This window comes from Zea mays, chromosome 7 (genome assembly GCF_902167145.1).
Source record: "Zea mays cultivar B73 chromosome 7, Zm-B73-REFERENCE-NAM-5.0, whole genome shotgun sequence".
Classification (NCBI taxonomy): domain Eukaryota; kingdom Viridiplantae; phylum Streptophyta; class Magnoliopsida; order Poales; family Poaceae; genus Zea; species Zea mays.
Window position 1 is genome coordinate 136,686,098 of NC_050102.1, and position 70,724 is coordinate 136,756,821.

The 70,724-nt window shown below is 48.8% G+C and overlaps 3 protein-coding genes and 1 long non-coding RNA gene across 5 annotated transcripts; 2 read left to right on the forward strand and 2 right to left on the reverse strand.

The window, feature by feature from the left end:
- Positions 1-22,618: 22,618 nt before the first annotated feature.
- LOC100216653 (uncharacterized) lies at positions 22,619-24,484 on the reverse strand. Its single transcript, NM_001143064.2, has 4 exons — positions 23,735-24,484; positions 23,391-23,594; positions 23,107-23,298; positions 22,619-22,982 (listed from the first exon to the last, which is right to left on the reverse strand). Exons 1-4 carry the CDS (start codon positions 24,296-24,298, stop codon positions 22,752-22,754), a joined length of 1,191 nt encoding a protein of 396 aa, NP_001136536.2. The 5' UTR covers positions 24,299-24,484; the 3' UTR covers positions 22,619-22,751.
- A 610-nt stretch (positions 24,485-25,094) lies between these two features.
- LOC103634197 (uncharacterized) lies at positions 25,095-31,775 on the forward strand. Of its 2 annotated transcripts, none has more exons than XR_002263522.2 (11): positions 25,095-25,557; positions 29,138-29,312; positions 29,388-29,668; positions 29,758-29,959; positions 30,043-30,255; positions 30,341-30,508; positions 30,598-30,707; positions 30,787-30,896; positions 30,984-31,227; positions 31,307-31,409; positions 31,476-31,775. It is a non-coding gene; the product is annotated as an uncharacterized lncRNA (long non-coding RNA). The 2 variants fall into 2 exon arrangements; XR_002263521.2 differs by having other exon boundaries at positions 25,096-25,557; positions 30,595-30,707.
- Positions 31,776-33,237: 1,462 nt separating this feature from the next.
- Positions 33,238-38,355, reverse strand: LOC103632921 (uncharacterized). The gene is made up of 2 exons (XM_008654633.3): positions 37,393-38,355; positions 33,238-33,485 (listed from the first exon to the last, which is right to left on the reverse strand). Exon 1 carries the CDS (start codon positions 38,135-38,137, stop codon positions 37,481-37,483), a length of 657 nt encoding a protein of 218 aa, XP_008652855.2. The 5' UTR covers positions 38,138-38,355; the 3' UTR covers positions 33,238-33,485; positions 37,393-37,480.
- A 624-nt stretch (positions 38,356-38,979) lies between these two features.
- Positions 38,980-40,465, forward strand: LOC103634196 (protein ALP1-like). Its single transcript, XM_020541182.2, has 2 exons — positions 38,980-39,239; positions 39,314-40,465. Exons 1-2 carry the CDS (start codon positions 39,001-39,003, stop codon positions 40,344-40,346), a joined length of 1,272 nt encoding a protein of 423 aa, XP_020396771.1. The 5' UTR covers positions 38,980-39,000; the 3' UTR covers positions 40,347-40,465.
- Positions 40,466-70,724: the final 30,259 nt, after the last annotated feature.

Here is a 70,724-nt window from a genome sequence, read left to right on the forward strand (position 1 = left end):
GTAGACTGGCCTCTGAACGGACAATGCATGCCCTTCTTCTTGCCTCTCGACTACAATCGCGGCGCTAACCACCTGAGTGGTAGCGGCGACGTAGACCAAGAGGGCTTCTCCATCAGCTGGGGGCACCAAGACAGGCGCCTTTGTAAGGAGCGCTTTCAGGTTCCCGAGGGCTTCCTCGGCCTCAGGGGTCCAAGCGAAACACTCGGCCTTCCTTAAGAGGCGGTACAGAGGCAGACCTCTTTCGCCGAGGCGTGAGATGAAGCGGCTCAGGGCCGCAAGACATCCCATGACCCTCTGTACGCCTTTTAAGTCCTTGATGGGTCCCATGCCGGTGATGGCTGCGATCTTCTCCGGGTTGGCTTTGATGCCTCGCTCGGAGACGATGAACCCCAGGAGCATGCCTCGGGGCACCCCGAAGACACACTTCTCAGGATTGAGCTTGACTCCTTTCGCCTTGAGACATCGGAATGTCACTTCAAGGTCGGAGAGGAGGTCGGAAGCCTTCCTTGTCTTGACTACGATGTCATCGACGTAGGCCTCGACTGTGCGACCGATGTGTTCGCCGAACACATGGTTCATGCACCGCTGGTACGTCGCGCCCGCATTCCTCAAACCGAACGGCATGGTGACATAGCAGTACATGCCGAACGGCGTGATGAAAGAAGTCGCGAGCTGGTCGGACTCTTTCATCCGGATTTGGTGATACCCTGAGTAGGCATCGAGGAAGGACAGGGTTTCGCACCCAGCAGTGGAATCCATGATTTGATCGATGCGAGGCAGAGGGTAGGGAACCTTCGGACATGCTTTGTTGAGACCAGTGTAGTCTACGCACATCCGCCATTTCCCCCCTTTCTTCCTCACAAGCACAGGGTTGGCAAGCCATTCGGGATGGAATACCTCTTTGATGAACCCTGCTGCCATTAGCTTGTGGATCTCCTCGCCTATCGCTCTGCGCTTCTCCTCGTCGAATCGGCGCAGAGGCTGTCTGACGGGTCGGGCTCCGGCCCGAATATCCAGCGAGTGCTCGGCGACATCCCTCGGTATGCCGGGCATGTATGAGGGACTCCACGCAAAGACGTCGGCGTTTGCGCGGAGAAAGTCGACGAGCACTGCTTCCTATTTGGGGTCGAGCCCGGAACCGATCCGGATCTGCTTGGAGGTGTCGCCACGGGGGTCGAGAGGGACGGCCTTAACCGTCTCCGCTAGCTCGAAGTTGCCGGCATGACGCTTCACATCTGGCACCTCTTTGGAGAGGTTCTCCAGGTCGGCGATGAGGGCCTCGGACTCGGCGAGGGCCTCGGCGTACTCCACGCACTCCACGTCGCATTCGAATGCGTGTTTGTACGTGGGACCGACGGTGATGACCCCGTTGGGGCCCGACATCTTGAGCTTCAGGTAGGTGTAGTTGGGGACGACCATGAACTTCGCGTAGCATGGCCTTCCCAGTACCGCGTGGTAGGTTCCTTGGAACCCGACCACCTCGAACGTCAAGGTCTCCCTTCGGAAGTTGGAGGGCGTTCCGAAGCAGACGGGGAGGTCGAGTCGTCCGAGGGGCTGGACGCGCTTCCCAGGGATGATCCCGTGGAAGGGCGCAGCACCTGCTCGGATGGAGGACAGATCGACGCGCAGGAGCTTGAGGGTCTCGGCGTAGATGATGTTGAGGCAGCTGCCCCCATCCATCAGGACCTTGGTGAGCCTGACGTTGCCGATGACGGGGTCGACGACGAGCGGGTATTTCCCCGGGCTCGGCACGTGGTCGGGGTGGTCAGCCTGGTCGAAGGTGATGGGCTTGTCGGACCAGTCTAGGTAGACTGGCGCCGCCACCTTCACCGAGCAGACCTCCCGGCGCTCTTGCTTGCGATGCCGAGCCGAGGCATTCGCCGCATGCCCACCGTAGATCATGAAGCAGTCGCGGACCTCGGGGTATTCTCCTGCTTGGTGATCTTCTTTCTGGTCGTCGTCGTGGGCCCTGCCACCCTCCGCGGGTGGCCCGGCCCTGTGGAAGTGGCGCCGAAGCATGGCGCACTCCTCGAGAGTGTGCTTGACGGGCCCCTGATGATAGGGGCACGGCTCCTTGAGCATCTTGTCGAAGAGGTTTGCACCTCCGGGGGGCTTCCGAGGTTTCTTGTACTCGGCGGCGGCGACAAGGTCCGCGTCGGCGGCATCGCGTTTCGATTGCGACTTCTTCTTGCCCTTCTTCTTGGCGCCGCGCGGAGTAGACGCCTCGGGAGCCTCTTCCGATGGGTGGCCCTGGGGCTGCTTGTCCTTTCGGAAGATAGCCTCGACCGCCTCCTGACCAGAGGCGAACTTGGTAGCGATGTCCATCAGCTCGCTCGCCCTGGTGGGGGTTTTGCGACCCAACTTGCTCACCAGGTCACGACAAGTAGTGCCGGCAAGGAACGCGCCGATGACATCCGAGTCGGTGATGTTGGGCAGCTCGGTGCGCTGCTTCGAGAATCGCCGGATGTAGTCCCAGAGCGACTCTCCCGGCTATTGCCGGCAGCTTCGAAGGTCCCAGGAATTCTCGGGGCGCACGTATGTGCCCTGGAAATTGCCGGCGAAGGCTTGGACCAAGTCGTCCCAGCTGGAGATCTGCCCCGGAGGCAGGTGCTCCAACCAGGCACGAGCAGTGTCGGAGAGGAACAGGGGGAGGTTTCGGATGATGAGGTTGTCGTCGTCCGTTCTACCCAGTTGGCAGGCCAGGCGGTAGTCCGCGAGCCACAGTTCCGGTCTCGTTTCCCCCGAGTACTTTGTGATGGTAGTCGGGGGTCGGAACCGGGTCGGGAACGGCGCCCGTCGGATGGCCCGACTGAAGGCCTGCAGACCGGGTGGTTCGAGCGAGGGACTCCGATCCTCCCCGCTGTCGTAGCGCCCCCCACGCCTGGGGTGGTAGCCTCGGGGCCGACGGTCACGTCGATGGTGCTCGTTGCCGAGGTGGCCCGGGGCCGCAGGCGCGGTGTTGCGCGTGCGTCCGGTGTAGACCGAGGCTTCCCGCATGAATCGGGAAGTCGCGACATGAGGTTCCGAGGGGTATCCCTGCCTTCGGGAGGCAGTGCTCTCGGCCCGTCGGGCCGCAGCACCTTCCAGGAGATTCTTGAGCTCTCCCTGGATCCGCCGACCCTCGGTAGTTGATGGCTCCGGCATCGCGCGGAGGAGCATCGCTGCGGCTGCCAGGTTCTGACCAACCCCGCTGGATGCGGGCGGCGGCCTGACCCTGACATCGTTGGCGACGCAGTGCTGGAGACCTTGGGGCAGGTGACGTATTTCTCCGGCCGGGGGTTGGCCCGCCCATACCTGTCCGACGTCCCGACGGATCGGCTCAAGCGCTCCTGTTCCCTCGTTGAGCCTGGCCTGCGCCCCGCGGACTTGCTCGAGTTGTGGGTCGTGACCCCCCGCCGGAACGGGGACCACAGCTAGCTCCCGCGGGATGTCGGCGCGAGGCACCGGCCTAGGAAGATCACCGTCCTCCGGCATGCCGAGATGGTTGCCTTCGGAGGGATCCCCTAGCTCGATGTGGAAACATTCGCGGCTTGGGCCACAACCCTCGTCGTTAAGGCTGCGGCTTCCGTCGGAACAGTCGGAGAGGCAGTAGTTACATGCGGTCATGAAGTCCCGCATGGCACTGGGGTTGCCAAGTCCAGAGAAATCCCAACAGATGCTGGGATCGTCATCTTCCTCGGACCCAAAGGGCCCGTAGGTTGAGACGTCCGTCAACCGGTCCCAAGGCGACCGCATACGAAACCCCAGTGGGGTTGCACTCGCCTCAATGAGAGCGCCCGCCAAAGCAAGGTTGCTAGGCGGGTTGAGGCCGAGTCGAAATGACGTAAGATGGGGATTAGTCAGTACCTTTTGGTCGACGCGGAGCGACGTAGTCACATCGGGGACTGGTTGCGCCGTCATCTCAGGTACAAGGGCGACGTCCCGCAAGCTTTCCGCGAGCGCGCTGGCGTCGTCTTCTTGCTCGGGATCAGCGTGTCGCGGGGGGACGGCGCTTGCCTTCGTCTCGAACGCGAGGTCGACGCCCGGCGTGCCTTCCGTCTGGGCGTCGGGGGCGTCGATTCGCTCGACGGCCGACGAAGCGCGGCCTCCCGCTTGGCCTTGGTTGCCCCGCCTCCTCCTCCGTTGGCGGGGGGAGAGGACAGAGCGAGCTCGAATGTTGTTCTTCCACCACGCGGGGAAGATGTCGTCGATTCCGCCGCCGGCGGGCGGGCTGTCGGCCGCCATTGTCGTTGTCGCACGGCGGTGGAAGGAGTATCATGTCGTAGCTGCCGTCGAAGGACATGAACTCAAGACCCCCGAAACGGAGCACCGTCCCGGGCCGGAGAGGTTGCTGAAGACTGCCCATCTGGAGCTTGACGGGAAGCTGTTCGTCAACACGCAGCAGGCCCCTATCTGGCGCGCCAACTGTCGGCGTTTCGAGACCGGGAGGGTCCCTAAGCCGACGAGTGAGTGTGCTGCGTGCCCCAGCCCAGATGGGTCGAGCGCGTGGGCGAGCGCGAAGGGGGGAGAGGCGAGGTGGCCGGAGACGGGCGTGAGAGAGGTGGAAGTCCCGTGGCCTTCGTGTTCGTCCCGCGCCCAGGTCGGGTGCGCTTGCAGTAGGGGGGTTACAAGCGTCCACGCGGGTGAGGGAAGCGAGCGGCCCCAAGAGAGCGCCTGTCCCATCCTCGGTCCCGCGCGGCCAACCTTCTCTAAGAAGGCCCTGGTCCTTCCTTTTATAGTCGTAAGGAGAGGATCCAGGTGTACAATGGGGGTGTAGTAGAGTGCTACGTGTCTAGCGGAGGGAGAGCTAGCGCCCTAAGTACATGCCAATGTGGCAGCCGGAGAGATCTTGGCACCCTGCTGGTGTGATGTCGTGGCTGTCGGAGGAGCAACGGAGCTTGGCGGAAGGACAGCTGTCGGAGCGGTCGAGTCCTTGCTGACGTCCACCTGCTTCCGTAAGAGAGCTGAGAGCCGCCTCCGTCATAGAGCTTGGGAGGCGCCATTATTGTCTATCTGGCGGAGCTGGCCAGATGGGACACCGGTCTTGTTCTCTGCAGCCCGAGTCGGCTCGGGGTAGAGTGGTGATGGCGCTCCCTGTCGACGTGGCGGGCCCGCGCCCGAGGCCGGGCGACGTGGGGGCTCCTCCGAAGCTGGGGTCGAATCTGTCTTCCGTTGCCGAGGCCGAGTCCGAGCCCCTGGGTCGGGCGAGGCAGAAGTCGTTCGGCAGAGGCCAGGGCGGAGTCCGAGCCCTGGGATCGGGCGAGGCGGAGTTCGTCGTCTTCCGGGGCCGAGCCCGAGTCCGAGCCCTGGGGTCGGGCGGAGCGGAGTTCGCCGTCTTCCGGGTCTTAGCCCGAGTCCGAGCCCTGGGGTCGGGCGGAGCGGAGTTCGCCGTCTTCCGGGTCTTAGCCCGAGTCCGAGCCCTGGGGTCGGGCGGAGCGGAGTTCGCCGTCTTCCGGGTCTTAGCCCGAGTCCGAGCCCTGGGGTCGGGCGGAGCGGAGTTCGCTATGGCGCCCCTGGCGAGGCCTGACTGCCTGTCAGACTCACTCTGTCGAGTGGCACCGCAGTCGGAGTGGCGCAGGCGGCGCTGTCCTTCTGTCAGACCGGTCAGTGGAGCAGCGGAGTGACGGCGGTCACTTCGGCTCTGCCGGGGGGCGTGCGTCAGGATAGAGGTGTCAGGCCACCTTTGCGTTAAATGCCCCTGCAACTCGGTCAGTCGGTGCGGCGATTTAGTCAGGGTTGCTTCTTAGCGAAGCCAAGGCCTCGGGCGAGCCGGAGATGTGTCCGCCGTTAAAAGGGGGGCCTCGGGCGAGACGGAAGTCCCTCGAGGTCGGCTGCCCGAGTCCGAGGCTAGGCTCGGGTGAAGCGTGATCGAGTCACTCGTATGGACTGACCCCTGACTTAATCGCACCCATCAGGCCTCTGCAGCTTTATGCTGATGGGGGTTACCAGCTGAGAATTAGGCGTCTTGAGGGTACCCCTAATTATGGTACCCGACAGGCCCCGACCCACCCTCTGATTTTCATCTGCTACAGTATATAGATGGTTCTGATATATTTTTCCTATTGATTCTCATATGTTGTATGATTTAAAATGCAAACTCATTTATTTATTTTGATTTTTATAAGATTAGATCACCCTAACTTTAAATCCTTGATTCGTCACTAGAAGGAATAAGACATCTCTCTTAGGTTAAGCCGTTTGCAAAGAGACCTACCAAAAAAAGGACCACGTAGCACACCAAACTTGATAAAGAAAAAAAAAAGAAAAAAAAAGCTAGCTAGGAATGGTTTCTGGGAACTTGGGACGTGGACTATATATATGATGCATTATGCATGCAGTATTTTGGCGCCAGCCATGCTATGGAGGGGCCTGCTCAGGGGGCATTCGAGGACAGATGGAGTCAGATAGACCTGTCCTTCAGCAATGCGGGGCGTTAAAACATCTCGGCACAAGGCAACAAGGATTTGCCCGAATCGCGTCCCGGAATCCAGGCGCACGAGCGGCGGAACTAAACTAGCATTCGGCCTTGTAATCCACGCCTAATCTTCCATGGAGGCGCTAATTTGATGGATCCTAGGAAGGGCCAGAACACGCCGTATGACTGACGACGGCTGGTATGTGCTAGTAAACTACTAGCACTCTGGTATCTGAATTGTGAAGAAACTTCCTGTCCTCTGGACCTGGAGAGATAGTTTAATGCGGCGTTGGTAGTCCACGCATGACCTATAATTGCGTTCGTTTTACTCTCAATCCACGTGAGATTGAGTAGATTTAAATCTCAGATAAATCAAAATCTTTTATATTTTTTATAATCCAATCAAATCCAATCTATATATGATAGAAATAACCGAACAAGACCTCAACGTTAACGATTTATTCGGCAATTCTTCTTCCATGTGAAAAAAAACATTAGCAAGTTCTTATTTGATTTCCATCCATGTGGATTAAGTGAGATTAAGCGAGTTTAAATTTCAAACAAGTCAAATTTTTTTATTTTTTTCTGATCTCATTCAATTCATATGTATTGGGAATAACTGAACAAAGCATGCATTGGGGCATTGGGCAACGCGCAATCAACGCACAAGAGGGTAGCTAGACCACGCACGTATGGAGCAGCGACAGAAAATTAACAATTAATCCTTGGCTGACCCAAAGATGGCTATCCCGCGTTTCTTTCTCCCTAATAAGCGATAGCCGAAGACGACGCGCTTAGCAACGCCGTAAAACGAGGAGATACACTGAAGCAAACCCGGCCCAGTTGCGCCAAGCTTATTTTGGTCAAAGGAAGGAAGATTGTTATTCTATTCTTATCTTAGCTAGGATGGTAAGCAAGAACTGATCACTACGGGGGGTCGACATGACGACTTTACAATCGTTTAGTAACATGCATGGACTCCTGGCGGCTCGCACGCACGCAGCTAGCTCCTGCCTCCTGACGAACCACTGGTCTTTATCAGAAGCATCGCAAGCACGAACGCACGATCACCCGCAAATAAAATAAAAATTGCAAGCGCTCTTACAGTGATCCCTATCGCGACGCGACGCTGGCTTCTCCGTCAATCCAATGCAGATGCAGTCCAGCAAACGACGAAAGGCGCGTCTCTCGTGGCGTGGCGGAGGCGCCTTTTGCTCCCCAGCTGCTTGTTCCCGCGGCTTTTGCTTGGCCGGACATGGGGGCGGAACCGGATCCTCGCTAATCTGGCCGACAAGCCGAGCCTAGGGCCGAGTAAACAACTGCTGCTGATATCATCATTACCATAAATATACTATGTGGAGATTATATTATATATTTGTGGCCTCCACTGAATTATTCAGAAGAAGCAACCTGACGACAGGGAGAGCCCAACCATAACCACAGCAATGATCCTCCCCCGTGCAAAGAATTCTGCTCAACGAGGGCATATACAACCCGGACGCAATTAACTGAAGATTCCTTCTCTTAACGCACCACTAACCAAATGATTAGCCAAGATCCCGAGGCGCCATCGAGCTCTGAAACTGGTTGAATGAGGGAGAGGACCACCACAAAAGCGACGGGCTGCTGCTGAGTGTTGACAGGACGGGTCCGGTCACCAGTTGGCAGCGTGCACAGTGCGGTTTATCATTCATCCCCGAGAGCGATCATGGCGGTTTGGACTTTTGCAGGCCGAATTTGCATGGCCCAGAGATGCCCACTTGTTCAGTATCCGTCTGTCAGAGTTCAGAGTTGCAGGATGGTTCTGCAGAGCCGAATCATGCATATCCACCCGCTCCTGGTCTGCTGCATGCATGCTTTGCCCCTGACAGACAACAAAGTACCCAACCCAGCAGACACAGACGGAGGCGCAGAGCAGCAGCAGCCGAGTTCCGCGTTTCAGATCACTGTGTACAGGTGGTGAGGTGGACTCGTGTTTATGCTGACCGTACTCATACAACTTTAAATTTGTACCCTAAAAAATATTTTATTGTGGTCAGCCAAAATCTCAAAATCTTCTACAATCATATATTCACTCTAAATCTCTATCTTATACTAACTACCACGTATTTTAAGATTTATTTTACCTCTTCCCTATCCATATCCAACTGTCTCCCGTGGTCCCACCTCGGTTGGGATGCTACGGATGCACGCAAAGAAGAGGATGTCTTTAGAGTTTTTCCACAAGTATCCATACAAATAAATCTCAAATTTGTTTTATATCTTTATAAGTAATTGATATAAAAGTTCGGATACAGATACTATTCGGATTCGGATGTTTTTTCAACTTTTCCGTTGTAGGGAGACAATAGTGCAAGAAATATACAAAAAATAATATTATCTTCAATAATATACTTAACAACTTGACTAAAGATTAACACCAAATTATATATACATCTATATTAAAATATTAGATTTGTCATAAAATTTGGATGTTTTAGAAACACCCCTATTATTGGGGAAGATGCTTTTCCGGTCAGCATCTAATCCTTAGCATGTGGCCCGTGTTGTAGATTCGCCCTGCCTTGTCCCATGTTACACATCTGGCTTGTTTCATCCTTAGATAAACTCTACCCTACCCTTTAAACCGCTAGATCGAAATGCACGATTGAGATGGCCTTCTACGGTGAGAGTGAAATTGTTTGGAAACCATCTGTTTGACAATTGAAGCAGAAAACGCGACAGTGAACAAGTAGAAGCTTCTCAAACTATTTGGAAACCATATGTTTGGTATTTCAGGAAACCATAACCCACAACCCACAACCCACAACCCAATCGGACATAGGCATTGTGAAATAATCTACAACCTAACCTTGACCCGACCCGATATTTAAGCAGGTTTAAATGCATTTTGTTAAGTGCATCTCCACTAGTGCACAAAAATTCTTTAAAATTAATTTATGGTGATGGTAACAAAAAATCATGTTCACACTCTCAATAGCCTATTTCGCTCATTAATCATACCGAGAAATCACTTGCCTGCCATTGAATTCTCACATGTGTACAAGTGATGCACTTTAAATGATTTAAGCTACGAAAAAGATGAATTTACCATCGAGTTAGCATAATTTAAAAATATTTAACAACCTAAAAATTAGAAAACTGTGGAGGCTAAAGTTATTTTTGTTTTCCCAATATTTATTTACCAACTTACTAAATCCGAGTTTAGGGATCTTTTTAGGGAACTAATGTAGATTCTTTAACTAATCAACACCCTACAAAAGCTTGCCTTGCCTTGCTTTTATTTAGGATCTGTGTTGGCTCTGCCTTGCCAAAAAAATAGTTCTAACTCTGGTTTTCCTGAAAAGCAGTTTTTTTTGGTAGAGATGAAGCCATTTTGTAAATCATTCGGTAGAAATGACTTATCCTAGTTTTTAAAACACCCTCTAAGTTAAAGTGTTACTGTGTCAGAGCCAAAACTAGAGCATGTGAAACTACTATTTGTAACTTCTTCTCCATGGTACAAAAACGGTTTGCCTTTTAGGTGCTTTGTGCAGAAAGGCGTTTAAAAAGAAAGTGTTTGGCAAGACTAGCTTTTTTACGGAGAAAAGCCAGAGTTGAAGCTATGCTAAACGGGCTCTTAATCTCTCCTCTCCTGTAGGTTGCTTGCTTTGCTTGGCGACTTGCTTTACTTTGTGTCCCTTGTCTGCTTGCCTAGCTTGGCTGCACCAATTTCTCCCTGCCTATTACTAGAATCGTGGAGGGAGGTCCAGTCTGGTGTATCATGTGAATGAACAAGCACAACTGACTCTAGCCCGGCCGTGATCTTATTTGAACCAAAAAGATATATAAATTTGATTTAGTTTCTAAATATAAGAATCTGTTGGAGACTAATCTTTTTCTCACTTCCAAAACATGTTGTTTAGCAACTCCCCAAATACAAATTTAGAGTCACTTTTTTTACAGGATGCTCTAACATCCACGATTCGAGCTGGCCCATGTTGGTTGTCAACCGGTTACTAGTGGGCCATATTCGTACATGTTCCGGCTTGTATTGGCCCAACTAAGTTAGAAACATGCAAATTAATTTATTCGTGCAAACCTTGCAAATAAAACAAAATAATAAAAATATAAAAACTTTTTAAAAATATTTAGGAATCATGAGAGAACTATTTTAAAAAATAATTTTAATAAGTTCTTCCACTTCTATGATGTATCTTGTTTGCACGGTTTATATAGATTGGTCTGCAGCTGAAATAGTGATATGTTATCAACAAGTTATTTCCTATATTACAAAGCCGGTTCGAAACGGCGTCTATTATGCTGTCCATGTCAGCCAACAAATTTTCAGCCATCCGATATTTGATCAATGGTCACAACAACGTCTGAGCTCTTCTGGTTTCCTTTCCATATAGGACTCTCGAACCTTCATTCCCATCTATTGTCTCTCTCGCCCACCACGCTCCACCCCGCGTTGTACGACATGGACATCGCCGCCCACTCCACTGCCTGTTCATCCTAGCGTCATGCTCCGCCGTGCCCTACAGGTCCTTCTCGTCCACGCTCCTCCTTTGTTGTGCACTGCTCGTAGCTGCTGATCCGGTTTGTTGCCATTGATTGGTCGCCTCCTTTGTTTTAGGGTTCCTGTTCTTCGACCTAACGTGCTTCAAATCAAGGTTTCTTCGCTATCTCCAGTTTTGGGTTTGAATTTGCCTCAAGTAATCAATGACTTTCATCACAAATCGTTTCAAGATTTGCGTTTTTCTGTCATTAATCAGTGAAATCGCATGTACGGTTCGAATGGTTACTGTATATTCAAATGTGGTAGACATTGTCTTCTCAGATTTTTTTCCCTATATGTACAAATGGCCTTGTCCGTCTTTTGGGTTTCATCATTCCAGAAATCTCTTTCTTAGGGTTTAAGTTCTTCCTCCGTCACATCCATCGGCCAAAAAAAGGATTTTTTTCTTTTTGGTCGGTCATTTAGTATTGAAGGGGATTCACATTTGGACATTGGGGTTGTATTGTCACTACTTTGTACCAGAAAACTTATTTTTTTGTGTGGGGGTTTAGATTCTGTTGGAGACTTGTTCTCAAACGCTATGAGTTAAGAACAAGGCAACACAAAATATTAAATGTTAATGTCCTTCGTCATTCGAAGCATTATTTCCCTTAGGATATAATGATCTTCAGACGAAGGTTATGAAGGACATACCTTCATCAATGTGATATATGTAATATAAGTAGAAGTGTATGAAATATAAGAGGCAACATAAACAATCATATAACATTATTAATTCATTCTCATTATATTATTATAGAAATACAGAAACAATATTGAATTACAAAAGGTACCTTTGGCTTGATGGAAGGTAAAATACAAGCGTGACACAAGAGCGAATACAAGTCAGCGTGAACAGTACGGGGGTACTGTTCATCTATTTATAGGCACGTGACACAGCCTGTGAGAAATTACATTCATGCCCTTTATATTTACTATTGACTTATAGACAAATCTATGAGGACTAGATAGCCTTTTCCCCTTTAAGTCGGTTCCTTTTTCCGCCATTGAGCCGAAGCTCCCTTGCGCGTAGCATCAGAGCAACAACAACCTTCGTCACGATAATGCTTTTCTCATCGTGTATGCTTTTAACCTGAGTCTGAAGGTACCTGTCCATATGCCATACTTGGAAGACATTGTTAAATTACGTTTTTGAGGACCTTCGGAGGACGAAGGCCCCCAACAGTAGCCCCTCGCAGTATTAATTTGTTTAAGATAATGAATTTAGACTGCGACATGGATGAAGGCCTTAAGCCGAAGGTCCGAAAAACACCTTCCCTTTGCTAGAATAGCAACAGTCAATGACGGACGGGGCCCCTCCATTTTGGAGCGTGCTGGGCGTATAAATCAGGACTCACACCAACCACATTTGATACGCTGCTTGTGCCATTTGCTTTATTTTCTCAATTTCATAGCTCTTGCTCACTAACGCTTGCTAGTTTTTTAAGCTTTCTGAGCTTCGGTTAAAAAGACGCATTTTTGTCATTTCTGAAGGAGAAATGTCTCAAGAGAAGAAGGGTGCTGCTGAGACAAAGCTGACTGAAGAGGAGAAGCTTTTTGAGAATAAGAAGGCTGTGAATCCCTATATTGCTGGATTTATCGAGTCAATGGCAAAATCAAATACAGAGAAGATTACTAAGGAGATACTGGAGGGCCTGTCTGAAGACACTGGTGACAGTGACAGTTATGATGCGGAAAGTGGGGGGCGAAGATTCTGAGGATCGACCCTGGAGACCAAGTCATGCAATTTTCGGAAAATCGACCATCAAGCAAAGTCACCTCAAAAACATGAAGGGAAGGTACTTTCGGGATATATCTATTGTGAGGGCTGGCGGAGACAACAACGTTCCTACGCGTGAGGAGAACGAAGTTGTGGTTTTCCGAAGCTTCTTCAAAGCTGGGCTTCGGTTCCCGCTGAGCAGGTTTGTAGTTGAAGTGCTGAAAACCTACCAAATCTTCCTTCATCAGTTGACCTCCGAAGCCATAATGAGAATGGGAGTCTTCGTCTGGTCAGTAAGAAGCCAAGGGATAGAGCTAAGCGCGAAGTGCTTCTGCAGCATGCACGAACTTCTGTATGAGACAAAGGCCATGGGTATAGAGCAGTATCACAACAACTTCGGTTGTTACTGATTTATCGCCCGCCCCAACGCAAGCCACCCAGTGCCAACATTTCGGAAGAGATGGCCCGTAAATTGGATGGAAGAATGGTTTTATGTGAAGAACGACTTGACAACGAGGGAGGACATCAAGGAGGTTACCATGCGCCCCATATGGTCCCGCTTCGGTCTCCGAAAGCCGAAGGTTGAAATTGATGACACCGCCGAAGCGTGTTAGAAGGCGTTCGGTACTGTCTGCTTTTTCATTGGTACAAGAGATTTAATTCAGGAGCATATAGCATTCAGAGTATGGCTGCTTGTAGAGAGCTGGGAAATGCCGAAGGAGACCATCACCAAGTCTAGCGAAGGTGAACTGGTCCGGCTGAAGTATACATTCAGGTATGGGGATAAGTTCGATGAGCCAAACGATGACTGGCTAAAATGCATCGAAGTTACAAGTGATGAGCTGCTTGGACCTTATTCCAAGGCAGAAGATAATGCACTATCTGCAGCCTTCGGAGGTCGGAGAAAAAAGAGAATAAACAGAGTTTTCGACGCTATCGGCTTTGTATACCCTGACTACCGCTACCCGCTGTGGGGACAAGGGAAAAAGAGGACAACCTCTGCTTCGGACAACCCAGATAGGCCCGTGCCGAAGGGCAAAAAATTGAAGGTTCTTACCCACCGGCCACATTACATTGAACCGACCGTGGTTCCTGAGTTTGGTGCAGGGACATCTTCTGCTGTCGAAAGAAAAGAAAATGTTCCTCCCATGCAGAGGACTGAAGAGCCAGCTATAATGCCGAAGGAACCTTCGGTTGAGTTAGTTGGAACGAAGGTTGACAAAGACAAGGCTGAAAGGTCAAAAACTGAAGGAGTAATAAAGATGCCAGGGATTTTAAGTCCTTCATCAGAAGCAACAGTGCTGAAGGCACAAAAGAGTTCTGCCACGACTCCTAAGAGAAGGATGATGGTAAATGTATTAGATGTACTGGAAACAACCGACTCCATAAGTCCCGCTCCCACGAGGAAGGTTGCCGAAGCTGACAAAACACAACCCAAAGCTGATTCTAAGCAAGTAGAAATTGAAGCTATAATAACCTAGGTTGACACCGAGGCAGGGCCCACAGTGCCTGCTGAGACGAAGCTTGCCACAACCGAGCGAGGGGGGGGGCGAAGGAATAACTCCAGATACTAATATAGCTTTTGAGAAAAGTGTGGCCAAAGAAGCCGAATCCCTTACTCCCGAAGCACCCTCCGAAGATTTTGATTATATCATTCGACATGCTGCGGGAAAAAGATTATCCGAAGAAGAAATTTTTGAAGCCAAACATTGTGCCCACGAACTGAAGTATCCAAAGGGGGCCTTAGTGTTTAATGGTACGAATGAAGATGATTTTTTGTACTGTCTCCCGGACAATAAAGAATTATCTGTCTGCCGGGAGATGGCTAGAAGTATGGGTTTTCCAAAGCTCGAAGCTGGCCTTTGCGCCATGACGAAGGCCGACCTCGCAGTTAGCCTTGCATACAACAGTTTGAAGGTACAAAAATTGTGAATTTTGAAGCTTATAAACTCTAGAATGAAGTCTTTTATTCTCATGTTAATCCTTTTATTCTTTCTTGCAGGGCTTAATACTTAGCAACGCCCTAAGGGCGCAAAAGAATGCTGAAGACAAGAGCTACACTATAGCTCTCAACAACCTTCGAACAGAGGTTATCAGGCTGAGAAACGAAGCCACAGAAAAAGACAAAATTCTACTTTCATTGGTGGACAAAGTAAAAGAAGATGAAGCTAGTTTCAAAGCTCAAGCTGAAATTTAAAAGAATGAGATCGAAGACCTTCGGAAACAGCTGGCCAAAGCCAAAGAAAAATGTGGTCTCGCAGAGGCCAACCGAGATATTAGTGAATACTGGAAAAATTATTTAGAAAAAACAGTTGAAGAACTTCGCGCATCCAAAGAAAGATGCTTCGAAAAATCCCTGGGCTGCGTGGAGAAGATAAAGGCTAGCTTCGCCAATGTGGGCGCCTATTCCAACGAAGATAACTTTATACGAGGTGACCCTGAAGGTGTTATCAAATGGATAAGCGGAGAGGTCGAAGCTTTTGAAGAAATTTTAAGCGATCACGGGGATGTCTGCGCGTTCTCTGGTGCAAGAGAAATTTCAGCCATCCTGGAGAAGGCAGGTTGCGATCATATCAAAACTCTGGCCCAGGCCGGAGCTGCCTTCTCCGTGGATGACACAAAGGATCCCTCAGTCGAAGCAAGTTTAATGGGCGGAAAATTTTATACTGACATCTGAGAAAATGGTGGCTGAGAAATGGCTCACGAAATAATGAAGAAAAGTAAAAAAGTTATTCATGACGCTCGAGAAGCAGCGAAAAAAGCTGAGGAAGCTGCAGAACGCGAGAGACGGATAGGTATTGTTTTGCGGCTTTTAGCTTCGACGTTTGTTTTCGTGACTTCAAACTGATTAATTTTTTCTACTGCAGCTGAGCTACCTCCTCCACCGGAACCATTCGACCCGCTGGCCGACCCAGAAACGAAGAAAGCAATAGAGATCATCAATATGGCCGAATTTATTGTTGACGAAGTTGTTAACAAGTTGTTAAATGAAGTTGCGGAGAAGGTCCTGAAAGAGGACTAGTACTCATTGTAAAAACATTTCTAGATGATCAATGTAACTTTTGCTGTAACAATACTGTAATATTCGATGTGCATATTTTTGAATCTAATATGTAAATTATTTGTAATTCAGCTCTTTGCGATGCATGAAACTTTATATACGTACCGTACCGTTTTTGAGCCTCCGGCGAAAAAACAACTTCCCTTCTTTTCATGCTTCGTAAAGAAAAAGATCCGTGCTTCGTGGAAATATCCATGTTTCGTAAAAACAACCATGCTTCGTAGAAATTTCCAACCTTCGTACAAACATCCATGCTTCATAAACAAGGAATCCCTTCTCTTGCAATAGAGCTAATGAAGTTGTATTTCTCATCTTACTTTGTGCCTTGGCACATTTTCATTTTTTATAAAGCAATCTCCGAAGGTCGACTTCGTATTTGGTTCGTGTCATCGGTGCGATATGATGTATGATGTGATGCTATGCGGGATGATATGATGATATGATGCAAAATATGATGCTTATGCCGAAAACACACACCCACACGCCCACATTGAAACACACAATCTCTGCATTCCCTTAGGAATAACCGAAGTCTTCTTTGTCGTTTATTTTTTGGCTTCACCGCTTATTTTTCGGTGTAAGTTCTGCATCCCCTTAGGAACGTCTTTTGAACTTCTTCGCCTTCTATTTCGGCAGTATCACCGTTGACTTTTCGGTGTAAGTTCTGCATTCCCTTAGGAACGTCTTTTGAACTTCTTCGCCTTATATTTTGGTGGTATTTGGCTCTGCATTCCCTTAGGAACGACTTTTGAGTAGAAAACTTACACTGCGCTCTCTTAGGAACGACTTTTTGTAGCTTCCGCAAAACTTACGCTGTGCTCCTTTAGGAGCGGCTTTTTGTAGCTTCGGCGAAACTTTGGCTGCGATTTTTAGCTCTACATTCCCTTAGGAACGACTTTTGAGCTTTAGCAATTTTTGAGCTTCGTAATTATTTGAAGACATATTTCATTCTGATAAAAGTGAAACTATTACATGAAATTAAAACTAGTTTTGCACTGTTTGTTCCTTATTGAAAAACAAAATGACATAGAACATAAAAGTACTTCAGGGGTAGGATATCGCTCAATAAATGTGCTTTTGATTCTGGCACAATACTATTGACTGTGCGAGCTTCAGATTCCTCCATGACTTCACGTTGCTACTGAGAGTACTGGCGCCCTTCTGGCTGGCTTCGAGAATAGGTCGGCTGTAGTGGTGGTGGGGGTGGGAGTTGTGGCTAGGAAGCCTGTGAGTGGCTAGCCGAAGCAGCAGAAGCTATGGGATGATTGCCCACATACTCTGGTATGTAGGGAGAGTGGCACGAAGCAGTGTGCAAGACCTGCTACAGCTGATTCTGCCTAGCTTCGGCTTCGTCGATCTCCTTCTGCTTCTGAATGGTGATTCGACACATTCTTGTAGTGTGGCCCTTGTCTTCACCACAGAATAAGCAATAAATCTTCCTGGGTTGATCCCCAAATCTTCCTCCAAAGCCCATGGCACCTCTGCCCCTTGGAGCTGGCAGCCTGAAGGAGCTGTGTTGTTGCCCTGAAGATTGTGAGGTGTACTATGACCTCTGGGGCTGGCTTCCCTTGTCATCGCTCTGGCTGGAGCTGTGGATCGACCTTACATGCCTCAGATGAATTCGTCCTCCAAAGCCCCTGGTCATCTCAGAGAATCTGTAAGCTTCCTCCCTTCTTTGGCGGAAGTCATTGTCAGCCCGGATGTACTCATCCATCTTTTGAAGCAACTTCTCCAGAGTCTGTGGGGGTTTTCTGGCGAAATATTGAGCAGTAGGTCCTGGCCGAAGACCCTTGATCATGGCCTCAATGACAATCTCATTGGGCACTGTGGGCGCTTGTGCCCTCAGTCACAAGAACCTGCGGACATATGCCTGAAGGTATTCTTCGTGGTCTTGCGTGCATTGGAACAGGGCCTGAGCTGTGACTGGCTTCGTCTGAAAGCCTTGGAAACTAGTCACCAGCATGTCCTTAAGCTTCTGCCACGACGTGATGGTCCCTGGACGAAGAGAAGAATACCATGTTTGGGCTACATTCCGGACTACCATGACGAAGAACTTCGCCATGACTGCGGTGTTGCCCCCATACGAAGATATAGTTGCTTCGTAGCTCATCAGAAACTGCTTTGGATCTGAGTGCCCATCATACATGGGAAGTTGAGGTGGCTTGTATGATGGGGGCCATGGGGTAGCCTGCAGTTCTGCTGCCAAGGGAGAAGCATCATCAAAAGTAAAGGTATCATGGTTAAAATCATCATACCATCCATCTTCGTTGAACAAGCCTTCTTGACAAAGCTCCCTGTGTTGGGGCCTTCGATCTTGTTCATCTTGAGCAAGATGGCACACTTCTTTAGTAGCTTCATCGATCTTCCTTTGAAGATCAGCCAATCGTGCCATCTTCTCCTTCTTCCTTTGTACTTGCTGACGAATGATTTCCATGTCCCTGATCTCTTGGTCCAACTCCTCCTCCTGGAGTGTTGGACTGGTGGCCTTCCTCTTCTGGCTTCGAGCTTCTCGGAGAGAAAGAGTTTCCTGGTTTGGGTCCAGTGGCTGCAGTGCAGTAGCCCCTGTCGCTGAAGCTTTCTTCGGCGGCATGACGAAGGTCAGTGCTTGCCGAAGGTGGTCGAAAAGAGTTCACCGGAGGTGAGCGCCAATGTTGGAGACTTGTTCTCAAACGCTATGAGTTAAGAACAAAACAACACAAAATATTAAATGTTAATGTCCTTCGTCCTTCGAAGCATTATTTCCCTTAGGACATAATGATCTTCAGACGAAGGTTATGAAGGACATACCTTCATCAATGTGATATATGTTAATATAAGTAGAAGTGTATGAAATATAAGAGGCAACATAAACAATCATATAACATTATTAATTCATTCTCATTATATTATTCTAGAAAGACATAAACAATATTGAATTACAAAAGGTACCTTCGGCTTGATGGAAGGTAAAAATACAAGCGTGACGCAAGAGCGAATACAAGTCAGCGTGAACAGTACGGGGGTACTGTTCATCTATTTATAGGCACAGGACACAGCCAGTGAGAAATTACATTCATGTCCTTTATATTTACTATTGACTTATAGACAAATCTATGAGGACTAGATAGTCTTTTCCCCTTTAAGTCGGTTCCTTTTTCCGCCATTGAGCCGAAGCTCCCTTGTGCGTAGCTTTGGAGCAACAACAACCTTCGTCACGATCATGCTTTTCTCATCGTGTATGCTTTTAACCTGAGTCCGAAGGTACCTATCCATATGCCATACTTGGAATACATTGTTAAATTACGTTTTTGAGGACCTTCGGAGGACGAAGGCCCCCAACAGATTCTAATCCCCTTCTTATGCAGTGCAACTCCGTGGACATGCAACAAGCAATCAACGTTTTCAGATGCGTAAGCAGGCCTTTCTACGACTCCTGCTTCAAAATAGCTTGCTTTATATTCTGTAGATTGCATCAAAATAATAGGAGTATTAGCATTATGTTTTCCAAACGGGATTGACATTGTACTTGCCAATTGTTTGTATCAGCAATCTTGTCCCTTTTTGGTGGTACCGGTACGTGCAAGAATTATCATCTATCCACCATCTATCTAAGGAGGTAATTGCCTTTTGCCTTCCCTATTAATTCAATTGCCTACAAATTTGCATAGAAATCAATTTGTTCCATATGCGAATGATGGTCCTTCTGCAATGTTCTATATGCCTTCCCTACTAATTCAATTGCCTACAATCTTGCAAATGGATCTTCTTCCATGTTTTATATGTCTTCCCTACTAATTCAATTGCCTACAAACTATGGCTTGGCTCACAGAGACCATCTGCCATGTGTTTATTGAACCTTCTACTTGCTCCCTTGACCTCTTTTTGTCATACTGGTTCATCATGGCTTCTCTGTATGTTATTTGCCTTCCCTGCTAATTCAATTGCCTATAAATTTGCATAGAAATTAATTTGTTTAATATGCAAATAGTTCTTGCAATGACCAACACTACTCTTACTAACTTATTATGTTCTCGAGAACACCAAACCACATAAGCTAAGGCTTAGCTCACACGGATCTTCAGCCATGTGTTTATTGAATCTTCTACTTACTCACTTGACTTCTCTTTGCCATACTGACCCATCGTGTCTTGTACGAGATAAGTTTACAGCCTAGCAAAAAATATGTTCATATCTTATAGATGCATATTGCAGTATTTTTATCTGTGAATTTGAGGACACAATTGATAAGTAATTTAGTGTTTACCATTTATATATCCTAGAATAGAGTGGTTTATGCAACCATCCTAATCATGAAGTCGTATTCTTTTCTTTCATTTCCCTAAATAGTGTCATTAATTCCTAGAGACTATTTCTTTAAAAAGTAATAATCAAACAATTCTAGATGGTTTGAGAGGGACTGTATCAGTTCTCTTCTTTTTTTTCTCCTTTCTATTTCCCATATCATTTTAATGCTTGATTGTTATAGATGTACCCGGTTCTTTAAATTAAAGGAATTTTGGTTCAAAGAACATTCGTTAAACAGTGGCCATATTAGTTATGCATTGAGGTTCTTTGTTCAATAAACTACATAATACACCACCTGTAAAGTACATAGCTAAATTAGGCAACCATGGATGTACATACATAGAAGCATAAACATACAATTACATGTACACACATACAAAGTTTATGTCTCGGATTTTTTCCTAGGGATAACATAAGAGATTAGTGCCACTATATTTCCTATATACAAACATACCTGGATATATACACACATATATATTGTCTGTATCGAGCCTCTAGTATGAATAACATACAAGGTTAATGCCCCTCCATTTTTTATTTCCCCCTATTGTCATGGAAATCTGTGTATATAATTATCTATTTATATATGCAGTATATAACTGATCTATGTAAGCATGTATATACATATATAGTGTACATGGAAAAGTGTATATATATACCTATATGTATATTATATACATTGAGGTTTTCCTTCGTGCAATTTAGAAGATCTATAGAAAAGTATCCTATGCTTTCTCTGCTAGGTTCAGTGATACTACTTTGCATTAAGACGAAATGAAGAAAATTTATGAGAGCACATTGGAAATGAACAATGGTAGTATTTCAGACAGCCACAAAAAGCGAAGTAAGCATCTTCGTACAATCATAAATAAACACCGCTTTGTTTCAATTCATTTCAATTCCACATGTTCCCATATTTACATAGCTATGTACTATTCTTTTAGGAAAAAAGAAAAAGAAAAGAAAAACGTAAAGTGCAGTACATAGTCCATTGAAACATGTTTCAACAATTAATAAACTACATATATGAAAGTAACAAAAAAATTAACTCACTGTCTTCTACCCATTCATGTTTTTTACCTATCTTTGTTTTAGAATCATCACTATTTCACATATTCTAAAACACATGAAATTTTGTTAGACACATTGTTCCACAGTTCTTATACATTTACTTTAACAGAACATAACTTTCCAATATTTACTTTCCAATGGCTAAAATTTCATTTTAGATGCGAATGGAGAAATGAAATTCCTACAAACTGTTGTTATTCCGCATCTCTGATGTTTTTAGCTTCCACTCTTTTTTTCATGAATCGTTTACTCCCTCCTACAGTTTAATTATCATCAAAGTATTTCTCGGTACTTTCCATTACTTCCTCCTATAACTTCATCATGTTACACAATTTTGACATCCAAAAAATTATACACCTAAATCATCTGAATTCAAGTTCTTATGAAAGCACACCTTGGTTTCTTTTCTTTATACAAAGCTATCCGGTATATCTTACATCAATCTATTTTTTCCCTACTAATTTCAAGACCGGCCTACAAACCTCTCCTGCCTCACTCTTCTTTAAGAACAATATTTTCACATACTTGAAACCAAATATGAAATTCTGTTATACATTAGAGACAATATCTAACAGTTCTTATGCACTGACTTACAGGATAATAACCATGTTTTAGATCACCCTAACCCAAAAGATCTACCATCCCCACAAAAAAAATAATGTTTCAAACATGCTTATTCTCTTTCAACAATATGTATCATAGTCCTTTCTAACATTGCAGACCATATACACGATGAAAAGTAGCCAGCTTCAGATACAACGATCAGGTTTAACGGAGCCCGAAAGCGACGACGGGTAAATCAACGTCATTTTCATGAAGGTGAGACATTATGTACAAATCTTCTTTCTACACAGCTTCTAATCAATAGAAATTGCACATTATTCTTCACTATCATTTATAACCTTTGCGCAACAATAGAATACCTCACAAACTCTTTAACAACAACTAATCTTTCCTTCTTTTTCCTGTACAGAAAACTGCCTTGCGTATTTGCCACGAACATTGTCACTTTTGAAGCGTGGATGCTTTTATGTACATAACCAGGCTGATGAAACTACTTTAGCTTAGTATCTGTTTATGTCATACTCATCTCTGCTTTACTACCTATGACGACCATGTCACTTTTGGAGCGCAAATGCTTTTGTGCGCATAAAACAAAGTTGATGAAACCTTGCCAGTTTAACCTATGCTCTATGTAATCTGTAGCTCTTGCAACAACGCATTGGTGAAACACAATGTAGACTGAGTAGAACTTATGTAATCACTGCTACCGATTCAATATATTGCCTTACTGAAACTAACTATAAAAAAATAATTGACATAGCTGTTTGGTACGCGCGCATGGGCACGCCTGATGCACTAGTAGTAAGTTATCTCCATTTGACTGTACGAGTTGCTCAAGTCTTTAGCAATTTGGAGAACTTAGTATAGTTTCAAATAAAAAGAAAAAAAGAAAAGAAAAGTGGAGTCTAGTATAAAATATGTACTAGTACTAGGTCCTCAGTTAAGTGAAATATGTGGATTACCAGTAGTACAAGGTTCTCAGCTAAGTGAAATATGTGGATTTTTATAACTGATTATAAGGCACATAATATATACAGACATTTGTCTTGTTTTTTCTTCCACACATCTCCAGAGATATATATATCAATTGCATCATTTGATTGAAGTTTATGTATAATCACTGAAGCTGCTCGATGTACAATGTCACGGTCGGGTAGAAACCTGCATCTCTGAGTGTCATCCCCAGCTGCTGCTGACCGTACGTCTTCCTTGGGTAGCTTCGTACGAACTGATAGCTTCCAATGCCTGCTATGCTCAAGGAGTCCACGTACCTGTAGACCTCTCTGATGGTGTCCGTGTGATGGAAGCTCTGCTGCCTTCTCTCACCGTTGGGAAATCTTATCAGGATCTGCAAAAGCATGCACAGTTCATATAATAACTGATATATATAGCTTAGACCAGAGAATCGGTAGTATGCATGCATAATCTACCAGAGTACGACACGTGCGGTTAAGGTGCCCGCGTTACCCTACCTTGGTATTTGGTTCAGTTCTGTGCGAAGGTGCAGTTTCCTTGTGAGGGGATGCTCTGATCTGAGTCGTCGTCTTGATAGGTTCTCTTGATGCCTGGCCTGCACGTCTTGGGCGAAGCTCGTTACCTGCTCTCGGCTTGGCAATGGCAATGGCAGCTCCCTGTTGATGGCTCTTTCTGGATCTTTCTTTTTCCTGCAGCCAAAAGAGTTGAGTAAGGTTCGTCAGAGCAGGGGATTCAATTCAAGAGGGACTAGACATGTGCTGCCATGACAAGAAAAGACTACCTGGTCCTTCCGGAGGGACTCCATGTAAGCAGCGTCCTGTTCTTGTCGTAGCCGCTGCGCCGATCTCCTCCTCTCTTCTTCCTCTGCCGATCTGGCAGCTGCAGGTTGGTCGACAGGGCCGGAGGGCCCGAAAGTCGCGCGCTGCTCGTCAATGGTGCGCTGCAAGATCTCCACCAGCTCGGACGGTGAGACTGGCCCCTCTATCTGCAGTCACGGACGGAGACCATTACCACTTGGCACAAACACCGAACGGGCTCAAAAACACAGTTGTTGGCTTGTTGCAGGCAGAACATGCATTGCAGACCCTGCCGATGGTTCAAGAGTCAAGACGACGAGGTCCCTACCTGTTGCAGGACTGCTATGCTTTCATCGGAGACGGGAGCGACGATGGCGCAGAACGGGAAGCTGCCGGGCTGCAGCGAGGCTACCATGCCAGGGCCCTCTCCGCTGCCGCTGACAGCGCCCCAGGACACGAAGTTGGCGTCGAGGAACTCCACCACCACGTCGGAGCAGAGCGTCCTCCGGCAGAAGGGCTCGGTGTAGGGGTGGCCCGGGTCGTGGAGGTACACGAAAACGAGCTTGCCCTCCCTCCGCGCGGCCCGCAGGGCGTCGGCGAAGCGGCACCCGTAGAAGAAGGGGTGGTGGCCGCCGTACTGCTGCTCGAAGACGCTGAAGAAGAAGAGCTCGTCGGGGACGAGCTGAGGCGGCGGCGGCGGCAGGAGATGGTGGGGAACCGAGGGGTGACTCCTCCTCGGGGCGCGGCGGGGGATGGACCTCGACAGCCCCTCCATGATGCTGGCCGGCAGCCGAGACAGGGTCCGGGCGAAGTCGTTGCACGAGTTCCGGAGGCTCTCGCCCGCGCTAGCGCTGCTCCCCCTCGCTGGACCTGACGACGACGACGACGACATGGCTGGGTTCTTCAGCAACGCCCGCCGGCCTCTGCGATGGGTCAGCTGGTCAGGTGGGTGGTGAGCATCTGTATCGTTCGCATTTGTTCTTGCAACTAGTTTGAAGGGACTGAATGGGCGGCGGCCACGGCAGTCGGTACTGGGCTAAGGAATGGATTATGCTTTGCTCTTTTTGTTAAAGTTTCAGGGGAATTAAAGAGGAGGGAATTGGGATGCTTTGGGAGCTTTATGTCTTGGCCTCTGATCTGATGCAAAGAACATCGGGTTCTTGCCAGACGTGGTGCTGCTGTTGCTTTTCAACACAGCACTAGTGAGGAACTGTATGTGCCACAAGCTAGCTGGGCTACTCGGTAAGCTGGAGCTGTCTTTTAACTTGGTTATTAAGGGGTGTTTGTTTGAAATTATAATCTGTCTAGATTATATAATCTAACAAATTGTGAACTAACACTAACACTTAGTTCATAATTTGTTGGATTATATAATCTAGACAGATTATAATCCCAAACAAACACCTCCTAAGAGGGTCTCCAACGGCAACATATACCGGGCACATGAACATTTGTATACACTTGGTAAAAATAAACTAACAAAGTTTATAATTTTTTTTTAAAAAAAAACCATTCATACTCTTTTCACCATACTCTAAATATATACAAAATTTTAAATTCAAATTCGTTGTACTTTAGCTATAATAAAAAAGAGAAAAATTTATACGATTTTCTAATCCAAACATGTCAGAAATTTTGTCTTTTCATTACTCTTTATGTATTTCGAATTTTAACTTGAAATTTTGTATATAATTGGAGTAGGGTGGAAAGAATATGTATGATTTTTTTCAAAAATTTTCGCAAACTTTGTTAGTTCACATGCACCACATGTGCACACATGTTCATGAGCACAATATATGTTCTCGATCGTCTCCAACAATACCCTGTAAAGGGTTCTGTCCGCTAAATTTATCGGATGCTCATCCCCTATACGCATCCAGCAATGGATGCTAAAAGGTCTACTAAGTTACAACGTATCGTCGCCATCCGCCAAATCTGGCGGAGGAGCATCCGCTCGCTATCCGCCCCTCGCTCCCGCGCCCGCTCAGAGAGTTCCGCCTCACGGTAGTTTCCTCCTAGTCGCCACCGCGCCAGTCGCCGTCCTAGCAGGATGGCAGTGGCGTTGCTCCGACGGGGAAAGCTGTGTCCTCTCGCCGTGGCCCTGGCAAGAAGAAGGGGAAAGGAGCCTCCTTTCGATCCGTCACTCCCAAGGTTAGCGAGTCTCTCTGCTCTCCTCGTGCCTCCCCATAAGTAAACGTTCAATAGAAAATGGTAATTCAGTCACAGAAATTACTAAGAAAATGCAAATGATTATTTTGCTTTTGGTATGTGTTGCGTTTGTCTGCTATTTTTATGGTCATGGGTGTAACTAGGTAATGACTTGTTTTCATGGTGCACAACAGCTTATTATCTTGCATATTTGATTGAATTCGTGATATAAAACACGACTAAGGGTAAAAATGAGGACACCAGCAAAACTGAGGGCAACAGCTTAAAAACCCATAAAACTACACTTTGTCTCAGTACTCAATAATCCCTCTATTTTTTGAAGGCTCTACAAACAATAGATTTACAACAACACTACTAGATGCATAGTACTAGTTGTCTCAACTTAAAATACAATGTTGTAAACTTCTCTAATTGTTAATCGAGTTAGTACAAAAAATACACCAATATTTACAACATCAAACTAGCCTAGTAAACAAGCATCCGACCTTCAATTTTGCTAATTTTATGTTCCAACATCATAATAGAACTCTTGATGTTTTATTGAGGATCTGTTTTTTTCTTGCTAAATTTTTAAGCACACAAGATTGAACTAGAGGACACATACAACCTTGGATCACTGCCAACCATTTCTAAAAAAAAGTTTGTGAAGGGAGTCAACGAAAGATGCAGTTATTATTTGTATGATGCGTTGTAAATTCTTTGCAAATGAAAGTTTTTGCTTTGTTGATTTGGATGTTTGGTGACTTATACGAAAAACACAAGCAGTTGTGTCCATAGGGTAATGTTTCAAGATTTTGTACTTACCATTTTTAGTAGATGACACTGATATGCTTGTGGAGAATTTGTAGATGGTCTCCCCTAATTGTTTTGTTCACCTATAAGTAACACATAATACATTGATATGTCATCGTCCTTGCCTTGTGCTAATATAACAGAGGCTCTGTCACGAACCTGAAATCTGGTGAATCATTCTGCTATTGTCATGGCCAAGTTTTTGTGTGTTGCTGATTTCATCTACCTCAGTCGTAGGGTGTAGTTAAAGGTCCACTAGATAACCATGATGTGTCTCTAGTAGAATAAGAGCATTTGCTCCATGTTTTGTACTCCTTGACAAGTACTTGAACATGCTGCATTTTTAAGGCTCCCATTACATCTTATCTTCATGTAAATTGGTACCATGACCATTTAAACGAGATAGTGGTGCATGCTAGTTTATTGCAAGTAATTTTATTTCCACAAAGTCATTAAAGTGGTCTCATACATCTAAAATTTAGTCTACCTATACATAACAAGAACTTTTCATTCAGAGCTACAAACTTCATTACAAGAAGAGAACAAACATTAGTTCAGTACACCTACAATATACTCATCAACAGAACCCATTCAGATTATATGGTAGCTAAACTTGAATAACCAAAACAAATCAATTAAGCAAGATTAGATGAACTTCAGAGCTGGTACTTAGAGCAAGAGTGTTAAAGTGTCACTCATATTGGTAGCATAAAGATAACATAGGAAACAAACATTAATGAACTAAAACACTACACCAAAACTTTGAATTTCCTACGGCTTCATAACTTCCTACGGTTTCTATCGAGAACCGAAGGAAGTTAATAACTTCCTAGAGGCACTAGTTGCCTCTCGGAAGTAACTAAACTTCCGACGGTGTTAACTGTAGCCTCTCGGAAGTTTAGTAAACTTTCGACGGGCTCTCGGAAGTTAATAAACTTCCGACGGGCTGAACTTGGCGCTCTTGGAAGTTAGGCGTAGGGTTTCTTACGGCTGCGGACTGGGCCCCGCCCTGTTAACTTCCGACGGGGATAACTGGCGGCTCTCGGAAGTTACATTTTTAAAGTAACGACGTCGTCTCTTTCTTGCCCAACCCGACGCTCCTCGCCTACTACCCGAACCCGACGCTGCTCCTCGCCGGCCGAACCCGACGCTGCTCCTCGCCGGCCGCTCCCCGCCACGCCCTTCCCCGGCGGCCGCCCCACGCTGCCCGCCGCTCCTCGCCCCGCCCTTCCCCGACGGCCGCCCCACGCTGCCCGCCGCTCCCAGCCCCGCCCTGCCCCGTCGGCCGCTCCCCCGCCGTGCCGGGCGCTGCCCGCCGTGTCGGCCGCTCCCCGCCAGCCCTGCCCCGCCGTGTCGGCCGCTCGCACCGTCCCGCCGAACACCACAGCAACACCGCCCTGCGCGGGGCTCGCTGCTCCCTGCGCCGGCCGCTACCCGCCCCGTGTGGCTCATCGCTCCCTGCGCCGAGCGCCGCCTCCCCTCCACGCAGCACCATCCTCGGCCATCGAGCTCCGCATCGCTACAGATAACTTTCGAGTGTTTGTATTGTATATTTTTATATTAAATATACTAACTTCCAAGAGTTAACTGTTTTTAAACCGTAGAAAGTTATGTTAATAGGGTTAATTAACTTAATAAGCTAGGTGGTGCATATAATTTAATTATGTTAGTCTCTTGTTTGTTGCATGTTAGTAATATTTTTGTAAAATTGTCGTAGTGTTGTGAAACCTATATGTCGCCCATTCCGGATCGACACGAGTCACATGATACACATATGACTCGTATCGGTCCGGAATTGTCCCTTTTTTGGACAGCCTGTTAGTGGATGATAGAGCTATGGATTTATGACGATGACGGGTCCGAACGAGATTTCGGTGACATAACCCTGTTGTTCTCTATTGCACCATTTATGGGCATGCAAATGGAGAACAACAGGGTTATGTTGCTGAAATTTCGTTCGGACTCGTTGCTCATCATAAATCGTTGCTCTATCGGTCACTCATGGGTGGGTTTAGGAACTATCTTTTCCTATAGATGTAGTGACACGATCGATATGCGTTTAGTACCGGAAAAAATTTATGAATCATGTGTTCTACTATTTTAGCATCAAATATGGTGGGTGAGGACCGTCGATGGATGTATGAAGGTTGGCGTATGAATGATCCCTCGGTGGATTGGATAAGAAAGACAGAGGATTTTGTTGATCGTGCTTTTGCTATATCAAGAACCGGCACGGATGTGCGTTGTCCATGTAGTATGTGTCGGATTTGTAGATGTCAAGACAAGAGAACTCTGTAGGGGCACCTTTGCAAATATGGCTACATGCCTGACTATGAAGTCTGGGTGTATCGGGGCACCCTGACTATGAAGTCTGGGTGTACTACATACCATATCCATCTAGAAAGCTGGAAGCCACATGGGTAGTGTACAAAGTTAATCCTCGTGAACAGTTACACAACAAGGGTGAATGGTTCGAGGCGGAAGTTGAAGAAATTTACCAAGAAGATGAACTTCCGGCCAATTTTAATATAAATACTGAGGTTTTGCCAGAATCATTAGTGGGAGATCCTGAAGATGTAGTAAGTCCCAAAAAATGGAAACGAAAGTCAAAGAAGATAACATCTAATCGAAGAAAACAATTTGACCCTGATTTTGAATAGGACTAAAAAGTAATTATTTATTTATTGTTCATTTCAATACATTATGCTCATTTACTTTATGTTCATTTACATTATGCTCATTTACTAATTTGATTTTGTTTTAATAACAGGATGTCTAAAAAGGTCAAGCAGCTCGCTAAGGGACTAGCGAGGAGAGCCTCCATTTTTGGGAGAAAGGAGGACTTAGTGTTCCAGGGCACTAGTTCAAGCTCGAGCAGGCGTAGAGCTTTGTTGGAGCATGTTCCAGAGTTGCAGGGCCAGGCAGTCGGCGTACTAAGGAATGAGGTAACCAATATATTTGTTTTGTAATATAATATTTGTATGATTTCGAATAACTAAATTATTAATTTTGTTCTGTAGGATGAGTCTGAAGATGAGGTAGAGACAGAGGAGGGGATACAAGTGGAAGATGTTGAGGATGTCCAGGGTAGGGAGGCGGAGAGAGAGTGGGATGAATGGCCCAAGGATGCAAGTGGGTGGCCAGGAGATGGAGGGTCGGGAGTTGGGGGAGCTAGTGGAGGAGGTTCTGGAAGCGGGGGAGTTGGAGTGTCTTCACGGGTCCGGAAGCCACGAAAGACTAGTTGGGTCCCCCCTCCTAAAGAACCAGTTAACAAGGTTGAGATAATACCGTCTGGAGATGGGTAAGAGCATCTTTGCTTTGTTCTTATGTCTTACACATTGAGGATAAACGATTATTTTTTGAATTTGACAATTGTGCTTGTGTTGTTAGGGCTTGGGTGGATAGTAGTTTCACCGGCAAAGATCGTGTAAGGCAAGTAAATAAAGTGTTGGGCAATATCTGTCGTATGAGATGGCCTGGATTGGTGATTGAGAATGGTATTGAGGTCCCTGTCACAAGATGGGATCAATACGGCCTTACTGTTAACGCGTAATATGGGAATGCGCAAGGTGCAGTTTGGCACGACTTCTGGGTATGTTTATCTATCTTCTTGCCAAGTTATCAACTCAATGATTGATTCATATTATGGATTCTTGACTATGTTTCTTTTTTCAGAAACATTATAAGTTGCCTGACGGAGATACTCATACCGAGCATGCACAGTCCGTGTTCCATAGGAACGCGGCAGATGTTGTTGCGGATATGATGTACTATGTTCGAATCCAGGTGATTAATCAAGCTATGTTGAGTAGTGAAGGACGACGTGCAACCACTAAGAGCGAGGCGTCACAGTATGGACTTTCTATGACTGAGCAAGATTTTCTTCAGGTAATTGATGTTTTTGCTTGTGTTAGAAAAATTTTCGTTGCTTGTATATGATACAATTACTTGTAAATGAATTGTGTTTCCGTAGCATTCGATTTCATGGATAGCCGCCAATGATGCTGCTTGGCGTGCCTTATGCCGTTATTGGGCTTCGGATGATTTCAAGGCAAAGTCTATGCGACAAAGTTCCAATCGTGGAACCGAGTCGTATCACAAGTATGGAGGTGATGATCACTTTCGTTTGCCAAAACAAATGGTAAGTGCAATTTATTTCATTTTTTGTTGATTGTAGTTGACTTGCTGTAATTTCTGATTATAATGTTTGTCAAATGTACATACAAGAAGCTAGCAGTGGTGTAGTGCCCAGTGATGTTCAAGTATACCTGAGGGGGCACAGAGGACCAGATCCTGTAAACCCAGATGTGTTGTGTAGCCAAAAGGCAACAGATCGTCTGGTGAGTGTTTTGAAATGCTTGGTAGATTTTGTTCATATGAAATTTTGTATGTAAGATGGCATTGTTCTTTTGTATGCAGGCTGCATATGGTGAGGCGATGTCTAGTCAGCATGGATCGGACTATGACTGGAGGACTGCATCTATTGATCCTTAGGCTGTGTATGCAAGTAGTGGAAAACCCCATGGAAGGTATGGACTCTACATACCTTATCTTGTTTCATCGGTTTAAGTACAATACATTTATTTTGAATCTGTTGTGATGTTACTTGTTTGAAGGTACTCGATGTTCGATAACGTCATCGACTCGAGCCAGGTGACGGTTCAGAGGGGAGGTTTGTCGAGGTCTGCTGCTCGTAGCTCCCGTCGCTCTACTCAGGATACTACAGAAGTTGAGCAACTACGAGAAGAGCTTAGGCAACATCAGGAGCGGCAAAGGGTTCAGGAGGAATACTTGAGGCAACATGCTGCGCAACAAGAATACTATGCTACTCAGTTTCAACAACAGCAAGCACTGATACAAGTAAGTTCAAAAAGACCTTTCATTTTAAGTTATGTATTGATTTAAAACACTAACATTAATGTGTTCGGCAATTTGGTAGCAACTAGCACAAGCCCAAGGGATACAGGTTCCGATGCCCCCCACCTCCACCTCCCATACATTTTCCTTGGCCTTCACCTCCACCTCCACCTACCGAACATTGGGTATGCAATTTTTTCATCATTTACTTGTTATATTATGGTGTAACTCCATGAATGTCATTTGTACAGGTATATGAGACCCCTCTAGCTACCTTGCTGGTGCAGCAACAAGATGATGGCTTAGACTTTGTCAATGCGTTGTTCGCCAGTGGAGGTAGCGAGCATCACTCTTCGCTGATTCCTGATGTTGATCGACAGTAGTGGACTTCCATTCTATGTGTTTTGTGAGACTTGAAACTTGTGTCTTGTGAGACTATTATGAATTGTTATATCGAGGCAGATGTAACTTGTGAGACTTTTTTGTGGATTGTTCTGGCCAGACTTTTGTGACTTTATATGTGACATGTGATATATTGTGGTTGTTAAATATATTGTGGTATATTATGGCTGTTAATGTGGTATATTGTGGGTGTTAATGTCGTATATTGTGGCTGTCATTTTTGTATATTGTGATATATGTGGCTGTTAATGTGGTGAATAATGAAAAATAAATTACATTTTTTGTGCTGGTCATTTTAACTTCCGAGAGGACTATTAAAACGGTCGGAAGTTAGCCTTCACACGGCGTCAGCGCAGAACGGACGGCGTCAAACATTAACTTCCGAGAGGACTGCTCGGCTCTAGGAAGTTATCCGTTAACTTTCGAGAGGGAACTTTAGCTCTAGGAAGGCTCTCAGAAGTTAGCGTAACTTCCGACTAAAATGTTACGAGAGGATAACTTCCGACGGAATTAGCTATCTTCCGACGGTTTCTATAACTTCCGAGAGTTTAGCTCTAACTTCCTACGGTTTAGGCACTAGGAAGTTAAGCATTTTGGTGTAGTGAAAGCCATGTGTAATATATAAACCATGAACAAAGGATAACTCGCACAATAACAAGAATAATTGCCATTTTTGTTGTATAAACAATTACAACAAACTATACCTCATAAATTTTGAAACTTGAACAAACTATACACACAAACAACACTAGGAGGAAATGCCACTACTCTAGTAGAAATGTGCATAGACAACTCAATTAATATAACCATAAGATGCATACAAAATTTTTTAATTAAAAAGGCATTTTATTTTAAGTCACGAAAAAATAATGTGTACTGTGTTTTAATACTGAGACATACGAACTACCTTTTTCCTATGCGTTCGATACAAAAAAATGTAGAATACGAGTCTGGTAACACTGTTCATACAGAGGATGTAATTTAGAGGATGCTGATGGAAGAGAAGATATAGAGTACAAAATCTCTTTAGAATATGCTGTAAAGGACACGGAATATCCATTTAGGGGATGAAATTTAGGAGACGTTGCTAGAAACAGCCTAAGAAAAAATGTCCCTCTTTGCACGTTCCTGACTAAAGTGTTAGAGCAACTCTAGAAGTTATGTAAATTTTAGTTCTCTAAATCACAGATTTAAAAAGGTTCTAAATAATTTTGGAAGTTAAAATTTGTGAGTTTTTCAAGAGCTCTATAAATATAGATTGTAGTTTGGTTTTAAACGTCAAAAAATAAGTGGATATATTCCCTATTTATTTTGATTGGATCTATGACAAAACATTCGGTTTATTGGAGTTCCTTTGTACCAGCGGCACGACAGAAGACCTGTCCTACGAATCTCGCTGCATCTATGCACGTGAGACAATCGATTTGCTCCTCAAGATAAATCACGTGGATATATATCATTTGTTTATATTTTATCCAATGCCTAGCGTGATCGTGCTGAACATAATCACGCAGCCGAAGCTGATTTCTTTATCGTTTATTCAATATGGTAGGCGCCTAGACCATCCACACACACAGACACACTTTGCAACTACCACGAAGTAACACAACATAAAAAGAATATGGCACATGGTAAATATCTGGAAAATGAATAATTTTAGTAACATTTCATTCACTCAAGAAAAATAAAAGGATGAACACTTAGGATTACATTACATTTTGTAGAAGTGCATAATGAATATCTTGGATATTGCTTCTGATTACACCAACTGAAGGTCCACGTACTTTGGACCTTGAGAACACTGCATTGGATGGTCAATAGCGGTACCAACAAGCAAATCAATGAACTGGGGCCAAAACCTGTGAGCCATGTAACGGACAATTCGACAGAATCATGTGCAAGTACCAAGCAAACGACGCATAATGAATAGGTATATGAACACCAAAAAATATCAGCACGAATAAGAAATAGTTATATGAAGTATGAACTCCCATTTCGTACCGCAATCCATCTAATCCTAATTCTATTGAGTTGGTTCCATAAAACCATATTGTTCTTCGAAACCCACCACTATATGCTACTAAAAACAATAAGAAAATTCTAGTAACACATGCATCATATATTTTATATATTCACATGTATAAACTAACAGGCAATATACGGTTCACATGTGGTTTTGTGGCTATTGTCCAAAAAACAAGCTTTTAATGCGTCCTGACTTAGCAGAGAGATTGAGGATGGAAGTTGCTTGATGTGTGCTGAGAAACAGACAATGTACAAGGGTGGACACACTTTGTTCGTTATTTCAGCTTGCAATAACTTTTAAGTCAGAAACATATATAATATGCTAAACGTCCATTATACTAATTCGGAAGTACATTCAGGCACTTTCACAACTATCTATGACTCGTAGTACACTTGTAATTGTGTAAGCGAAAACACTCTATTGTTCAGACTGTTTTAGACCTCGTTTGGTTTGAGGGACTAAAGATTAGTCCCTCTATTTTAGTCCTCATTTAGTCCCTAAATTGCCAAAGTGTGGGACTAAAACTGGGACTAAACTGTTTTAGTCTCTAGTCCCTCAAGGGGTGACTAAAAGAGACTAAACCATATAAATTCCACTTTTGCCCCTCCTTTATTTCAGCTGCACTTATGGTGGGAGAATGCTAAGGGGTATTTTAATCCCCTTATAATTCATTTAATGTGTTTTGAATAGTTTTAGTCCCTAGAACCAAACATGATAGGACTAAACTTTAGTCTCCTAACTAAACTTTAGTCCCTAGACTAAAGGAACCAAACGGGACCTTAGAGTACAGTGATGACTCTGGATGTAACAATTCGATAAAAAGAGTGATAAAAACGATCACACAAATTACAGCCCTTACCTCGGCATTCTTTTATCACTCCACCTCTGAAGGGCACGTGCAGTGGCTTTCAACTTAAGAGTCAGGAAGGGGCAGGAGCTACCACCACCCGATGCCCACGCTTCCTAGACTACTTCCTGGAATCCCTCCAATTTTGGCCAAAAAGACTAAAAATGAAACCTTTTTTACCATAGCAGTTGCTTTTGGAAGAATGGAATCTTGTCATCAATGTCCCGAAGCCCATAGACACCGGATAACCACTAAGGTTGGCCATTTGACTGCTGGAATTGGACAGAATAAGAGCCCACTCTGTTATGCCCTGTTGCTTGCACATGCCTTTTCCAGGCTAAAAGAATACCACCGCTAGCCCCAAAGGAAGGTAAAAAGAGGAATTCTTCAAAAGTCACTCCAAGAATAGCAAAGATAGTTCCTCTAGAAATATTTTGTATGTTGGTTTCTTGCAGGCATACAATGTCTGCTCCAACGGAATCAACGAAAGTTCGTACAGATTGTTGCTTGGATGGAGAATTCAAACCCCGGACATTCCATATAAATATTTTCTTTGGATGGTTACAAAATTTACCCATCAGATTTAGAATCCAAAGATATTCTTATCGGACAACTGCAGAATGAGTTACTGGGTAGTTATAGGTCCCTTGAGCTACAAACAGTGGAGAGTTGGGAAGCTTTGATATTTCTTACTGTTGTACTGGGAAAATTTCATGAGTCCTGCTCATTTGTTGATACTGCTAAACTGAATATGCAGCATCATTGTCAAGAAATTGAAAATAAATTGGTTCTGCCAAGAGACATTTAGAAGAACAATCTTGCATTATTATCCAGTCTCTAGCTGAACAGAAACAGTCAAGAAATTTGAAGAATTTTATGGAACAGCTCAAAGCTCGCACTGCTTCTGAAATTTCAGAAAAAGGTAAACAGATGTCCATTATGCAGGATAGAGTTTATTATCTGAATGTGTTTGTGTCTGATGGCACACAGGAATACCCCCTCCATTCTTTCTGGAAAAAAACATGTGGCGCCATTGTGTAACTGTGGTTTTGAGGATATATGTAGCTTCATACCCAGTGTTGTTATTACCTAGGTATCTCCTAGCAAGCACTTCTGTTCCAAAAAGGGTCTGGTAGTGACAGTGTTGTTATTACCCAGTTCTACACAAAATTAGAGGAGAAACATAAAGCTTTGGAAGCAGAGAAGGACGAGGCTGAGGCCAGGAAAAAGGTAAGAAGAACTTGCTTCTGAATTCTGACATCTATCTTAGAAGCAACCAACTGTAGGTCAGGTCACTTGAGTTTTCTATATTCTTCTTTTGATTGGTTTTGTAAATTTTGCTTTGAAAATAATAGCAATAAGAGCAGTATTCAAATTGAGTTGTTTCTGGGACCACTCAACTACTAAGGGCAAAATTGAGTTCATGAATGAAGAAATTGAGTTCATGAATGAAGAAATTTGTCTACCGCTTCTCCAGATAGGGATTTCTTTACTGTTAGTTGGCCAAACCCATTATAGCCAATCAATATATGCTACCATTCTACACATGTATATGTCACTTAGAGAATAAATGATATGCCTTGGCTTCTGAACTTGTCCTTATTGTTTGACGAAACGTGAGACAGGAGCTAGCTGCTCTTATTTTTTTCCTTGAACATTTAGAAAAATTACTATTCCTATAAATATTTAATTACATAACTTTTAATGATCAAAAGCTAAGCACGAGTAGGCGGTGATCATGCATGAGCCTCTCCTTAACTCCTAGTGAAGTACATATGTGCTAATAACTATATATATATATGCATGATTAAGTTGAGTTTTAGTTGGTTTTTCTTTCTTTGCATTGGACTATTATGTTTCCGATGATAAGTTTTTAATACAGTTTCCTACGATATTCTCCATACTTTTTCTTTTTATTGTATACTTGGAATCACATGAGCTAATCTTATTTCCACTACAAATGTAGTGCGTACATCCCACTCTAGAAATAATTGTTAGTTGCTTATCAATTAGGCTCCCGTCCTTTGCATTGCTCATATACATTGGGCGAGGGCACACCAGGTTATTGAGTTTGATCTGTGTTAGGATTTCTAATTGATGTGACCATTGGTATTACTTGTGATACATATAGCACATATATACCACTGTAGTAATAAGTATTGTGCTCAGATAATCATTAGGTTACCATTGTAGGAAAAAAGAGTTCTACGGCTTCATAAGAATGTGATGTATTAACAGTAGATAAAAATGAACCATGCAACTGGAAATTCAAGTTCTAGCTAGTCTTTGACGCTAGACAAGGGCAAGAACTCAAAATTAGCGCAGATTGAATCATCCAAGCATGGACGAAGGAGGAAGGAAGCCGAGCAAAGGGCCACTACCTGGAGCGGATGCACACAGGATCTGCAGAACAGAGAAATCGAACAAGATCCAATCGATGGGCAGGGGCAGCATCAACCTGGGGATTCTAGAGAACTTGGCAGAGGCGGAAGAATTATTTGGAACTTTTGGGGAGCGTTTGTAGGAAATAAACAGATCGGTAGGCGTCTGAGCTGAGAAATCCCTCGCGTCACCGGACATTCCCTTGACCCAGATTTGCTTGCCGGCCTGGGCGAGCCAGATGAGCTCGTCCATGGCACACGCCGCCATGTCAATTATCAAGGGGTGCTCCATTTCCGTCATGAGCGCTGGCATCTAGTACGACAACCCGAACGAGCAGCCACTGAGGAGGTAGAGGCCCAGCGATGGCCTGCCAAGGGAGCTCTACTCAGGAATCCTGCCCACGGACAGGTCCAACGACGACATGGACATGGTAACGCTCTCCATAGCTCCCAAACAATTTCACACCCATGTCCACAATGCGAAATGCAGGGGCCAAAGGATGGGGTCTCACCTGGATCTGGATGATGATGGTGACGATACCCGTACACCGTAATGGCAGGTACCGCCAGCGCGAGTTCACAGTTCCCGTCGGTTTAGGGTCACAGACGGGATCCCGCCGGTGTCACCATTCTCGGGTTCGCTGTCGGCTTCATCAAAGGATCGGATTCGACCACCTCCATGAGCCGCGACCACATCCTAGTGCCGCCGAAGAACCACGACCCGTCGCCGTTGGGGCAGGGCACCACCGTCACGGACGCGGACCCCAGCCGGCCATGGCGCACCCAGGGCAGCACGAGGCTGGTCTTCCCGAACCCGAGGTCCCTGTCGATGGCGAACTGAAGCAGCCCGAACATGATGAGCGCGGGGCTCCTGAGCCCCAGATTCACCGTCTCTGTCCACTTGCCGTCGTCCCTGAATGCCGCCTTCCGCTCCTCCATCCAGTCTACCAGCTCCTGGAATCGCGTCGCCGTCGTGACCCCCGCGATAGCTGCGCGCACCATGCCCGCCACCTCGGGGAGCGGCACGCGAGGACGTCGGGGGCGGCCATGGCGCGGTGGAGGAGGATGTCGCAGGGGGATCCAGGATCTCATCGCGGCGTGTGCGGCGGGCACGGTGGGGACGCGCGACGCGAGATCAGGTGGCGGCCGCGGGATGGAGAGGCTATCGATCGCGACCGAGATTTCCGGAGGCAGAACATAGCCGGCCGCATGTGGACGCCGCGCAGAAATCGGAGGCCGCCCCGCCGCCGCCATCATCGGCCCCAACCTCGCGAACGAACACGGCGCAGGGCTGCGTGAAATGTGGAGGCCGCGGAGCACAGGGGAGCGCGAGATTGGGAGGATTATGGCGGCTGCGGGATGCTATCGCGACCAAGATTCTGGAGGTGGCGGCCGCGGGATAGAGAGGCTATCGCGACCGAGATTTTCGGATGCAGAACACAGCCGAATGTGGACGCCTACAATGACTGCTTAATTAGTTGTAAGACTATCCGCAGCCGTTTCTCTAAATTTTTCCCCCTAAATCTTACTATGCAGCCACGTCAGCAAGATTCTCTCCCCTAAATTTACTCGTCCCGCAACCGTTCCCCCTAAATATTCCCCTACATATCCCTCTACTCATTAAATATACATTTCCCTACAACTAACATAACCAACTTGTTTTTTTATTTTTATTGTTTTTTTCAACACGTTTTGATTACTAGATGAAACTTGGTTAACAAAATTTTTTTTTAATTATTCCTCTTAATTAACACATACTATGTACAAAATCAAATATTAGAATATTTAATTGTAATCCTTCTTACAAAATTTCATTTACAATTAATGAACCTTAGCGGTGTTCGGAATTGTTCCATTCATATGTGCACGAACTTTTCTGAAGCACACTTACTTTGGAACACAAACCTTTCAGTCGTACGGTGGAAGCCACGACTATCTTACGATGCAAGACACCGTTGCCTTTCATACGAAGCCACGGATGGCTTTCAATGGAAGCCATCTTCCCCCCCCCCCCCCCCCCCCCCCCCCCCCGCCTTTGCTCTCCCCTATATATATTCAATGAACCTCTCCCATATTCTTCACCCATAGTTCTGAGTGAATCAAGTTATCCATAGTTCGTTATGTCTCCGAGCCATACGGAAGATGAGTTTGCTTCGAGTGATTCGAGTGATAGTGAGGATGAAACTCTTTTGCTTGTCAACCTACTAACCCTAAACATTGCGGCTCAACACCTTCACCGCCGACGGTCCGGTCTACCCCGCCGTGTCATTCACAGAGATCATTTCGCTGGAGAAAACCTCATCCAACATCACTACTTCGCCGCTAACCCAGTGTATCCACCGCATGTGTTTCGTAGAAGGTGCGCACTTCATACATTTGTCTTATGTTATCATTTGTTCAAGTTTTGACAATTATGCAATACCATTTATATAGGTTCCGCATGAGTAGGCCTTTGTTTCTCCGCATTCTGCATGGTCTTCAACAACACGATATTTACTTTACACAAAGAGTTGACGCAACTGGTATGGCCGGACTAGGACCATTACAAAAAGTTTGTGCGGCCATGCGGATACTTGCTTATGGCTTACCTTCAGATGCGGTAGACGAGTATATTCAAATTGGGGAATCAACGGCTAGGGAATGCCTTCATCATTTTTGTCGCGCAATCATTGAGTGTTTTAGTGCCTGGTATTTACGCACTCCAACTCAAGATGACATTACTCGCATCATGCATAATAGTGAGTCGCGGGGTTTTCCAGGCATGTTGGGATCCATCGATTGCATGCACTGGGAGTGGAGGAACTGTCCAACGGCATGGCGAGGTCAATTTTGTGGTCGAAATGGTAGGGCATCGATGATACTTGAAGCAGTTGCAACGTATGATCTATGGATTTGGCATGCATTTTTTGGCATGCCTGGGACAAACAATGACGTTAACGTGCTCCACCGATCCCCCGTATTTGACCCAATCACTACTGGTCGAATGCCACCTGTCAATTACACAGTTAATGGTAATGCGTACAACTTCGGTTATTACCTCGCTGATGGTATTTACCCCAACTGGCCTACTTTTGTGAAAGCAATCCGACACCCATACGAGGAAAAGAAAGTCTACTTCACTCAGATGCAGGAAAGTTGCCGAAAGGATATTGAGCGTGCATTTGGAGTACTTCAAGCCCGGTGGGCGGTGCTCCGTGGACCAGCTTATGGTTGGGATCGTAATCGTTTGACAGAGATAATGACGGCTTGCATCATCATGCACAACATGATCGTTGAAGACGAAGGGCCATTTGCTGCAAACATTGATTTCGGAGACAACTCTTCAAGGATTGATTCATCTCAAATAATAGCGGAAGGCCGTGCCGAATGGGTTATTAACCACTTTGATCTACGTCGCCAAGATAGATCGTGCTCCCTTCAAAATGATCTTGTCGAGCACTTATGGAATCGCCGTGGAAGTATGTAATAGTTATGTGTCGTAGCTGTTGAGTTCGCAGTTACTATCAGTACTTGTTATGTGTTTTCGTCTAAGTTTGTATTCGAATAAATAAGCTACGTTTCCCAAATTTTCCATACAGCCGACTACATTTTAGTTGACATACTAGGTTTTATTGTAGCACACACAACGCAACATCAGAATTCATGTTTTCTTCTACAATTTATAACATACCATTCGATTGGCAATAATCTTGTTCAAACATTTATGACATCGAAGCTCATTATTGTCTAATACAACAGCAAACAACTTAAGATACACTGGTTCGACCAAACAAATACTGTTCTGCATAATACAAATTCGTAAACGAAGTAACCTAAAATTGTCTCAACAAGTCTCAACAGCACATGCGCACATCGAAGAGAACCGTTCATGATTGCTCAAAAGTAAATATGAACTGCTGCAATTTTTTTTTCTGTTCCTTCATCACAACCCAAACTTCAGGATCTACATCTTCTTCATTTGTCGACAACAGCATCTGCAAACGTTGTTCTGCCGATTTCAGTTCTTCTAGTTTCAGTTCCCTTTGTCTTATGCTTAACTTTTGGGCTTCCAAGTCCAATCTCTTCTTTTGTATCTCCATGTCTTCTTCAGTGGTCTTTTCTTTTTTTCCCCTTTTCTATGGACCTCTGTATTTGTTTCTCAGTAATTTCTTGTAATCTGCTTAAGTACTCCGGGGACGAAGATGAACCAACTTTCTTTCTCTCAGCTTTACTGTAATCACGGCCACGGGGCCTTTTTCCTGAGAGTCCAGCGGATCCACTGTCAGTCTCTGGTGTTTCCACTGATCCCTGGCTGAATTGGAGCCCACATTGTAGTTGGACCTTGACCAGGACTAGGAAAATTAATGTTTCCCATGATGTTGCAATCGACTGGATTCTGCTGCATGTAGCCCGTTGGCCATAAGGGTGGTGGTGGTGGAAATTGCTGGGCATTTGAGGGATTTGACATCGCCTGCGACGATGTCGCATTGCTGGCAGGGTCCATGCTAGGATATGTGGAGATGGCACACATTTAGTCATATGATACACTTTGAAGCCAATCGACAAAACGAGGTACGTTAAACTTAAGACAAACCATATAAAGACACTGAAATAATAGAACCATAATTTAATGAACTTATTAAGGAGTAGCATCAGAAAATTTAAGATTCATCTTAGTTCACAGACGACAACGTTCTGGACATCATACTAACTTAAGCTGACGAGGTAGCATGGAGAATTAGACATACATGACACGACTAGTTCGACAACATGACAACTACGACAACCCGAGTACTGGGATGTTCAAAAGCAAATCCTGCTTGTACAGCTGGAATACAGTGAACTAATAAATATTCCAATAGCTATTACGAGTTGACCTATCTGAGTCGCTGAAGTACCACTCGTCACTCACATCCGGGCAGTAGAACTCCTCTTCGTCGACAGATGGTTCAGTAACTGTTGGAGGGGTCGCAGGAGATGTCGGTTCAACACTTATGTCATCCCCCTCGTACTTAGCAATTTTAGGAAAAGCTTGGACTTTTGCCTCTAAGGCATCTTGGTGAAGCAAATCAAGTTTTTCTTTCATGGCAAAGAGGGTTCTAGCTAATATCTCTTCGTCATGCATGTGGTCTAATGCATGATCTACTAATCCACGAAGGGATTTTGTGGCATCCTCGGCACAGTCGACAAGTACTTTAACCAAAGACTTCATGGTATCTTCTTTCGAGGATGCCATTCGGAACTGTGCTGCAAAGAATAATATATGAACAAACACTACGATTTCCTTATGAACCATACAGGCGTAACGAATTGAAAACAGCCCAACATATTTATCAATGATGTTGCATGCAACAAGTAAAGATTTCAATTGTAGCAGTCATATTGAAGCATGGAACATAACATATTTATATTAGTATAACACTGCAAAATTTGACTAGTTCGATATATTGTTGTTTCATGTGGTCATGGACTCAAAATACAAGCAATGCACTCATTGTATAGCAGTAACAAATGTTTGATGTAAGTCTTGTAGAAAACAGTTAAGGAGATAAGTAACAAACAATGCACTCCTTGTAAGAAGAATTGTCTGCTCATACCATCACTTGCTGAAGAAAACATAATGTTAATGGGAAGATATTGTGAAAAAAGTGAGGGTTATACACATTACTACAACACAAATAAATTAGTTGTTGTATCAATATAGAAACCTACTATATGAAGGTGGACAATAGTTCAGTATCGTCCACTCGTATACAAGGGTGACAAACAAATTGGGGGGTAGTAGAGGAACACAATAAGGGTTCACATACACCTAACAATATGAATGAACATGAGGCATACTAAGTTCAGAAGTAATGCCCCCTCTGATTATGTCAATGAGAGTTTTAAAAAGGATAATAAACAATGAACATTACACTGAGTTCGATGAAGTAACACATTGTGGGGCACCCAACTATTAATCACTCTAGTACATTTACTAAAATGAGCTGATGTTGTGGACAGTGTTCATCCTAAATTAATTCGAGAAGACTACACTTGAAGGCAGTATGCAAGCAAGTCCGTAGTGTAGGGATTACAAAATAATGGCAGGTGAAGAACCTGTGGCCCGAATAGTAAGCACAACCAAATTCAGTTCGACCAAGTTTGAAAGACATTCAGCGGGTGAGTACCTTACAATTGTGTAACCCTAATAGGCACACCAGATCCGCGGAAATTTGTGAACTGGGGATTCATCGTTTGTTTTCGGATGAAATTTGTTACGGTTCAAAGGATTACTGGATTGCCGTAGTAATAAGATGTTCAAAGTTGTGCGGAAGATTAACATAAACAATACGGGTCGAAGGGCGTACCTCAAGATCCGAAGATTTGGGCGGGGATAAGACGAATCGAACTGCTGGATTGGGGATCCGATGAAGGCGTCGATGGTCGGACGGGGAAAGCAACCAAGCGGTCGCGACGAACCTGGACGGAGCCGGATTTGCGCCCGCTTCGTCTTCGGTCTTGACCGGAGCAGCTTGCTGACCACCTCCACTTCGTCGTCCACAGGTCCGACGGGGACCGGCACGCTAGCGCGCCCGAATCGCCGTCGCCTCGTCGCGAATCGCCGAAACGCAGGCGCCTCGAACAGGAGAGAAGACGACCGCGAAGCTTCCGGTCGGTGCCGCGGGCGGATTCTTCCGCGCGAAGAAGTGGAGGGGGAGTGCACAGTGACGCCCTGCATCTGGCGTGAGAGAGAAGAGGGCCGCGGCGAGGGGAGGCGGATAGCGGCGACCGCTGCGGAGGGAAGGGGTGAACAGTAACCCCTAAACCGTGAACAATGATAGGGGAGGGGGTGCGAAGGGGGGAGCGTTGCAGTCAGTCTAAAGATTTTGCTTTTGTCTGACTAGCTGATTCGTTATCGGCCTGTTTGGTTGGGCGCGTCCATGGGTGCATGGCCCATCAGATGCAAAAACAAAATGAATCATGTGTTTGGTTGACTGAACCTATGTTTGGGCCAAGCCACGCTTGTGCAAATTCACGGTCTCGTCCAGGCCCGCCAGATACGGTCGTTTTGTGCGTTCCTGGAGAGCCAGGCGCTCGGCATTCGCGGTAGTCACGCGCTAGGGTTTCTCGCCCTCCCTAGTCTCCTCTCCCCAGTCACGCGGCGCGCAGTCTCTCGCCCTCCCCAGTCTCCTCTCCCCCTCGAGCTCCTCTCGCCCTCGAGCCTCCCTCCCCCTCGAGCTCCTCTCGCCCCGACAGTAGGAACCAGGAGCTCTCCCTCCCCCTCGAGCTCCTCTCTCCCGAGTCTCCTCTCCGTCCCATCCAGAGAGCTCTGCTCTGTGCACTCTCGGTTTGATTGTGCGAACCCCCTGCTAGGGTTTGCTGTTAGCGCCATCGGTCACCGCCGTCACTCGCCGTCACTCGCCCTCGAGCTCTCCCTCTCTCCCTCGAGCTCTCCCTCCGCTGTTGAGGCTTCTTCTAGGTTTCATCAAAAGGTAAGGAGGTTTGAGTACCATCTCTTGCCATCTCCCTCCGTTGTTGAGCTCTTCATCTAGATCTGATAATCTTGAGTACCATCTCTTGCCCTCTTCCCCTGTCACGATTTCTTCGTCTTGATCTAAGAATCTTGAGTACTATTTTTAGGGTTGAGTACCATCTCTTGTGGTTGTGTACATCCTGGTTCTTCCTGTTATTTTTAGGGTTCTTATATCACCAAGACTTCAAATCCACTGGATCCAGATTCATGTACTAGCTATTTTTGTATGCCTTTCTAAATCCACTGGATCCAGATTCATGTACTGTTATTTTTGTATGCATTAAGCCTCAAAAGCTTGGTTTGTTCCCGGCCAACTGGGCGGCCATATCTGAAAGGGAAATGTGCCCTTGGGCCATTTCTAAGTATTTTGGTGATTGAGTACCAACGCAAGTGCTTTTGTGTTAATCTATGCAAAGTGGTGGTCAAAGAGCAAATCATGTCAAAAGGTATGTTTCTCAGACTTAGTACATTGTTTTAGAAACTAATGTATTGTGTCTAAGTGCTGGAAACAGGAAAAGAACAATTGGAAATGTCTTGGCTCGAGCAGCCAAGACTCTGCTCAGTCTGGGAGCACCGGACTGTCTGGTGGTGCACCGGACAGTGTCCGGTGTGCCAGGCTGGCTCGTGCGAATTTGCCGCTCTCGGGAAGAATTCAACGGCGTACGGCTATAATTCACCGGACTGTCCGGTGTGCACCGGACTGTCCGGTGAGCCAACGGTCGGCCGGGCCAACGGTCGGCTGCGCGATCTGCGCAAGACACGTGGCCGAGCCAACGGTCGGGAGGGGGCACCGGACTGTCCGGTGTGCACCGGACAGTGTCCGGTGCGCCAACGGCTCCCAGGTGCCAACGGTCGACTACGCCACAGAAGGAAAGAAATCCGCACCGGACAGTGTCCGGTGTTGAAAGGGAATTAGGCTTACACCTAGTCCCTAATTAATTTTGGTGGTTGAATTGCCCAACACAAATAATTGGACTAACTAGTTTGCCCAAGTGTATAGATTATACAGGTGTATAAGGTTCACACTCAGCCAATAAAAAGATCAAGTTTTGGATTCAACAAAGGAGCCAAGAGGCAACCGAAGGCTCCTCTGGTCTGGGGGCACCGGACTGTCCGGTGTACACCGGACAGTGTCCGGTACACCAGAGGACTCCGACTCAAACTTGCCACCTTCGGGAATTTCCAGAGGCACTCACGCTATAATTCACCGGACTGTCCGGTGTACACCGGACATGTCCGGTGCTCCAAGGAAGGATGGCCTCAGGAACTCGCCAGCCTCGGGAATTTACTTGAGCTGCTCCGCTATAATTCACCGGACTGTCCGGTGTAACAGCGGAGCAACGGCTACATCGGCGCCAACGGCTACCTGCGACGCATTAAATGCGCGCACTGCGCGCGCAGAAGTCAGGCGCGCCCATACTGGCGCACCGGACAATGAACAGGACATGTCCGGTGTGCACCGGACATCTAGGCGGGCCCAGATGTCAGAAGCTCCAACGGCATTGGTGACGTGGCTGGGGCACCGGACATGTCCGGTGTGCACCGGACTGTCCGGTGCGCCATCGAACAGACAGCCTCCACCAACGGTCTAGTTGGTGGTTGGGGCTATAAATACCCCAACCACCCCCACATTCAAGTCATCCAAGTTTTCCACTTCTCAACCACTTACAAGAGCTAGGCATTCAATTCTAGACACACCAAAGAGATCAAATCCTCTCCAACTCCACACAATGCTTTAGTGATTAGCGAGAGAGATTTGTCGTGTTCTTTTGAGCTCTTGCGCTTGGATTGCTTCTTTTCTTTCTCACTTGTTCTTGTGATCAAAACTCCATTGTAATCAAGGCAAGAGGCACCAATTGTGTGGTGGCCCTTGCGGGGAAGTTTTGTTCCCGGCTTTGATTTGAGAAGAGAAGCTCACTCGGTCTGAGGGACCGTTTGAGAGAGGGAAGGGTTGAAAGAGACCCGGCCTTTGTGGCCTCCTCAACGGGGAGTAGGTTTGCGAGAACCGAACCTCGGTAAAACAAATCCGCGTGTCACACTCTTCATTTGCTTGCGATTTGTTTTTGCGCCCTCTCTCGCGGACTCGTTTATATTTCTAACGCTAACCCGGCTTGTAGTTGTGTTTATATTTGTGAATTTCAGTTTCGCCCTATTCACCCCCCCTCTAGGCGACTATCAATTGGTATCAGAGCTCGGTGCTTCATTAGAGCCTAACCGCTCGAAGTGATGTCGGGAGATCACGCCAAGAAGGAGATGGAGACCGGCGAAAAGCCCACTACAAGCCATGGGAGCACTTCATCGGAAGAGTCCCGCACCAAGAGAAATGAGAAGAAGAACTCCTCCAAAGGGAAGGAGAAGAAGTCTTCTTCACACCAAAAGGAGAAGAAGGAGAGATCCTCTTCTCACAAGACGCGTTGGAGTGGGGACAAGAAAAAGAGGATGAGGAAAGTGGTCTACTACGAGACCGATTCTTCATCGCCATCCACCTCCGGCTCCGACGCGGCATCCGTCACTTCTAAGCGCCAAGAGCGCAAGAAGTATAGTAAGATCCCCCTACACTATCCTCGCATTTCTAAACATGCACCTCTTCTTTCCGTCCCATTAGGCAAACCACCAACTTTTGATGGTGAAGATTATGCTAGGTGGAGTGATTTAATGCGATTTCATCTAACCTCACTCCACAAAAGTATATGGGATGTTGTTGAGTTTGGTGCACAGGTACCATCCGTAGGGGATAAAGACTATGATGAGGATGAGGTGGCCCAAATCAAGCACTTCAACTCTCAAGCAACAACAATACTCCTCGCCTCTTTAAGTAGAGAGGAGTATAACAAAGTGCAAGGGTTGAAGAGCGCCAAGGAGGTTTGGGATGTGCTCAAAACCGCGCACGAAGGAGATGAGCTTACAAAGATCACCAAGCGGGAAACGATCGAGGGGGAGCTCAGTCGCTTCCGGCTTCGCAAAGGAGAAGAGCCACAAAACATGTACAACCGGCTAAAGACCTTGGTGAACCAAGTGCGCAACCTCGGGAGCAAAAAGTGGGATGACCACGAGGTGGTTAAGGTTATTCTAAGATCTCTTATTTTCCTTAACCCTACTCAAGTTCAATTAATCCGTGGCAACCCAAGATATACACTAATGACCCCCGAGGAGGTAATCGGGAATTTTGTGAGTTTTGAGTGCATGATCGAAGGCTCAAGGAAGATCAACGAGCTTGATGATCCCTCCACATCCGAAGCTCAACCCGTCGCATTCAAGGCGACGGAGGAAAAGAAGGAGGAGTCTACACCAAGTAGACAACCAATCGACGCCTCCAAGCTCGACAATGAGGAAATGTCGCTCGTCATCAAGAGCTTCCGCCAAATCCTCAAGCAAAGGAGAGGGAAAGACTACAAGTCCCGCTCCAAAAAGGTTTGCTACAAGTGTGGTAAGCCCGGTCACTTTATAGCTAAATGTCCATTATCAAGTGATAGTGACAGGGGCGACGACAAGAAGGGGAGAAGAAAGGAGAAGAGGAGGTACTACAAAAAGAAGGGCGGCGATGCCCATGTTTGTCGGGAGTGGGACTCCGACGAAAGCTCAAGCGACTCCTCCGACGACGAGGACGCCGCCAACATCGCCGTCACCAAGGGACTCCTCTTCCCCAATGTCGGCCACAAGTGCCTCATGGCAAAGGACGGCAAAAAGAAGGTTAAATCTAAATCCTCCACTAAATATGAATCTTCTAGTGATGAGGAAGATAACTTGCGATCTCTTTTTGCCAACCTCAACATGCAACAAAAGGAGAAACTTAATGAATTGATTAGTGCCATTCATGAAAAGGATGATCTCTTGGACACCCAAGAGGACTTCCTTATTAAAGAAAATAAGAAGCATGTTAAGGTTAAAAATGCTTATGCTCTTGAAATTGAGAAATGTGAAAAACTATCTAGTGAGCTAAGCACTTACCATAAGACAATAGACAACCTTAGAAATGAAAATGCTAATTTGTTAGCTAAGGTTGATTCTCATGTTTGTAATGTTTCAACTTCCAATCCTAGAGATGTTAATGATGATTTGCTTGCTAGGATTAAAGAATTAAACATTACTCTTGCTAGCCTTAGAGATGAAAATGAAAAATTGCTTGCTAAGGCTAAAGATTTTGATGTTTGCAATGCTACTATTTCCGACCTTAGAAGTAAAAATGAAATATTGCATGCTAAGGTTGTAGAACTAAAATCTTGCAAACCCCCTACATCTATTGTTGAGCATGTTTCTATTTGTACTAGATGTAGAGATGTTAACATTGATGCTATACATGATCACATGACTTTAATTAAACAACAAAATGATCATATAGCTAAATTAGATGCTAAAATTGCCGAGCATAACTTAGAAAATGAAAAATTTAAATTTGCTCGTAGTATGCTCTATAATGGGAGACGCCCTGGCATCAAGGATGGCATTGGCTTCCAAAGGGGAGACAATGACAAACTTAGTGCCCCTCCTAAAAGATTGTCCAATTTTGTAAAGGGCAAGGCTCCCATGCCTCAGGATAACGAGGGTTACATTTTGTACCCTGCCGGTTATCCCGAGAGCAAAATTAGGAGAATTCATTCTAGGAAGTCTCACTCTGGCCCAAATCATGCTTTTATGTATAAGGGTGAGACATCTAGTTCCAGGCAACCAACCCACGCTAAGTTGCCTAAGAAAACTCCTATTGCATCAAATGAACATAGCCTTTCATTTAAAACTTTTGATGCATCTTATGTGTTGACTAACAAATCCGGCAAAGTAGTTGCCAAATATGTTGGGGGCAAGCACAAGGGGTCAAAGACTTGTGTTTGGGTACCCAAAGTTCTTGTGTCTAATGCCAAAGGACCCAAAACCATTTGGGTACCTAAAGTCAAGAACTAAACTTGTTTTGTAGGTTTATGCATCCGGGGGCTCAAGTTGGATACTCGACAGCGGGTGCAAAAACCACATGACAGGGGAGAAGAAGATGTTCTCCTCCTACGAGAAAACCAAGATCCCCAACGAGCTATCACATTCGGGGATGGAAATCAAGGTTTGGTCAAAGGTCTTGGTAAAATAGCTATATCTCCTGACCATTCCATTTCTAATGTTTTTCTTGTAGATTCTTTAGATTACAATTTGCTTTCTGTATCTCAATTATGTCAAATGGGCTACAACTGTCTTTTTACTGATATTGGTGTCACTGTCTTTAGAAGAAGTGATGATTCAATAGCATTTAAGGGTGTGTTAGAGGGTCAGCTATACTTAGTAGATTTTGATAGAGCTGAACTCGACACATGCTTAATTGCTAAGACTAACATGGGTTGGCTCTGGCACCGCCGACTAGCCCATGTTGGGATGAAGAATCTTCATAAGCTTCTAAAGGGAGAACACATTTTAGGATTAACAAATGTTCATTTTGAGAAAGACATGATTTGTAGCGCATGCCAGGCAGGGAAGCAAGTTGGAGCCCATCATCCACACAAGAACATCATGACGACCGACAGGCCATTAGAGCTCCTACACATGGACCTATTCGGCCTGATTGCTTACATAAGCATCGGCGGGAGTAAGTACTGTCTAGTTATTGTGGATGATTATTCTCGCTTCACTTGGGTATTCTTTTTACAGGAAAAATCTCAAACCCAAGAAAATTAGAGCTCTTAAAGGGATTCTTGAGACGGGCTCAAAATGAGTTCGGATTAAGGATCAAGAAAATTAGAAGCGACAACGGGACGGAGTTCAAGAACTCTCAAATCGAAGGCTTCCTGAGGAGGAGGGCATCAAGCATGAGTTATCTTCTCCCTACACACCTCAACAAAATGGTGTAGTGGAGAGGAAGAATCGAACTCTATTGGACATGGCAAGGACCATGCTTGATGAGTACAAGACTTCGGATCGGTTTTGGGCCGAGGCGGTCAACACCGCCTGCTACGCCATCAACCGGTTATATCTACACCGAATCCTCAAGAAGACATCATATGAACTCCTAACCGGTAAAAAGCCCAACATTTCATATTTTAGAGTCTTTGGTAGCAAATGTTTTATTCTTGTTAAAAGAGGTAGAAAATCTAAATTTGCTCCTAAGACTGTAGAAGGCTTTTTACTAGGATATGATTCAAACACAAGGGCATATAGAGTCTTTAACAAGTCCTCCGGACAAGTTGAAGTTTCTTGTGACGTTGTGTTTGATGAGACTAACGGCTCTCAAGTAGAGCAAGTTGATCTTGATGAGATAGGTGAAGAAGTGGCTCCATGCATCGCGCTAAGGAACATGTCCATTGGGGATGTGTGTCCTAAGGAATCCGAAGAGCCTCCAAATGCACAAGATCAACCATCCTCCTCCACGCAAGCATCTCCACCAACTCAAAATGAGGAAGAGGCTCAAGTTGATGAAGAAGAAGATCAATCAAATGAGCCACCTCAAGATGACAGCAATGATCAAGGGGGAGATGCAAATAATCAAGAAAAGGAGGATGAGCAAGAACCAAGGCCACCACACCCAAGAGTCCACCAAGCAATCCAACGAGATCACCCCGTCGACACCATCCTCGGCGACATTCATAAAGGGGTAACCACTAGATCTCGTGTTGCACATTTTTGTGAACATTACTCGTTTGTTTCCTCTATTGAGCCACACAGGGTAGAGAAAGTACTACAAGATTCGGATTGGGTGGTGGCGATGCAAGAGGAGCTCAACAACTTCACTAGGAATGAGGTATGGCATTTAGTTCCACGTCCTAACCAAAATGTTGTAGGAACCAAATGGGTCTTCCGCAACAAGCAAGACGAGCATGGTGTGGTGACAAGGAACAAAGCTCGACTTGTGGCCAAGGGATACTCCCAAGTCGAAGGTTTGGATTTCGGTGAAACCTATGCACCCGTAGCTAGGCTTGAGTCAATTCGTATATTATTAGCCTATGCTACTTACCATGGCTTTAAGCTTTATCAAATGGACGTGAAAAGTGCCTTCCTCAATGGACCAATCAAGGAAGAGGTCTATGTTGAGCAACCTCCCGGCTTTGAAGACAGTAAGTACCCTAACCATGTCTATAAGCTCTCTAAGGCGCTTTATGGGCTCAAGCAAGCCCCAAGAGCATGGTATGAATGCCTTAGAGATTTCCTTATTGCTAATGGCTTCAAAGTCGGAAAGGCCGATCCTACGCTCTTTACCAAAACACTTGAGAATGATTTGTTTGTATGCCAAATCTATGTTGATGATATTATATTTGGGTCTACTAAAGAAATCTACATGTGAAGAGTTTAGTAGGATCATGACACAAAAGTTCGAGATGTCTATGATGGGGGAGTTGAAGTATTTCTTAGGATTTCAAGTGAAGCAACTCCAAGAAGGCACCTTCATTAGCCAAACGAAGTATACTCAAGACATTCTCAACAAATTTGGGATGAAGGATGCCAAGCCCATCAAGACACCCATGGGAACTAATGGGCATCTCGACCTCGACACGGGAGGTAAGTCCGTGGATCAAAAGGTATACCGGTCGATGATAGGTTCTTTACTCTATTTATGTGCATCTCGACCGGATATTATGCTTTCCGTATGCATGTGTGCAAGATTCCAAGCCGACCCTAAGGAAGCTCACCTTACGGCCGTAAAACGAATCTTGAGATATTTGGCTTATACTCCTAAGTTTGGGCTTTGGTATCCTAGGGGATCCACTTTTGATTTAATTGGTTATTCGGATGCCGATTGGGCGGGGTGTAAAATCAATAGAAAGAGCACATCGGGGACTTGTCAGTTCTTGGGAAGATCCTTGGTGTCTTGGGCTTCAAAGAAGCAAAATTCGGTTGCTCTTTCCACCGCCGAAGCCGAGTACATTGCCGCTGGCCATTGTTGCGCGCAATTGCTTTGGATGAGGCAAACCCTGCGGGACTACGGTTACAAATTAACCAAAGTCCCTTTGCTATGTGATAATGAGAGTGCAATCAAGACGGCAGATAATCCCGTCGAGCATAGCCGCACTAAACACATAGCCATTCGGTATCATTTTCTTAGGGATCACCAGCAAAAGGGAGATATCGAGATCTCATATATTAACACTAAAGATCAATTAGCCGATATCTTTACCAAGCCTCTTGATGAACAAACTTTTAACAAACTTAGGCATGAGCTAAACATTCTTGATTCTAGGAACTTCTTTTGTTGATTTGCACACATAGCTCATTTTGTATACCTTTGATCATGTCTCTTTCATATGCTATGACTAATGTGTTCTCAAGTCTATTTCAAACCAAGTCATAGGTGTATTGAAAGGGAATTGGAGTCTTCGGCGAAGACAAAGGCTTCCACTACGTAACTCATCCTTCGTCGTCACTCCAAGCAACTCTCCATTCTTGGGGGAGAAAGCATGAGCACCAAGCAAAAGTACTCCATCTTTGGTATAATCTTCACTCATTTGTTTTGACCAAAGAGGGAGAATGTAACTTTGAGGGCTCTAATGATTCCGTTTTTGACGATTCATGCCAAAGGGGGAGAAAGTATGAGCCCAAAGCAAAAGGACCGCACCACCACCACCAATTTCAAAAAAAAACTTCGTGATTCCGAGGATTTTATCATTTGGTATCCTATTATGTTCAAAAGGGGGAGAAAGTAGTATTTCAAAAAGGATATATCAAAACCCTCTTGAACCCTAAGAGGTGGATCTCATTTAGGGGGAGTTTTGTTGAGTCAAAGGAAAAGCATTTGAAATAGGGGGAGAAAATTTCAAATCTTGAAAATGCTTTGCAAAATCTTATTCATTTGTCTTTGACTATATGCAAAAGAACTTTGAAAAGGATTTACAAAAGAGTTTGCAAAAACAAAACTTATGGTGCAAGCGTGGTCCAAAATATTAAATAAGAAAGAAACGATCCATGCATATCTTGTAGGTATAAATATTGGCTCAATTCCAAGCAACCTTTGCACTTACATTATGCAAACTAGTTCAATTATGCATTTCTATACTTGCTTTGGTTTGTGTTGGCATCAATCACCAAAAAGGGGGAGATTGAAAGGGAATTAGGCTTACACCTAGTCCCTAATTAATTTTGGTGGTTGAATTGCCCAACACAAATAATTGGACTAACTAGTTTGCCCAAGTGTATAGATTATACAGGTGTATAAGGTTCACACTCAGCCAATAAAAAGATCAAGTTTTGGATTCAACAAAGGAGCCAAGAGGCAACCGAAGGCACCTCTGGTCTGGGGGCACCGGACTGTCCGGTGTACACCGGACAGTGTCCGGTGCACCACCGGACAGTGTCTGGTGCACCAGAGGACTCCGACTCAAACTTGCCACCTTCGGGAATTTCCAGAGGCACTCGTGCTATAATTCACCGGACTGTCCAGTGTACACCGGACATGTCCGGTGCTCCAAGGAAGGATGGCCTCAGGAACTCGCCAGCCTCGGGAATTTACTTGAGCTGCTCCGCTATAATTCACCGGACTGTCCGGTGTAACAGCGGAGCAACGGCTACATCGGCGCCAACGGCTACCTGCGACGCATTAAATGCGCGCACTGCGCGCGCAGAAGTCAGGCGCGCCCATACTGGCGCACCGGACAATGAACAGGACATGTCCGGTGTGCACCGGACATCTAGGCGGGCCCAGATGTCAGAAGCTCCAACGGTCAGAATCCAACGGCATTGGTGACGTGGCTGGGGCACCGGACATGTCCGGTGTGCACCGGACTGTCCGGTGCGCCATCGAACAGACAGCCTCCACCAACGGTCTAGTTGGTGGTTGGGGCTATAAATACCCCAACCACCCCCACATTCAAGTCATCCAAGTTTTCCACTTCTCAACCACTTACAAGAGCTAGGCATTCAATTCTAGACACACCAAAGAGATCAAATCCTCTCCAACTCCACACAAGGCTTTAGTGATTAGCGAGAGAGATTTGCCGTGTTCTTTTGAGCTCTTGCGCTTGGATTGCTTCTTTTCTTTCTCACTTGTTCTTGTGATCAAAACTCCATTGTAATCAAGGCAAGAGGCACCAATTGTGTGGTGGCCCTTGCGGGGAAGTTTTGTTCCCGGCTTTGATTTGAGAAGAGAAGCTCACTCAGTCCGAGGGACCGTTTGAGAGAGGGAAGGGTTGAAAGAGATCCGGCCTTTGTGGCCTCCTCAACGGGGAGTAGGTTTGCGAGAACCGAACCTCGGTAAAACAAATCCGCGTGTCACACTCTTCATTTGCTTGCGATTTGTTTTTGCGCCCTCTCTCGCGGACTCGTTTATATTTCTAACGCTAACCCGGCTTGTAGTTGTGTTTATATTTGTAAATTTCAGTTTCGCTCTATTCACCCCCCCTCTAGGCGACTATCAGGTGTGCACCAGACTGTCCGGTGCGCCAGGCGACAGAAGGCAAGATTTGCCTTCCAGGAATGCTCTCAACGGCTCCTAGCTGCCTTGGGGCTATAAAAGGGACCCCTAGGCGCATATGGAGGAGTACACCAAGCATTTCTCTAAGCATTCCTAAGCACTAAGACATTGATTCCGCGCTTTTGATTTCTTGCGATAGCAATTAGAGCTCTAGTTGAGTTGTGAACTCATTGAGTTGTGTTGTGAGCTCTTGTTGCGACTTGTGTGCGTGGTGTTGCTGTGATTTCTTGTCTTGAGTGTGTTGCTTATCCCTCCCTTACTCCGTGCTTCTTTGTGAACTTCAAGTGTAAGGGCGAGAGGCTCCAAAGTGTGGAGATTCCTCGCAAACGGGATATAGTAAAGCAAGCAAAACACCATGGTATTCAAGTGGGTCTTTGGACCGCTTGAGAGGGGTTGATTGCAACCCTCGTCCGTTGGGACGCCACAACGTGGAGTAGGCAAGTGTTGGTCTTGGCCGAACCACGGGATAAACCACTGTGCCATCTCTGTGATTGATCTCTTGTGGTTATTGTGTTTTGTTGAGACTCCTCTCTAGCCACTTGGCATTATTTGTGCTAACTCCTAATAAAGTTTTGTGAGTTAAATTTCAAGTTTTACAGGATCACCTATTCACCCCCCCCCTCTAGGTGCTCTCAATTGGTATCAGAGCCGTTCTCTTCAAGAAGGGACTAATCGCCCGAAGAGAATGGATCCTAAGGGAAAGGGGATGGTGGTCAACAACGAGAAGGAGTCTATCTTCAATGAGTCGAAAGATGACAAGCCCACCGACTCGGCCTCGGGCCACAAAAGAAAAGACAGGAGGAAGAAGAAGACAAGGCGCATCAAGGAGATAGTCTACTACGACAGCGACGAATCTTCCTCTTCCCAAAAAGACGACGACGACTACGAGAAAAAGAAACGGTCAATTCGAACTTTTCTTTTGATTACTCTCGTATTCCTCAAAGTACAAATGCTCATTTATTATCTATTCCACTTGGTAAACCTCCTCATTTTGATGGAGAGGACTACGGATTTTGGAGTCACAAAATGTGTAGTCACTTGTTCTCTCTCCATCCTAGCATATGGGAGATAGTAGAGAGTGGAATGCATTTTGATAGTAGTGATAGTCCCATGTTTATCAATGAGCAAATTCATAAAAACGCACAAGCTACTACTGTATTGCTAGCCTCATTGTGCAGGGATGAGTACCATAAGGTGAGCGGCTTGGACAATGCCAAGCAGATCTGGGACACCCTCAAGATCTCACATGAGCGCAACGACGTCACCATGCTCACCAAGATGGAGTTGGTGGAGGGCGAACTTGGGAGATTCGCTATGATAATGGGGGAGGAGCCAACCCAAACATACAACCGGCTCAAGACCCTTGTCAACAAGATAAGGAGCTACGGAAGCACGCGATGGATGGACCACGACGTCGTCCGCCTAATGCTAAGGTCCTTTACTGTTCTTGATCCTCATCTTGTGAACAATATTCGTGAGAATCCTAGGTACACCAAGATGACGCCCGAGGAGATACTTGGAAAGTTCGTAAGCGGGCGGATGATGATCAAGGAGGCTAGATACGTGGATGATGCATTGAATGGCCCAATCCAAGAGCCTCAAACTATCGCTCTCAAAGCAACGAGAAGCAAGGAGGCGTTACCGAGCAAGGTGGCGCAAATTGAGGCGGTCGGGCTTAATGATGAAGAAATGGCCCTCATCATCAAGCGCTTCAAGACGACACTAAGGGGTCGCAAGGAGCATCCCAACAAGACCAAGACGAAGGGGAAGCGCTCATGCTTCAAATGTGGTAAGATTGGTCACTTTATCGCTAATTGTCCCGATAATGATAGTGACCAGGAAAAGAAGAGTGGAAAATGGGAAAAGAAGAAGAATTACAAGAAGGCAAAGGGCGAGGCACATATTGGAAAGGAGTGGGATTCGGATTGCTCCACGTCCGACTCCGACAACGAAGGACTCGCCACCACCGCCTTCAACAAGTCATCCCTCTTTCCCAACGAGCATCACACATGCCTCATGGCTAAGGAGAAGAAAGTAAGTACTCGAAACTCTACTTATGCTTCTTCTAGTGAGGATGAGTCTAGTGATGATGATGAAATAGACTATTCATGCTTATTTAAGGGCTTAGATAGATCTAAGATTGACAAGATTAATGAATTGATTGATGCTTTAAATGATAAGAATAGGCTACTAGAAAAGCAAGAGGATCTTTTGTATGAAGAACATGATAAGTTTGTAGAGGCTCAAAAATCCCTTGCATTAGAAATTAAGAGGAATGAAATGCTTGCTTGTGAGTTGTCTACATGCCATGATTCTATTTCTAACTTAAAGAGCATAAATGATGATTTGAATGCTAAGTTAAAAATAACTAGTAAATCAACATCTTGTGTAGAAAATGATGTTATTTGCAATAGGTGTAAAGATTTTGATATTAATGCTTGTAGTGAACACATAGCCTCTATTGCAAAATTAAATGATGAAATTGCTAGTCTTAATGCCCAACTTAAGACTAGCAAAAGTGAATTTGACAAATTAAAATTTGCAAGGGATGCCTACACAATTGGTAGACACCCCTCAATTAAGGATGGTCTTGGCTTCAAGAGGGAAGTCAAGAAGTTAACAAGCCATAAGGCTTCCATCTCCGCAAAGGAGAAAGGGAAGGCCCCTATGGCTAGCAGTGTGCAAAAGAACCATGCTTTTATGTACCATGATAGAAGACAGTCTTATAGGAGTTGTAATGCTAATGATGCTTTTAACTCTCATGCCATGTTTGCTTCTAGTTCTTCCTATATGCATGGTAGAGATATGTCGGCGTTTCGAGACAGGGGGGTCCCTAAGCCGACGAGTGAGTGTGCTGCGTGCCCCAGCCCAGATGGGTCGAGCGCGTGGGCGAGCGCGAAGGGGGGAGAGGCGAGGTGGCCGGAGTCGAGCGTGAGAGAGGTGGAAGTCCCGCGGCCTTCGTGTTCGTCCCGCGCCCAGGTCGGGTGCGCTTGCAGTAGGGGGGTTACAAGCGTCCACGCGGGTGAGGGAAGCGAGCGGCCCCAAGAGAGCGTCTGTCCCGTCCTCGGTCCCGCGCGGCCAACCTTCTCTGAGAAGGCCCTGGTCCTTCCTTTTATAGTCGTAAGGAGAGGATCCAGGTGTACAATGGGGATGTAGCAGAGTGCTACGTGTCTAGCGGAGGGAGAGCTAGCGCCCTAGGTACATGCCAATGTGGCAGCCGGAGAGATCTGGGCATCCTGCTGGCGTGATGTCGTGGCTGTCGGAGGTGCGGCGGAGCCTGATGGAGGGACAGCTGTTGGAGCGGTCGAGTCCCTGCTGACGTTGTCCTGCTTCCGTAAGAGAGCTGGGGGCCGCCGTCGTCATAGAGCTTGTGGAGCGCCATCATTGCCCCTCTGGCGGAGCTGGCCGGATGAGACGCCGGTCTTGTTCTCCGTGAACCGAGTCGATTCGGGGTGGGATGATGATGGCGCCTCCCGTTGACGTGGCGGTCTGTGCCCTAGGCAGGGCGACGTGGGGGTTCCTCCGAAGCCGAGGTTGAGTCTGCCTTCTGTTGCCGTGGCCGAGCCCGAGCCAAGGGGTCGGGCGAGGCGGAAGTCGTTCGGCCGAGGCCAGGGCGGAGTCCGAGCCCTGGGGTCGGGCGAGGCGGAGTTTCGTCGTCTTCCGGGTTTTAGCCCGTGTCCGAGCCCTGGGGTCGGGCGGAGCGGAGTTCGCCGTCTTCCGGGTCTTAGCCCGAGTCTGAGCCCTGGGGTCGGGCGGAGCGGAGTTCGCCGTCTTCCGGGTCTTAGCCCGAGTCCGAGCCCTGGGGTCGGGCGGAGTGGAGTTCGCCGTCTTCCGGGTCTTAGCCCGAGTCCGAGCCCTGGGGTCGGGCGGAGCGGAGTTCGTCGTGGCGCCTTTGGCAAGGCCTGATTGCCTGTCAGACTTCACTCTGTCGAGTGGCACTGCAGTCGGAGTGGCGCAGGCGGCGCTGCCCTTCTGTCAGACTGGCCAGTGGAGTGGTGGAGTGACGGCGGTCACTTCGGCTCTGCCGGGGGCGCGTGTCAGGATAGAGGTGTCAGGCCACCTTTGCGTTAAATGCCCCTGCAATTTGGTCAGTCGGTGTGGCGATTTAGTCAAGGTTGCTTCTGAGCGAAGCTAAGGCCTCGGGCGAGCCGGTGATGTGTCCGCCATAAAAGGGGGGCCTCGGGCGAGACGGAAGTCTCTCGAGGTCGGCTGCCTTTGGCCGAGGCTAGGCTCGGGTGAAGCGTGATCGAGTCACTCGTGTGGACTGATCCCTGACTTAATCGTACCCATCAGGCCTTTGCAGCTTTATGCTGATGGGGGTTACCAGCTGAGAATTAGGCGTCTTGAGGGTACCCCTAATTATGGTCCCCGACAGTAGCCCCCGAGCCTCGAAGGGAGTGTTAGCACTCGCTTGGAGGCTTTTGTCGCACTTTTTTGCAAGGGGACCAGCCTTTCTCGGTTGCATTTCGTTCCGGTGGGTGCGCGCGAGCGCACCCGCCGGGTGTAGCCCCCGAGGCCTCGGAGGAGTGGTTACACTCCTTCGAGGTCTTAGTACTTCGCTTAACGCTTCGGCTGGTCTGGTCGTTCCCTCATGCGAACTGGCCGTAGCCCGGGTGCACGGTCGGGGCCCAAGCTCTCGGGCTGGTATGTTGACGCTGTCAACGATTTGGCCGGAGCCGGTTTTTGCGAGAGCAGCCCTCGAGCCTCTGCACAGGGCGAGAGGACGATCAGGGACAGACTCGACTTTTTACATACGCCCCTACGTCGCCTTTCCGCAAGGAGGAGGGGGGGAGTGCGCCATGTTACCCTCGATGGGCACCGAACATGGTGTCTCCGGTGAGCTGCAAGCGGGTAATCCGAGTGGACGTCCGTGCCCCGTTCGTTGGGGGTCGGCTAGGGGCCCAGAGGCACGCCCAAAAGTACCTGCGGGTGATTTGCCGGACCCGGTCCCCTGGCGACGGGGTCCGAGGGCTCGATGCTTCCCTCCGATGGGATTCCGTTACAAGATCGTTCCCGCTGGTCTCGGAAATGTCCTAGGGTACCTCGGGAGCGCAGCCCGAGCCTCGGTTATGTATCGAACGTACCCCTGGTCATCCCTCGCTCGGTGTCTGAGGCGACTGTGAACCCTTCGGGGGCCAGCCTTCGAACCCCTGATCAGTAATGGGCGCGGAGCCCGAGTAGCCTGAGGCGGCCATGGAGCCCTTCGGGGGGCCGGCCTTCGAACCCCTGACCAGTAGTGGGTGTCGGGCCCACGCGACCTGAGGCGACTGTTGAACCCTTGGGGGGCCAGCCTTCGAACCCCTGATCAGTAATGGGGGGCTCGGAGCCCAGTTCCTTCGCGGAGAAGGATCCCTTTCGGGGTATCCCCCTTTCCCGGTCCCTGTTGCAAGAGATAGAGAAAGAGGAAAACGGAAAAGGATACGAAATCGGACGACGTGGCGTACCTTTTCTGACGCGGTTATTACGGCGAAGGTGAAGCGTCGCGCGCTCCTCCTGCCAGGGGCGCCGCGTGTCCCGCCGCGGAGTTAATGCGACGGGGCGAGTGGTTGGCGGGGCGGCCGTTGCGCGCGTGCGATCCGTTCGAGGAACGGGTCACGGGTGCACCGTCTTCACGCCGTGAGAGGAGGCTCTCTTGCTGTCTCAGGATGGGACGTGAGCCTGGCTGACGACGTGACCGCTGCGCCCGCCGCCTGCCACCGCTATTACTGCCGGCCCCCTTTCGGTCGCTTTGACCGACGCGTGGGCCTGGGTTCCAAGCTGGCGTGTCAGAAGTCGGAGAAGCGCGTCCATCTGGCGCGGTTGCATGCCGCCTGCATGGCTGCCCGCCCCTTCTGCCCGTTGGTCTGGGCGAAAATGGGGGGTCGCCTGTAACCGCTGGACGGTCGTGCGCACCACGCGCGGCGGTTTGGCTTCTTCTGCCCTGAGCCGGCTTGCATGACATGCGGGACCCAGCCCCCGAGTCGCAGGGGAGGGCCTTGGAGCGTGACGGAGAAGACTCAGCCCGCGGCACCTGGGGGCGAACGTAGGGAGAGTCGCCTTTAAAAGGAGGGAGACTCCTTTCGTAAGGCAACCATGTCTTCTTCCTCCCTTAAGCGTCGTGTCTTCTCATCTTCCAAGCCCCTGGATGGGGGGTATCCGCCGCCTTTCCGCCTCCTCGTTGGAGGAACGCAACTCCATGGGAGTTGGTACCTCTCAGCCATCGTTCGGCTTCAAGGATTTTCATCAGGCAGCCTGGTTGCTCCCTTCCGCCGGTGGCCACCCAAGACGGTGACCTCCAGCTCCTGGATGGGGAGAGGCAGACCAGGCTGTGATCCCGCCCTCAGCATCGGGTGTGTTCGTCATCCTCGCTGGGGCGGGGGCCGAGGCGAGCCGGGGCTCTACCTCGCGTGCGGGTCGGCGAACCACCTCCTCTTCCAGCTTCTGGTGGTGGCAATCGTCCTCCCGCGCTGCGACGGAGTCGTCCTCCAGTCATGCCCGGGAAGGCGAACTGTTGCTGTCCAGCTAGGATGCAACATTCCGTCTTCCCCCTCGCATTCGGGGCGAGGACGGCAGCGAGGATCTACCGGAGCGCTTGGGAGCGGCCCGCTCTTTGGCTTTGATGGCTTGTTCGCATCCCTTGAGTGGGACCGCGAACAAGAGCCTTCCGGTGACTGCGTTCACCTGGGGCCATGGCTGCCGCTGCAGAGGTCGTCGCCCCGCAGGCCCGAGGTCGCTCGTACCCTCGGGGACGGAACCGGAGTCCCGTTTGTGATGGCACCTTGGATGCCAGTGCTCTTCGTTCATTGCGGCTGTCGAGGCCTGAACGTGTATGTAATTTCGGCATGGAGCCGTGTTTTTTCCTCATTTTCGAGCACTAAGTCTCGCCTATTGATTATCTGAACCTCTTTACTAAGCATGAGTTGCCCCGTGTCAAGGTGACGGGTGAGGTATCCGTATCCCGGAGGCGTAGGAATCCCTCGGCCCGTTCGGCCTTGTCGTCTGGGGCTCCTCTAGCTTAGTTGAAGAGACCCCTCGGCCGCCCTTCGGTGGACCGAGGCCAGGGGTAGCGATATCAGTATGAACAGAGGCGGAGTTGGCTTGAGAATGGGAACCTGGTTGGCCGGAGCCTAGCCGTGTTGTCCGTCAGCGGAGCCGACGCCAAAGTCGGTCAGTCGAGGCCTCGGGTCGGGCTGGCGCCCTTGGAAGCCGGTTGACCGAGGCCCCAGGGGTAACCGGTTGAGCCGCCTGCTCGGGCCGGATTCCCGGAGGAGTCCCTGGACCGCGGCGCCGCCCGAGGCTGGGTCGGGCTTTGCTGAAGACGTCGTCGATGCCGAGGGTGCTACGGCTCCCTTCGGCGTGAAGACCCGAGCCTGCAGGATCAGATCATCTTGTAGCGTGTGCTTTCTGCGGCCGCCGAGGCCAGAAAAAACACACCCTCGCCGCGCTTTGCGAAGCTGCGTCTTTTTTGCCTCCTGTTTCGAGCATCTGGACTCTGTCGGTAACAGGGATGTTTGTGTGAGCGAGAGTTGCTTTTCGCGGAAGGGACGAGTGAGGTATCCGTATCCCAGAGGCGTGGGAATCCCTCGGCTCGGTCGGCCTTGCCGCTTACGCGTACTTTCACCCGTCCATGAGGCCCTGTCCCCGACTTAGTCGAGAAAGCTTGAAGGACTGCTTCGGCAGGAGAGCTTCCGAACGTGATGACTCGTTCGGTCCACGGAGTCGCTTTATCCGAGCGCAAGTTACTTATCGCAGAAAGGGACGAGTGAGGTATCCGTATCCCGGAGGCGTAGGAGTCCCTCGGCTCGGTCAGCCTTGGCTGCTTACATGTACCTCGTCGTTTCCAGGATCCGCTTTCCGAAGTAGTCAAGAAGCACGAAAGAAATCCTGCTAAAAAGAGATCCTTTTTCGAGGAAAAATTTGACGCAGAGGGGGTCTCCCCCCTTTTAGCCCCCGAGGGAGGGTCGGGCTTTGCCGAGGCTAGGCCGACCCTTCCTTGACGACTAAACTTTGCGTAGGTGCGAGGTGTATGAACAACTTGAAAACATCTTAAGGGTAGAAGCGACGTAGCTGTTTGATGTTCCAAGCGTTGCCATAGATCTCGCCTTGATTGTTGGCCAGCTTGTATGTTCCGGGCTTCAGAACTTTGGCGATGACGAATGGCCCTTCCCAGGGGGGCGTGAGCTTGTGCCTCCCTCGAGCGTCTTGTCGCAGCCGAAGCACCAGGTCGCCCACCTGGAGTTCTCGGGACCGGACCCCTCGGGCGTGGTACCGTCGCAGGGACTGTTGGTACCGCGCCGAGTGTAGCAAGGCCCTGTCCCGAGCTTCCTCCAGCTGGTCCAGCGATTCCTCACGGCTAGCTTGGTTGCTTTGTTCGGTGTAGGCCCTCGCCCTCGGGGAGCCGTATTCCAGGTCAGTGGGCAAGATAGCTTCAGCCCCGTAGACCAGGAAGAACAGCGTGAAGCCCGTGGCACGACTCGGCGTCGTCCTTAGGCTCCAGACCACCGAGGGGAGTTCCTTCATCCATCGCTTGCCGAACTTGTTGAGGTCGTTGTAGATCCGAGGCTTGAGCCCTTGTAGAATCATGCCATTGGCACGCTCTACTTGCCCATTCGACATGGGATGAGCCACGGCGGCCCAGTCCACCCGGATATGGTGATCCTCGCAAAAATCCAAGAATTTTTTGCCGGTGAACTAGGTGCCGTTGTCGGTGATGATGGAGTTCGGGACCCCGAAGCGATGGATGATGTTGGTGAAGAATGCCACCGCCTGCTCGGACCTGATGCTGTTCAGAGGTCGGACCTCGATCCACTTGGAGAATTTGTCGATGGCGACCAGCAGGTGCGTGTAGCCCCCGGGCGCCTTCTGCAAGGGACCGACGAGGTCCAGACCCCATACAGCGAAGGGCCAGGTGATGGGTATTGTCTGCAGAGCCTGAGCGGGCAGGTGTGTCCGCTTCGCATAGAATTGGCACCCTTCGCAGGTGCGGACAATTCTAGTGGCGTCAGCCACCGCCGTCGGCCAGTAGAAGCCTTGCCGGAAAGCATTTCCGACAAGGGCTCGGGGCGCCGCGTGGTGGCCGCAAGCCCCCGAGTGTACTTCTTGCAGCAGTTCCCGACCTTCGGCGATGGAGATGCATCGCTGGAGGATGCCCGAGGGGCTGCGATGGTAGAGCTCCTCTTCGTCGCCCAGCAAGACGAATGACTTGGCGCGTCGCGCTACCCGCCGAGCCTCGACTTGGTCGAGGGGTAGCTCTCCTCGACGGAGATATTGCAGGTACGGGGCCTGCCAATCTTGATCTGGCGTGGCCCCGCTCTGCCCTTCCTCGACGTTCAGTGCCCCGCCCCGGGGGGCCGAGGGTACCTCGGGCTGGGCCGAGGGTGCCTCGGGCTGGACCGAGGGTACCTCGGGCTGAGCCGAGGGTACCTCGGACTGAGCCGAGGGTACCTCGGGCTCGGGTGCGTCGTCGAGCTTGACGGAGGGTTGATGCAGATCCCGGGAGAAGACGTCCGGGGGGACTGTCGTTCGCCCCGAGGCTATCTTAGCCAGCTCGTCTGCGGTTTCGTTGTAGCGCCGAGCGATGTGGTTGAGCTCGAGCCCGAAGAACTTGTCTTCCAGGCGCCGAACCTCGTCGCAGTAGGCCTCCATCTTCGGGTCGCGGCAGTGGGAGTTCTTCATGACTTGGTCGATGACGAGCTGCGAATCACCGCGAGCGTCGAGGCGTCTGACCCCTAGCTCGATGGCGATCCGCAATCCGTTGACCAGAGCTTCATACTCGGCCACATTGTTGGACGCCGGGAAGTGGAGGCGCAGCACGTAGCGCAAATGCTTTCCGAGGGGCGAGATGAAGAGCAGGCCCGCGCCGGCCCCCGTCTTCATCAGTGACCCATCAAAAAACATGGTCCAGAGCTCCGGTTGGATCGGAGTCGTTGGCAGTTGGGTGTCGACCCATTCGGCCACGAAATCCGCCAACGCTTGGGACTTGATGGCCTTCCGAGGGGCGAACGAGATCGTTTCGCCCATGATCTCCACCGCCCACTTTGTGATCCTGCCCGAGGCCTCTCGGCACTGGATGATCTCCCCCAGGGGGAAGGATGACACCACAGTTACCGGATGGGACTCGAAGTAGTGTCGTAGCTTCCGCCTTGTCAGGATCACAGCATACAACAGCTTTTGAACTTGTGGGTAGCGGATCTTAGTCTCGGACAGCACTTCGCTGATGAAGTAGACCGGCCTCTGAACGGGCAATGTATGCCCTTCCTCCTGCCTTTCGACCACAATCGCGGCGCTGACCACCTGAGTGGTCGCGGCGACGTAGACCAAGAGGGCTTCTCCGTCCGCCGGTGGCACCAAGACAGGCGCCTTTGTAAGGAGCGCCTTCAGGTTGCCGAGGGCGTCCTCGGCCTCAGGGGTCCAAGCGAAACATTCGGCCTTCCTTAAGAGGCGGTACAGAGGCAGACCTCTTTCGCCGAGGCGTGAGATGAAGCGGCTCAGGGCCGCGAGGCATCCCATGACCCTCTGTACCCCTTTTAAGTCCTTGATGGGTCCCATGCTGGTGATGGCCGCAATCTTCTCCGGGTTGGCTTCGATGCCTCGCTCGGAGACGATGAACCCTAGGAGCATGCCTCGGGGTACCCCGAAGACACACTTCTCAGGATTAAGCTTGACTCCTTTCGCCTTGAGACACCGGAATGTCACTTCAAGGTCGGAGAGGAGGTCGGAAGCCTTCCGTGTCTTGACTACGATGTCATCGACGTAGGCCTCGACTGTGCGACCGATGTGTTCGCCGAACACATGGTTCATGCACCGCTGGTACGTCGCGCCTGCATTCCTCAAGCCGAAAGGCATGGTGACATAGCAGTACATGCCGAACGGCGTGATGAAAGAAGTCGCGAGCTGGTCGGACTCTTTCATCCGGATCTGGTGATACCCCGAGTAGGCATCGAGGAAGGACAGGGTTTCGCACCCAGCAGTGGAATCCACGATTTGGTCGATGCGAGGCAGAGGGTAGGGAACCTTCGGACATGCTTTGTTGAGACCAGTGTAGTCTACACACATCCGCCATTTCCCCCCTTTCTTCCTCACAAGCACAGGGTTGGCAAGCCATTCGGGATGGAATACCTCTTTGATGAACCCTGCTGCCATTAGCTTGTGGATCTCTTCGCCAATCGCTCTGCGCTTCTCCTCGTCGAATCGGCGCAGAGGCTGCCTGACGGGTCGGGCTCCGGCCCGAATATCCAGCGAGTGCTCGGCGACATCCCTCGGTATGCCGGGCATGTCCGAGGGACTCCACACAAAGACGTCGGCGTTTGCGCGGAGAAAGTCGACGAGCACTGCTTCCTATTTGGGGTCGAGCCCGGAACCGATCCGGATCTGCTTGGTGGTGTCGCCACTGGGGTCGAGGGGGACGGCCTTGACCGTCTCCGCTGGCTCGAAGTTGCCGGCATGGCGCTTCACGTCTGGAACCTCCTTGGAGAGGTTCTCCAGGTCGGCGATGAGGGCCTCGGACTCGGCGAGGGCCTCGGCGTACTCCACGCACTCCACGTCGCATTCGAACGCGTGTTTGTACGTGGGGCCGACGGTGATGACCCCGTTGGGGCCCGGCATCTTGAGCTTCAGGTAGGTGTAGTTGGGGACGGCCATGAACTTCGCGTAGCATGGCCTCCCTAGCACGGCGTGGTAGGTTCCTCGGAACACGACCACTTCGAACGTCAGGGTCTCCCTTCGGAAGTTGGAGGGTGTCCAGAAGCAGACTGGGAGGTCGAGTCGCCCGAGGGGCTGGACGCGCTTCCCAGGGATGATCCCGTGGAAGGGCGCAGCGCCTGCTCGGACGGAGGACGGATCGATGCGCAGGAGCTTGAGGGTCTCGGTGTAGATGATGTTGAGGCAGCTGCCCCCGTCCATCAGGACCTTGGTGAGCCTGACATCGCCGACAACGGGGTCGACGACGAGCGGGTATTTCCCCGGGCTCGGCACATGGTCGGGGTGGTCGGCCCGGTCGAAAGTGATGGGCTTGTCGGACCAGTCTAGGTAGACTGGCGCCGCCACCTTCACCGAGTAGACCTCCCGGCGCTCTTGCTTGCGGTGCCGAGCCGAGGTATTCGCCGCATGCCCTCCATAGATCATGAAGCAGTCGCGGACCTCGGGGAACCCCCCTGCTGGGTGATCTTCGTTCTTGTCGTCGTCGTGGGCCCTGCCACCCTCGGCAGGTGGCCCGGCCCTGTGGAAATGGCGCCGAAGCATAACGCACTCCTCGAGGGTGTGCTTGACGGGCCCCTGATGGTAGGGGCACGGCTCCTTGAGCATCTTGTCGAAGAGGTTTGCACCTCCGGGGGGCTTCCGAGGGTTCTTATACTCGGCGGCGGCGACAAGGTCCGCGTCGGCGGCGTCGCACTTCGATTGCGACTTCTTCTTGCCTTTCTTCTTGGCGCCGCGCGGAGCTGACGCCTCGGGAGCCTCTTCCGATGGGCGGCCCTGGGGCTGCTTGTCCTTTCGAAAGATAGCCTCGACCGCCTCCTGGCCAGAGGCGAACTTGGTGGCGATGTCCATCAGCTCGCTCGCCCTGGTGGGGGTTTTGCGACCCAGCTTGCTCACCAGGTCGCGGCAAGTGGTGCCGGCGAGGAACGCGCCGATGACATCCGAGTCGGTGATGTTGGGCAGCTCGGTGCGCTGCTTCGAGAATCGCCGGATGTAGTCCCGGAGCGTCTCCCCCGGCTGTTGCCGGCAGCTTCGAAGGTCCCAGGAATTCCCGGGGCGCACGTATGTGCCCTGGAAATTGCCAGCGAAGGCTTGGACCAAGTCGTCCCAGTTGGAAATCTGCCCCGGAGGCAGGTGCTCCAACCAGGCGCGAGCAGTGTCGGAGAGGAACAGGGGGAGGTTGCGGATGACGAGGTTGTCGTCGTCCGTTCCACCCAGTTGGCAGGCAAGGCGGTAATCCGCGAGCCACAGTTCCGGTCTCGTTTCCCCCGAGTACTTCGTGATAGTAGTCGGGGGTCGGAACCGGGTCGGGAATGGCGCCCGTCGGATGGCCCGACTGAAGGCCTGCGGACCGGGTGGTTCGGGCGAGGGACTCCGATCCTCCCCGCTGTCGTAGCGCCCCCCACGCCTGGGGTGGTAGCCTCGGCGCACCCTTTCGTCGAGGTGAGCCCGACGGTCGCGTCGATGGTGCTCGTTGCCGAGGTGGCCCGAGGCCGCAGGCGCGGTGTTGCGCGTGCGCCCGGTGTAGACCGAGGCTTCCCGCATGAATCGGGAAGTCGCGGCATGAGGTTCCGAGGGATATCCTTGCCTCCGGGATGCAGTGCTCTCGGCCCGCCGGGCCGCAGCGCCTTCCAGGAGATTCTTGAGTTCTCCCTGGATTCGCCGACCCTCGGTGGTTGACGGCTCCGGCATCGCGCGGATGAGCATTGCTGCGGTTGCCAGGTTCTGACCAACCCCGCTGGATGCGGGCGACGGCCTGATCCTGACATCGTTGGCGACGCGGTGCTGGAGACCTTGGGGCAGATGACGTATTTCTCCGGCCAGGGGTTGGCCCACCCATGCCTGTCCGACGTCCCGACGGATCGGCTCAAGCGCTCCTGTTCCCTCGTTTAGCCTGGCCTGCGCCTCGCGGACTTGCTCGAGTTGTGGGTCGTAACCCCCCGCCAGAGCGGGGACCACAGCTAGATCCCGTGGGATGTCGGCGCGAGGCACCGGCCTAGGGAGATCACCATCCTCCGGCATGCCAAGATGGTTGCCTTCGGTGGGATCCCCTAGCTCGATGTGGAAACATTCGCGGCTTGGGCCGCAGCTCTCGTCGCCAAGGCTGCGGCTTCCGTCGGAACAGTCGGATAGGCAATAGTCACATGCGGTCATGAAGTCCCGCATGGCACTGGGGTTGCCAAGTCCGGAGAAATCCCAACCGATGCTGGGATCGTCATCTTCCTCGGACCCAGAGGGCCCGTAGGTCGAGACGTCCGTCAGTCGGTCCCAAGGCGACCGCATACAGAACCTCAGTGGGGTTGCACTCGCCTCAATGAGAGCGCCCGCCAAAACGAGGTCGTTTGGCGGGTTGAGGCCGAGTCGAAATAACGCAAGATGGGAGTTAGTCGTTACCTTTTGGTCGACGAGGAGCGACGTAGTCACATCGGGGACTGGTTGCGCCGTCATCTCTGGTTCGAGGGCGACGTCCTGCAGGCTTTCCGCGAGCGCGCCGGCGTCGTCTTCTTGCTCAAGGTCAGTGTGCCGCGGAGGGACGGCGCTTGCCTCCGTCTCGAACGCGAGGTCGACGTCCGGCGTACCTTCCGTCGGGGCGTCGGGGGCGTCGATTCGCTCGACAGCCGACGAAGCACGGCCTCCCGTCTGGCCTTGACGGCTCCGCCTCCTCCTCCGTTGGCGGGGGAGAGAACGGAGCGAGCCCGAATGTTGCTCTTCCACCACGCGGGGAAGGCGTCGTCGATTCCGCCGCCGGCGGGCGGGTTGTCGGCCGCCATTGTCGTAGTCGCGCGGCGGTGGAAGAAGTGTCATGTCGTAGCTGCCGTCGAAGGACATGAACTCAAGAGTCCCGAAACGAAGCACCGTCCCGGGCCGGAGAGGTTGCTGGAGACTGCCCATCTGGAGCTTGACGGGGAGCTGTTCGTCAGCACGCAGCAGGCCCCTACCTGGCGCGCCAACTGTCGGCGTTTCGAGACAGGGGGGTCCCTAAGCCGACGAGTGAGTGTGCTGCGTGCCCCAGCCCAGATGGGTCGAGCGCGTGGGCGAGCGCGAAGGGGGGAGAGGCGAGGTGGCCGGAGTCGAGCGTGAGAGAGGTGGAAGTCCCGCGGCCTTCGTGTTCGTCCCGCGCCCAGGTCGGGTGCGCTTGCAGTAGGGGGGTTACAAGCGTCCACGCGGGTGAGGGAAGCGAGCGGCCCCAAGAGAGCGCCTGTCCCGTCCTCGGTCCCGCGCGGCCAACCTTCTCTGAGAAGGCCCTGGTCCTTCCTTTTATAGTCGTAAGGAGAGGATCCAGGTGTACAATGGGGATGTAGCAGAGTGCTACGTGTCTAGCGGAGGGAGAGCTAGCGCCCTAGGTACATGCCAATGTGGCAGCCGGAGAGATCTGGGCATCCTGCTGGCGTGATGTCGTGGCTGTCGGAGGTGCGGCGGAGCCTGATGGAGGGACAACTGTTGGAGCGGTCGAGTCCCTGCTGACGTTGTCCTGCTTCCGTAAGAGAGCTGGGGGCCGTCGTCGTCATAGAGCTTGTGGAGCGCCATCATTGCCCCTCTGGCGGAGCTGGCCGGATGAGACGCCGGTCTTGTTCTCCGTGAACCGAGTCAATTCGGGGTGGGATGATGATGGCGCCTCCCGTTGACGTGGCGGTCTGTGCCCTAGGCAGGGCGACGTGGGGGTTCCTCCGAAGCCAAGGTTGAGTCTGCCTTCTGTTGCCGTGGCCGAGCCCGAGCCAAGGGGTCGGGCGAGGCGGAAGTCGTTCGGCCGAGGCCAGGGCGGAGTCCGAGCCCTGGGGTCGGGCGAGGCGGAGTTTCGTCGTCTTCTGGGTTTTAGCCCGTGTCCGAGCCCTGGGGTCGGGCGGAGCGGAGTTCGCCGTCTTCCGGGTCTTAGCCCGAGTCCGAGCCCTGGGGTCGGGCGGAGCGGAGTTCGCCGTCTTCCGGGTCTTAGCCCGAGTCCGAGCCCTGGGGTCGGGCGGAGCGGAGTTCGCCGTCTTCCGGGTCTTAGCCCGAGTCCGAGCCCTGGGGTCGGGCGGAGCGGAGTTCGTCGTGGCGCCTTTGGCAAGGCCTGATTGCCTGTCAGACTTCACTCTGTCGAGTGGCACTGCAGTCGGAGTGGCGCAGGCGGCGCTGCCCTTCTGTCAGACTGGCCAGTGGAGTGGTGGAGTGACGGCGGTCACTTCGGCTCTGCCGGGGGCGCGTGTCAGGATAGAGGTGTCAGGCCACCTTTGCGTTAAATGCCCCTGCAATTTGGTCAGTCGGTGTGGCGATTTAGTCAAGGTTGCTTCTGAGCGAAGCTAAGGCCTCGGGCGAGCCGGTGATGT

What these genes read in the sequence shown, in the direction of transcription:
- LOC100216653 (NM_001143064.2), bottom strand. Translation starts at nt 24,298, where the DNA reads ATGTCGTCGTCGTCGTCGTCAGGTCCAGCGAGGGGGAGCAGCGCTAGC. An exon ending in GCATAGCAGTCCTGCAACAG is followed by an intron (nt 23,595 to 23,734) that starts GTAGGGACCTCG and finishes CCGTGACTGCAG; the next exon opens with ATAGAGGGGCCAGTCTCACC. An exon ending in AGTCCCTCCGGAAGGACCAG is followed by an intron (nt 23,299 to 23,390) that starts GTAGTCTTTTCT and finishes TTTTGGCTGCAG; the next exon opens with GAAAAAGAAAGATCCAGAAA.
- LOC103632921 (XM_008654633.3), bottom strand. Translation starts at nt 38,137, where the DNA reads ATGATGGCGGCGGCGGGGCGGCCTCCGATTTCTGCGCGGCGTCCACAT.
- LOC103634196 (XM_020541182.2), top strand. Translation starts at nt 39,001, where the DNA reads ATGTCTCCGAGCCATACGGAAGATGAGTTTGCTTCGAGTGATTCGAGT. An exon ending in CCGCATGTGTTTCGTAGAAG is followed by an intron (nt 39,240 to 39,313) that starts GTGCGCACTTCA and finishes CCATTTATATAG; the next exon opens with GTTCCGCATGAGTAGGCCTT.